The sequence below is a fragment of the Acanthochromis polyacanthus genome, chromosome 10 (assembly GCF_021347895.1).
Source record: "Acanthochromis polyacanthus isolate Apoly-LR-REF ecotype Palm Island chromosome 10, KAUST_Apoly_ChrSc, whole genome shotgun sequence".
NCBI lineage: Eukaryota > Metazoa > Chordata > Actinopteri > Pomacentridae > Acanthochromis > Acanthochromis polyacanthus.
In genome coordinates, this window is record NC_067122.1 from 16138811 (window position 1) to 16209298 (window position 70488).

Below are 70488 nucleotides of genomic sequence, written 5' to 3' on the forward strand. Positions count from 1 at the left end.
ACCAGTAACAGTAGACCAGAAATGTGTTGTTTTGCAGCCAGCCTAAGTGGAAAACCACAAACTTCAGAAATGAGAAGACACAACGTTAGTTACATATACGTCTGGAATAGCAATACATGGCGAGAGAAAGACAGAAAAGGAAAGTCGAGGTGCTCGGTGTAGTATGGAAAGTCCCACAGTAGTCTAAACCTACAGCAGCAAAATTAGGGGATCATTTAGGGTCACCTGGGCCAGATCTAACTTTTAGTTTTGAGTCTAATCTTAAAAGTAGAGAGTGTGTCTGCTTCCCAAACCTGAACTGGAAACTGATTCTACAGGAGAAGAGTCTGAAAGCGAACGACTCTGCTTCCCGTTCTGCTTTATTAAACTCGTAAGAACCACAAGTAAACCTGCATTCTGAGTGCTCTGTTGGGATATTATGTTACAATAAGGTATTTAAGCTACAGTGGAGCTTTGTTATTAAGGGCTTTACGTGTGAGGAGAAGGATTTTCAATTTTATCCTGGATTTTTGAAGAAGCCAATGAAGAGAAGTTATTATGGGAGAAATATGATCTCCCTTGGTGTTTCCTCTCAGAACTTTTACCGCAATACAAAATGGGTTTGTAGTTAAATGCTCGTATATTGTTAGCGTTGATCAGAGGATTCCTCACATCTTCTGCATCACTAATACATGGTGCACTGAATACTGTGTACACATTTTAAGACTGTACATGTTTTTTATGTGATTGATATCACACCGACACTTTAACAGTTTATGGATTCTAATGTTTTTTTGTCATGTCAATTATCTAAAATTTTATCTTTAAATATGCAAATGAGGTATTTTATATCTAAAAATGCCCCAATTTGAATTCATTTCCAGAACAGATTGCAGCATTGGATATAGTCTTTGCATTTATTTTGATTAGATAGTACAGGCATAAGTTTTCACCGAGGGAGATTTCTGGATACCTGTTTTAATCACTCCCTATATCAGAAAGAACTCTCGGCAGCGAGGAAAAAATATTTCCACTATATTTTAAGGAATAAATAGTTCAATAAATCAGGCTATGAATGATAAACTAGTAGACCGCTGTGTTAAAACCCTCTAAAAAGATAAAGGAATAAAACTGGAAAGTCTGTAGCACCAAGGTGGAGATCTTTCCCTAGGAGTATGAAAAACACAATTTGGATGCAGAATGCGTGATCATTTTTGTAAGATTGTGTCAATTCATCTTTGTTAAATATAATGCACAATATGTCTTCATTCAGAAACAATCTATTCTTCACCAGAGCCTCCCTTCAGAGCTTTTCTTTTTAACTGTACTTGACTTAAACATTCATTGTTTTTCTTTTGGTCTTTTCTGTTAACAGTTACAACAGCGCTGAAGCCGATTCCTCTCATCTATTATGGGTAAGACGTGGCACAGCTCCAAGACTGACTCCCATAAATTAGACATAGTATAAATAATAATGACAACAGGGCTTTATTTTCTTTCTTTTTTTTATCTGCTAGGTTTTTGGTGCTAATTAAATAATGGACTTCAGCAGTGGCCCTGACAGCTAAATATATAGCCTAATGCTGGTGTCGGCAAAACTGCAGTGTAGACAAATGTAACAACTGAGTCAAAGATAAAGTAACAATATTTTTGTCAGTGATTGACTGATTTTACTTAGTACAGTGTTAATGCAGTATTAAATATATATATCATTATTATGGAGAGCTAGATAATCAGTCTCATCATTTGTTAAAGTGATAATTTATATTCTATAAACAACATTGTCTGGGCTCAACAAGAAAACAAGCACAAGTATTTGCATTAATTTATTTGAATTATGACAACTTCTGATGAAATAACCATCAGCCGACAAACTAGATTGAGTTAGCTTGCCTCTACAATCACATGTATCTTCATTTAAATGTAAATAAAGATAAATAATTACCACAAGTGTTTAAGTTAGCAACTGTTTAAACGTTAAGTTGCCTCAAATAGATTTTCTTCAGCTTTTTCAGATTTTTGTTCTTGTAGCTTTTGAGAAATTAATTAATTCAGCAGCAGAAAAGGTTAGACAGTTACCTTTCTTTTTCATTTTGAACTGCAGCTGTGTATTTGAACACTGGTCATACCGTTCTAGTAATGTTTCCTTGAAATGTCTTTTGCATCGTATTTGTTTAATGTACAGATTTTCTAACACACAAACTTAACATGTTGAATTTTTCCAGACATTTTAGAAAGAGAAGGAGCCTTAAAACACTGAATTTGTGTTGAAGGAAAAGTAAGGTATCGAGCTGCTGTTTTAATTTCGTACAATTTTGAAATTAAACAACTGCTTTTGACATGGAAAACTGAATTGAATTTGCAAGAAAAATTAAATTAATACATTTACCAACATTGTTCTGTCAACACAACTCAACAAAACAATGACTGAAACTTAAACTTTATCTAAATCATTGAATTTTATTTATTTTTCTCTTGCGACCAGCCTTTAATAAAGGTGTGAAATGACCTACTTCTTAGACTGCAGACTTTAAGTTGCTCCACTTTCAAACGAGTGATGGACTTCACACTACAGCTAGATAATGAAGCAACGTGGCATCTGAATTTACAGCAGAGGCCCACGTCCCTGAACGCAGCACAAAGCATTAATTTTAAGAAAGCCTCCAGTGATCACAATGGATGATTATGTGAAGACTCAAATTACTACAGTGGATTTGGCAGCCAGACAGTGGCCTATTGTGGATCTCTGTGCTTTCATTTGTGCTCTTAGTTATGATAAAACGTGTGAGATCACAGATAGGCCTCAGTGTGGCCCCAGCAGTTGTGCGCTTTGCTTGCTCTGCCTGGTTGTACACAATCTGCTCTCTTTTCCTCCAAAGATTAATCTAAATAAATCCCCACAAATCCCTCTGCTCACCCTCCCTTTCTGTGTTTCTGCATGTGTCCTTCAAAATCGCAGCATGAGGGAAATCGCCTCAGCCAACATGTCTATTTTTTCTACCTCTCTCTCTGCACATCAACACTCTCGTTTCTAACCTCACATGACACCCCGATTCCATCCCCAGATCCCCCTTGCGCGGTTAACACCCTACATTGTTATGGCCTCAGTGAAACAATGGAGGTGGGACAGAGGGCGGAAGGATGTGGCTGAATGCCTCAGCATAAACCCATGGAAAAAAAACGGCCTGCAGTCACACTTTCCGCCTGTGTTCTTTGAAAAGTACAACCAGGAGTCTCCCATGATGCACTGAACTGTACGTGCAGTGAACTCTGAAGGCATGTAGGACAAAGTAGTCCAGTTATTGAGGACGAGAACATTGTAATGAACAGAAAGCCCCAGGGGAAGTGGCTCCACACAGGCCTCTTCTGTTCAGTCTCGTTTTAATCGTACCTATCCATGTTGTTTTGATCTCATAGCAAGAAAATGTGGGGAAAAAAAAATACGGGTTTGAATCCAAACGGGGGCGCACGAGCTCCTCACTGCCTGAGTGCATGGAGCTGATGTTCATTCCCAAATCTTCATGTTTATCAGCCATCTGAAAGCTACAGAGTCCCATCAGCTCCACCACAGAGTCCCTCTCTTCAATTTACCGTCATCATACCGGCCCTAAATCGGGCATGTCGAAAAGCCACTGGAAGCATCAAAGGAAACCACAAACATTTCAGATTACTATCTAAACCAATGTGTCAAATTAGCACTGAGCGTGAAAGAAGCAGTCTGGCCTGAAACTTCCCGTGGGGACACTCAAAATAAAAGGATCAGCTGAGGACTAGGATGGCACCGAAACACCAGCTGGACCAACATCCTATAAATTACAGTAAAAAGCTGCGGTAGGTAAGAAATCTGTATTGTAGTTCTGAAAGTATGCCACATAAAACACGTTTCTTCATTATTTCGTCATTTAAAAGGCATAACCAGTGGGTGGTTTTATGCTGAAGGGTGCTGAGGCTGTCCTCTGCTGGAGCTCCAGCTTTACGCACAACGCGCCGCTCAGCAGAGTCACTGCCGTGGAAGTGGCGGAGGCGGACATTGTTGTGGTAACAGGCAGCTCCAGAGGATGAGCGCGGATGATGCACTTACCCTGAGCGGATAACGGGTGAGATTGAATTGTGATTTATTCGGTTTCCAATCTGAAGAATGAATCGTTTTTGAGCAAAAGCCGACAAAGCGCCGCTGCACCGCGCGGACTCTCCCCGCAGCCGAACCGGAGTTCATTCAGCCGAGGCGAGCCGGAGCTCAGCCTGATGAGACGATGCCAGCGACGTAAAAATCACAACATCTGCAGGGTGTGCATCCGAGGCTGCTGGATTAAGCCTCGGTGGATCGACTGGGCCTCGGTGGTACGGAGAAGCCCACCGGGGGCGGCTGCTGCCTTCAGAATACTGCTAGTTGAGGAGGAATAAGGAGTGCTGTGGTCCCGGAGGCCTTTGGAGAACGCAGGCTGCTGTGGAGAGGATGACAGATTGACATTAATGGGGGTTTGCAGTGCGTTTTCCGACACGACCTCATTAAGGCAACATCCACGGAGAACAGATAGTGGTTTCAAACCAGGACTGATGTCACGGCGCCTCGAAGAAAACAACATCTAAATAGATATCACATGTTTCTGCCTTGATTTTATCTGCGGTGCTGTAGCGGCTGCATACATGACATCTGGAGCACGGCGGATGCAGATGAGGATGAGTGTTGAGCATTAAAGCAGAGCAACATCTCAGCGCTTTTCATCAATTCTCAGGTACCCAGAGGTGTTTTTACATAGAAGACGAAAATGGGTAGCGAAGGTGAGATCATAAACAGAGAACTGTCGAAGATGTCCGACGAGGATTTGCTGGCGTGCTCCAAAGAGGAGCTGGTGAGCCGGCTGCGTAAAGAGGAGACCGAGAAAATCTCAGCTCTGATCCAGCGCGGACGGCTGATCAAGGAGGTAAATAAACAGCTGCAGGGACACCTCCTGGAAATCAGGGAACTGAAAGTCATCAATCAGCGCCTGCAGGAGGAAAACGTGGAGCTGCGGGACCTGTGCTGCTTCCTGGACGACGACCGGCTCAAAGTGAAGAAGCTGGCCCGGGAATGGCAGCTGTTCGGCCACCACGCAGCCAAAGTGATGCGGGAGGACCTGGGCGGCTACTTGAAAAAGCTCGCCGACCTGGAGCGCATGCAGGACGGGCTGGTGAAGGAGAACCTGGACCTGAAGGAGCTGTGCCTGGTCCTAGAGGAGGAGTGCGTCAGCAGGAGCGACTCCAGCCCCGGAGGCTCCACCGAGCTCAACCTGCCCTGCATGGTGGCCCGGGACCTGGGGGACGGCAGCTCCAGCACAGGCAGCGTGGGCAGCCCGGACCAGCTCCACCTGGTGTGCTCACCTGACGACTGATGGCAGCTTTCTGTCAGCAGTCTGGAGCTTCTCCGCTTTCCAGAGGAGACTAGGGCTAATGCAATGGACAGATTGGAGACACGGGCTCTGCTGGACACTAAAATCATTTGGAGGGGGAATAAAAGCATTAGGGCCTTCTGAATGCTGCAAAGACGTGTATGTGCCACTAGATTTAGACTTGATTCTCCCACACTTCACCTTTCAGGACTTTACAAAGACATTTAATAGATGTTTGCCAGATGATAATGTATCTAAATTTTACAGTGTTTTTTCTATTCTGCAAATTCTCCTTTTTCAGTGGTCTGGTATTGAAAGAAAAAAAAATAATGGGACCAAAAAAAGTGGGTCACATATATAAATTTAACTCATGCACTGGACTAGCCTACACTGGTAGAAGCCTTTTTTGTATTGCACTGGACAGCATTATCTTGGATCTTTAAATCGCAGATCTAAAGATCCATTTCAATCCAGTTTTGAGCCATATTTAGTCCACTGAATTCTAATAGCACTGAAATAGAAGAGTTGTGATTTTAAAAACAAGACACTATTTGATATTTGCTTTGCTAGATGCCCAATAATGTGTAATATTTTATGCACTCTCTTCCTCAGGACAGGATTGGAGTGCCATATGTGCATGATGATTGTCACAATTTGTACAGGCCCATGAGTGAAGCAGTGTGAAGTGAAGGCCCTTCAGGTTCACTGTGGGTGGGGCTGCTGTGCATCATGTAACATGTGCTGGAGTCTGGGCAGAGCCGGCACACACTTGCTAAGGTTTTTTGGATCAGACGTGATAGATGTGGTTTGGACCTCACTCAGAAGTTCTGTCACTTTTTTAAAAAATCCTAAAACTGGAAACTCTTTGTATCAAACTGGAAGGTCTACGAGTTTTAATGATTTTTATTCTATTCTATTCAAGCCGAGCTGTTTAAATTCACTTGTTTGACATTTTTTATGACGTTGTTGTTGATGTTCAACTCGCATATCACGGAGTTTGTTTGAGTTGGCGCTTGTCAGCTTTCTCTTCTGTAACTCTTGCTTTGTATTTAATCTGCAACATTAGGACTAATCTTGACTTTGACCCTTCTTTATCTTGATTTGTCTGTATTAACTAGCATTACTAACCATTTTCAGTTTAAAGCATAGATGATGCACATGGATTAGAAAAGGTTTACTTTGTCGTTAGCTGTTTATTGGTGGGCTATGCTCGTAGTGCACTGAAGAGCTTTAAATACAGTGGGTATGACACTTTGTGTGCTGCACTGACCTTTCTTTGTGTGTTTGACTTTGCACAAACCAGCATTTACATTTGCATGACACGGAACGAAGGATTGATTTCTGCACTTGTTGTTCTGACCTTCATGTCTGAACCGACTGTGCGTGATTGATGCTCCCTTCATGTCATACAGACGGACTTTATGGATGTTCATCAGTTTTATTTTTGGATCCCCCTATTTGCACGGTCTGGAGAGCCGGAGAGGGCAGTAATGCTTTTACCCACTTAGTGATGCACAGGCGTCCTTTGACAGCAGCGTACACACAGATTTTCTCCTCTCTCGTGCTCTCTGGCTCTCAGTATGACTTCCATCTCTGCCTCTCTCTCTCTAACCCATTTTAGCAATCCAGTGCTCTCTGAGCCATGCATGTATTAGTAAGACTCACTTCATTTTTGGGATGTGGAGACCACAGTGTTCACAGCAGAGGTTCAGAGAGCGGTCAGTACAATCTGTCAGGGTATGCTGCAGTAATCCAACTCTTTATTGGTTACTTTCACTAATGATTATTGCGGATATATGCATACATCAACCGATTAATCATTTCTCAAGAACATGTGAAGTATGGACATGATCACTTCTCAGAGTCAAAGGTTATGTCTTCAACTACTTGTTTATTTCTGACCAAAATACCAAAGATGTTTAGTTTACACACAATAGAGAACACAGTAAACAACTGGAGAAGCTGCAGCCACAGAATATTTAGCATTTTTGTTTGATTGAACGCAAACAGCTTCAGATTAATCTTCTATCAGTCGATTGATCAGTTAACCTCCTCCCCTGTACTGGGACGAGGCCATAGCTGTCATAAAAATGCAACCGACTACATTTTTCAAAGTTTGGCTCATTCACTATGGAGGCCACCTGTGACTAAAATTGCATTTCCTGTGCTTCATTTCTGTTCCATCTAATGTGGTAGAGATTCAGTTAAAACAGCTTCAGCAACATGACTGTCACTGATTCATTGTAATGAGACAGTTTTTTACTCTCTAACTTACACTTCGAATTATATGCAGAAGTAAAAATGTCTGTTTTTCCTGAGCTTTTCAGATCTGGTTCTGGCACACTAGTGATAATCATAAGGCGACTTGTGGTATATCTCTGACTCATAGAGTCCAGACGTGTTCAGTTTGGCATCACAGCTCTGCAGCTGTTACTGACTAAATTTGGGGATGTTTTTTCAGGTGGAAATTTCAGAAAATAGACTGAGGGCTTAAAGGGTTTCAGTCCCACTGTCTTTATGTCCCAGTTTGGGTCATTCTACCTCAACTTTAAAAGGTTTTTTTGCACATTTTAAATGCTTCATACAGTATATAATCTGATGAATATCCTGCTTTATGATGCATTTCAGTCTGATCACATCCTTCAGCTGTTTGTTTGACACCAATAATTTCACACCATCACGCTTTCCACGCAGTTTTAAACATTTTCTCTTTATTATCCATGAACTAGTAGAGTTTGGACAAAAGATAAAAGTAAGGCACTGCCCACCAAATCAGTTCATTTTTCAGAGAAAAATACAAGCATTACCAAAAATATATTACACTCTTCAAAATAAATATGTGATTATATAATCTGTATCAACTCCTACGGCCCAGCCTTAGTGGTCAATAATTTGCATATACAGTTCTATGCAATTCTGTTCTTAAAAGATTCATACAAAAATAAGGACCTTTTATTTGGAAGTACTCAGTTTCCATTGTTGAAGACTTTTATAAAGTGTTAGATACCATGACATAATAATGTAACAAGGTATAAAGGCAACATTATATTGGATTATCACTAATAATATATCATTAGATGGCGTTATCACAGATCTTTCTATCAAGCCTGTAGTATAATTCTTTATATTAGAATATATTCTGCATGCAGTGCTTTCATAATAAACCTCAAACACACTCATTCCATCTTATAGCTTTTAAAATTAGAAATATATAGATTGTATATTTAGATAAAAACTAAAAAGAGTGTAACATTCAACTCCTGATAATGCCACTAACTTTCATGCTATCTATGAAAAGAATCAACTTCCTAAAGAGATTAAATGAAGCAGATGCATTATAAAATCATCTCCATCAGAGATCCTTTCTGCCAAACACGCTATGACTGCTTTGAAATGAACATTAGTGTTTTGCCAGGATGGCAGAGCCGCTGATCACAGAGTGAGGATGGTTGGCGAGTGCAGGGAGTGATCTGATTGGTCGCCGCTGCTGCTGCTGCGGCGATGAGCGATGCCACAGGGCTGAGGGGCCTGAGACTGCTGGACGCTTCCCTGATGTGATGTAACGTGGGACGTGGTGGAGCTGCTGGTGTCTAAAGGGGCAGAGGGATAAGTGAACACCATGCCAGCTGTGAAGGACATGAGGGAGGGAGTAGATATGAGGACTGGGGTGTGGAGAGACTCTGATTCGGTGACAGCAGCAGCGGCAGTCGATGTTACAGGCTTGGTGGGGATGGTAATCTTTGGTTTGGGCTTCTCCATCTTTGTTGGCAGTTTGGTCGAGGGTCCAGGTTTGAAGGAGTCCTCTGGCTCCAGTTTGATGGCTCCCAAAGAGGAAATTGAAGGATTTGGGTCTGAATCCGAATCCGAGTCCTCTATTTTACAAATTGGACGGTGTGCTTCCAGGACCAGCTCGAGCTTCTCCTTCTCCTTTTGTAAATCAGCTATCTCCTTCTGTAGACGGGACTTTTCATCCTCCAGCTCATCAGTCTCCTACACCAAGCAGAGAAAAAGGCCACACATTTAACCTTCCTGTTGTCTTCATTTACAGGCACCAAAAAATATTGTTTCCTTGTCTGAAAAAATCCAAAAATTCGGCAAAAAAATTCTACAGAACTCTGAAAATTTGCAAAACCTTCAGGAAGAAAATTCCAATAATTCCTTAAAAGTTTCCCTTAAAAGTTTTATTTTTTTTTAAAAATCCCCCAAATTTGGCAAGAAAATTCTTGTAAATATTTTCAAAAAATAAGTAAAAAACTTCACAAAAATCCTTTAAATATCAAAAGTGATTACATATATATCAGTAAAACTTCTAATGTTTAAGAACATACACAAAAATAAATCTTTTGGTTGATTTTTTTTGTGAATGTTCTTATGTAAACTTTTTTTTAAAATATTTCTTCCACCAACAAATATTTAAACATTTCCCAAAAACATTGAAAATGTGGACATCAGAATTTTCACTGTGGAAATATATATATATATATATATATATATATATATATATATATACACACACATATATATATATTTTTTAATTTCTTTTTTTAAACATTTTCAAACTTTAAAATGAGTCAATTTTGGCCTGCAGGACGACACGAGGGTTAAATTCATTCATGCCTGATTGCCTCGCATTTCACGCATCAATGTTCTGACATTTGTACAATGTTCACTCACATTTTGCAAACAGTCCGTCAGCTCTCGACGACGATTGCGACATTTTGCTGCTGCCAGTTTATTCCTCTCCCTTCTTATTCTGCGTCTCTCCAGCTCCTCATGGGACAGCTATGGTGAGAAGGAAAAGGAAAATTATTACAATGCATCAAACAGGTTAAGGTGAAAGATTGGATTTAGCTGCCTTGCTTTGGGAAAACAACTGATTTCACAAAATGTAGTGTAAAGATAAATTTGATAAGAGTCTATCACAGGCAGCATGACACAGGAGAAACACTACCCCCATGTGTGCACACTGAGTCATCACAGTCATGGCGGATGAATGGTTTAGAAACGTTTGGGCTTTTGTGCCTTTGTGACTCTGACTACTTCCAGCGCCCTACTGAATAATTGCTGCTGATCCGATGTTTCCCGCCCTTTCTGGATGATGAGTCACACTCAGACTCCAGCGGTGACTCAGGTGTGAGTCACAGAAAATGACATGCCCCTGTGAGTCACATGACAGTCTACTTCCTGTACCATGAAATTACAACTCTGTGACAGGGATATGAGCCAATGTGTGCCTGTCGAAACCGCAGAACAGTTGGCCGGGTTGATGATTAAAATGAGGATGTTGTTGGGGCATGTGGCCGCTCAAACACCTAGTTTCAGCACCGCTCTGCTAACTGAAAGCAGATCTTTGCAAACAGTGTGTGATAATTTTATGATGTCAACAACAATTCTGAGTAAACACCATCAAAGAACATAGAGGGTAACAGTGTGTACTTGCCTCTGGGGTGTCAATGCTCCTTTTTAAAACTATTAAAGAACAGAAAACTTATCTGAACAATGTATTACACCACATCTGTAAATAATCTTTCCATTTCTTAATGGATAGATCTGCTGTGCACGTCCAAAGGAAATTATGAAATTGTGTCATGAACAGGATATTACACACTAGTTACACAAAATGATTGAGCCATGGTCCACACCTCAGTATCTGCATCCCCACAAGGGAAAATATGAATCCTGAGAGGGCTAGTTTTCTTTCTCAGGGTGACAACTCTCACTTTTCATACAATTCGACAATCATCAGTGCATTTTTAGAAAGATTCCAGCTCTGTTATTATTATATGTTACTGTAAACACATAATATATAATGTGTTAACAGTAATATAGTATTTAATACTGTTACTATGACTGCTGTCTTACATGTTCATCATTCCTGCGTCTTGTTGAAGTTGGAGTATTTGCAGCTGCCCTTATGACCCCTGGTCTGAAAGGATGGGACTGGGAGGGTGGTGGACCCAGTGACCGCGGCCCTGAGAGTGACGGATAAGGAGGCACCGGTGATCGTGAAGGGCCTGGTGGGTGCATTAGGGAGGGTTGGACCAGCCACTGGAGGTCCTGATTGGTTGTGATGGCATTGAGGCTTGGTACAAACTGACTGCTGCCAGCCATTGTGAATTTCTGAGTAGGGAAAAAAAGGCAGATTTTAAGTAAATTTACAGGATTGAATGAACAGAATAAAAGTAGCGTGATACAAGGCCTAAATCAAACATAGAACAATAACAAAGCACATTTTCTATTAAGTGTAAATGTGGTGTAGTTAAAGTCAGACATAACTTATAATAAAGATAATAGTTCAAAAAAAATTCCCATGCTTCACAATTTCTATAAATCCACAAGAAAATACACATATTATGCTACATTAACAGCACTACAGGTTAATTCCCTTATTACAGTTTGAAATTCACATCATATTAAATGTCTACAGGTTGTTTTACATTGTGTTACACTGATGTGACCCCTAACCTGTTGCCCAGCTAGTGACCTACCTGCTCCTGCTGGGTGGTTGAGGTGCTACTGCTTCCCAGAGACACAGAGTTTGAGCCGGAGCTGCTGCTGCCTGTGTACGGCGGGTTGCCTCGTCCTTGGCTCCCAAAGTTTCGATACATCCTTTTTGATTCAGTAGAAAGTAAAAAATGAATCCAGTTGCTGCTATGTAACCTTCTGGTCTCTTCAAATCACTCTCGGGTTGAGTCTTGTGTGTCAATTCAAACTCCGGGCAAGCCCACCTTATTGCGGTAAGTCGGCAGAGTCCACACGGCGAGGTTTTCGAGGGGGAGTAAGGAAGGAAATGTCTTCTCGCTTTTTTTTCAAATCGCCCTTAAACGTCCGAAAACGAATCTTAGCGCAGTCTATCGTCCTTAGTCATACATCCAGAGTCGGAAGTCTGGGAATGATTGTGAGGTTGTAAACTCTTAAACGGGTACTATAGGTTCACCACGCCCCTCCCAACTTACGGGAAATAGTGTTGTCGAGGATCTCTCACGAATTAAACCACGTGTCGTGACGTCATTGACCATATTTGGTGAGAGTTTCCTCCTGCGAGTAGAACCCGGGATTCCTCATGCAACTTCACCTCATGCTCTGAAACTACTCTGTGATTTCTGTTTTCTGCTGCTGAGGTGGAAATACTACAACGCTTTCCGGCTCCAAATGGAAGTACCGTCACTTTCTGTTTACACCAAAGTTACATTTGATTACAGCAGTGATAAACTGAGACAGACATTAGAACAGGTGAGCTACATCTGCTGCAAATACAGATTTTGGAAGTTGTATTATTAATAACAACAATAATATTGATAATAACAATTGCACATATATATATATATATATATATATATATATATATATATATATATATATATATATATATATATATATATATATATACAGATTTACTAAGATTATATTTAATAATGTATATCATATTTTAGTATATACACTCTAGGAAATAATTAAACAGACCAGTTACCACCACTCAGTTAAATGCATGGTTGCAAGATAAAAAATAAATAGAGTTTACTGACTAAGACAAACGCATATTAATATTAGTGATCGCGTGAACTTTATATAGTGCGTACTTCAAACTCATATTTTTGTGTTATATTTTGTGTTACTTTATACAGTTCTCTCAATAAAATGCTAAAAAATAAAAATAAAAACACGTTACATAACAGAAGGAAATCAAAAAAGGGTCATGAGGGGTCATTTATTTCATAATAAATGACATTTTAAAAAATTAACCACTCAGTAAAACATGTTTCACAATGAATCCACAATCACAGATTTTAAAACAACACTGAAAAACATCTCCCAGAATAAAATTAGCTAATATTTGAAACAATAAACTTAATGTTATTTATTATTATTATTATTGTTTATTATTGTATTAAGCTACTTTTAGTTATTTTTTTATTTTTCATGTTCAGAACAATTGTTGAAATCATATATATATATATGTGTGTGTGTGTGTGTGTGTGTGTATGTATGTATACTATAAAAGCCTTTGTATTCTTGTATTGTGTATGTCATCTTCACTGCAGTTAAGGTATATTATCTTACAAATATGGAAAGAAGAAATGATGAACAAAACTTAAAGTTGATTCTCTTATGATGACAGTTGAGATAGTCTTAATTCTTAATCATATTTGGCATTTGGTGGCATTTGTAAAGAATGATGACTTATGAAATGGATTAAAAACTGGCAGAAAATGGTGCACACGCCTAATTGTGTTGAGGCTTTTGGCAGTCACTCTCACTTCACAAACCACATCAATGTGCACGCATGCTTGTGGGAATGAGTCAGTCTCTAAGGCACAAAGCTGTTCACTTACTTCACCACCCATTTCAACGTCTGCTTTTTTACTTGCAAGCACAATATAGTACCTAGTAAAGGTTCAAAAAATGCATGCTGTACATTCGGTAAGCTTACTCTGTCACAGCAGCTGCTGACCTTGCAGTCCCCGAGGACAGAGTTCCCGGCATCGACTGATTTCTTCTGGCTGCTGACTGTTACACCGATGTCTCACATTACTGCTAATTCTTCTCCTGAGAATAAGGACTGTCAATATGTTCTAAGTAGGGAAGTTGATTGTAAAGACACTCCACTCAAAAAAATAGTTTTAGAGTGAAGAAAAAGACTCTAAATATATATCCTACACAGTAATATACAGATTAAAACACTGAAATGTGGACTGGTTTTGTTTTTATATCTTGTGAATTGAGACAGTGAAAAAAAAAAACCCAAAACTGCTGGGAGAGAGATATTTTATATTTTTATATTTTAAACTGTCTATACCTGTTGCTCACTTCACCTAGTTGAGAGAGTGTCATCTTTCAGATTTCAACAGTATTACACTCTGTAATAATGAGGACACACTGGATGTTTTTTTTTTCACAATTAATGGTGTCACATGAGCTGAATTGGGGTAAAGGTGAGCGTCCGATGACTAAAGCTTCAGGAATGCAGTGATGACACCTTCTTCTGTGTCTCTAATGGGGCATGTAACAACATGTTTGTGACCTTTTTTCCTCAGTTATACGGTCATTCATCCACTGGCTCAGTCTCTTGTCTTCTATTTGATCTGAGGAAGTCTGCTCAACACTCATTTTGATGAATACAGTAAACGCAAAAAAGTGTTTTGTTTATTTGCATGTGAGAGTGTGAGTAAGATGTTGTTTTCTGTTTCACTCCACGTTTTCCCTCCAAAAGTGGGGAGATGAAGGAAACTTAGATTCCATTACATTTTACTCATCCAAACTCACATAAGTCATCCACACCCACCTACCCACCCACACACTCTTCCCACACACACACGTGCCTCATTGTCAGGCCACATACACTTGAATATCTTTGATTTAGTGGGTTGAAATGCACGCCTTGTACAGTTTATGCTTGTGTGCCACGGACAGACCTAGATTATCTTCCTGTGATTGTACAGTGCAGATTTGAACAGGCCTGTACTGAGAAAGCTCTGATTATCCCAACCACGGACGTACTGTACGTATTTCATGTCCACTGTGCTCTTTTAACAATCATTGATGTCTACAATTACATAATTTCTGTTAATTCAGCTCCAGATGTTTACTGTAAATAGTTGAAAATACTCCTCTTATGTGTTTTAAGCATGGCATTCTATATAGGTTGTATAAATGTAGTAGCAGTAAAATGTGCTCAGATAATTGAAGGGAAAGTGCACATTTGAATTACATTTAGTGCATCGATATAATAGCCTGAGTACAAGTCCTGAATTGTGCATCTGTACTATCAATTACTAGCAAATAAATGTTCTAATAGCAGAAGTGAAAGTGTCCTACTCATGATGTAATCAGCTGCTTTAGGTGAAACTAAATGGAATATTTAATTGCATTATACAGGCCTCTGTTTGGTAGCACACAGATAGAAAACAAAAGTACAAGATTTCATATGAACAAAGACATATTTAATATCTGTTCTTATTGTTATCAACCCAAGACATTCTTCTTTGGCAGAGTGTTTGGTACATTGTGTTACAAAAATTAGAGGAAAGGAAAGCTAAAAGCTGAAAATTAAACAACTAACTTTTGTTTACATATTCTATTACCTCGTTAATTGTAAGTGCATGCATCATTTCAAGTGTTCATTGTTTTAAAAAAGAAGTAATTTAGGAGTTAATTAGAAGTGCAAAGTGTCAAAGTAAAATGACTATTTACTTGATTACCTCCCATGTTAAAGAAAAAAACCTCACTATGAATAGAGGGAGTTGTACAGATTCTCAATCTCTCTTAAGCATACTCGTGATTATTAAGTTACGTAAATATGAATTAACCAGGTGCAGTAACTTGACATCATTTGTAGATTATCTGCTTGGTGTGGCAGTGCATTAAGTTATAATTCTGTCACGTTTTCACTGAAGTTTCTTTCAATAAATTACAAGCAAAAGCTGACCATTACAACCTTCATGAATATAAGATTCACTTAAATATAAACCTTGGAGGACTTTGACTATCACTTATATGATCGTGTCAACCATGAAAGTGGGAAAAAGTTTTGAGTAACTGTAGTGAAATGAAACAAGGCTAACACAGAAGCAAAACAGGTTATATAAATCTGATTTAACCTGATGTATTAACTTGTAATGAGTATGGTATCATGTGTAGATTATCTGCTAGGTGTGGCATTAAGTCATACTTCTATCACATGTTTTGATGGAAAGATATTTTTCTGTAAAGTGGAAAGCATTCAGATTAAATGCAAATATGTAGTAACTTCCAGCAGTTTTCTCTAACACTGTACCTGCATATATTGAAATCAATCCATGCACAGTATTGGAGGACAACAGTTTGCTGCTGTAACAGAACATCTGGTTTTGTGTTAGTGTTGTTGCTGCTAAGCTTTAGCGCCCTGAAGATCTATCCTGCTACCTCCGCACCATGGATAGAAGAAAAGCAGCACTTGGAAGTACTAGTACTACCGTCAGCAGTGTGTACTTGTACGGCAGTGTACTTTGTTTTGTGCTCACATCGGTTTCTGCCACGCAGGCACACTGAAGCGAACCAACCGCCGTGGATGGGTGGGATCAACCGGAGCAGTCCGACATCCACGTAGCTAGCTACCAACGTTAGCTGAAAGGTAAGTGCTCTTATCTTCAGAAATGTCCTCACAAACTTCAAATTACTTTACTTTCAAGCTGTGTGGACATTTGTAGTGCTACTGATGAAGCTACTCTGTGTTGGATGTTCTATTCCGTCCAGTATCCGCTAAAATATGATGTTGTTAAGCTAGCTGCGCTGGCTAGCTGGTTAGCATTAACTGGCAGCAACAGCGGTTAGCGTTCACTGAGTTTATATGGAGGTTAGCTGGTAGCTAGCAAGTATTAGTAGGGAAGTGCTGTAAGTTAGCCTCTTGCTAATATCAAGGAATTTAACGCCATCAGTTTTAAATGTGTCATAATATCACAGTCCTTTTATTTAGCTCGCTGATGCTCACAGAGTTACAGCTCATTCCCTGAAATGTAGCTAACGTGTCATTGTTTTTATTTCTAGCTAACGTCAGCCAACGTTACAATGGACTTGCCACATCATGGGTACCGAGCAAGTAAGTGGAAGTCTGAATCACCATGAGCTGTTCTTCCTTGAAAAACTTTGCAAAATATCCACGTATAGCTCCGACTTCCCCCTTTTTATTATTGCTAAAGCTACACATACACTCAGCTGTCCCTGTCATCAGACTGGTGCTACTCAATAACATATGCCAGTTTATTATGTGCAACTAACTAAAACTGATGCAGTCTGGTGGACTCGTCAGACGATTATTTTCACTCTACATCAATCTGAGGCTTATTTTCTCGGTTAATGGTTGTTTGATCTGTAAACATCACCAAAATGTGTTAAAAATGTCACTCAGTCTTTCCCACAGTCTTGTCCACAACCTAAGGATATTTAATTTATTGTCACAAACAAGTAAAGAAACCATAAAATCTAAAAATTTATAAAGCTGGAATCAGAAGATGTAGACTGAAACTAAGCAAACTGATATATTATTGCAAAACATCCAATGTGTGGGAGTCTGATTTTAGTTATGTTTTTTTAATTAAAAAATATTGAGACTGATTAATTGATTATGAAAATTGTTGCAATTCATTTTGTAATTGACACCTAATCAGTTTGTTGGTAAATGGACATATCCTACCAGCGACCTGAGGGTTACATTCACGTGCACTGGATGGACAAGACTTGTTATGATGCAAGCCACTGAAAGAACCACAGGCTGTAATGTTCAGGAAGTTGAATCAACATTTTTCTCAAATTCTGACATTATAACCTTCATGAAGATAAGATTCACTGCAGAGTAACTGGATGTAAACTGTGGAAGACCTTGACCGTCACCCATTTAATTAAATAGAAGCAAGTTTGGAGTAACTGTAGTGAATAAGTATATTTCCTACAAAAACTAAACAAAACACTAGTAATTGGAGAGCCCTTTGTGTAATCTTGCTCATCACTGAATATTGTTTCTTGGCTAAGAGAATGTCTTGATAGGATTTACATATTAACCAATCAACTTTGATTTCACTATTTGTCTGTATGTGATAAAAGTCATCATAATTTATGATTTCACATGCCTTCCGTTTACTCATTAAAGGCCCGTTTTTCTACAGGTAAGCAGAGAGGCCGTGCAGCTCACCCCACAGGAGACTCAGTCCTGTTTGAAGACACCAGCTCAGCAGCACCAGCAATGAACAACCAGGGGTATTACACTCCTGGTTACAATATGGAAGGAACCTCAAATGACATGCAAGGAGATGCTGGGGTGAACAATCTGTTTACTGACCCTATGGCCAATGCTGCAATGATGTACGGCTCATCCTTAGCTAATCAAGGGAAGGATATGGTAAACAAAGAGGTGAGGAAAAGCAGGACTCCTTCAGATAAACTGCTGTATGTTTGGTCTGTGAATAAGGTCATAGCCAAGATGGGCGACAGGCACGCCTCAGGCTGGCACGATCTTGAAATATTAGATAACAATTGTCATACAAATATTTGCAATTACCAATTATGCAGTTATTTTCTGTTCTTATTTGCCTCTGTCACGTTTAGATTAGTGGTATTAGTGCCTTTAACAGCCACCTTTTTGCTTCAAGTCTGAAAAATTGCCTCCTGAAAGCTACAGTATGTCCACATTTGCTGTAAAGTCCATGATGTTCATGTCAATAGCACATTTAAGTACAGTCTGCTGAATGTTGGGGTCCAGCAGGTCAAGATAAACAGCTGGTGCCTTTAAACCATAACTTAAAGATGAGGAATAAATACTAGCAGCAAGGAGGAAGTAGTGATTGACATGTGACATTTTGGTAGTTTTTTACGACTGTTTTGAAATGGATTATGAAAAATGATTGCGTCAGCTGAAATAATTGTAATAATTGCGCTGGGGTTAGGCACTGCCATACCTGCAACAAAAATGTGTCTTCTGTGACTCAGTTATAAGGAAGCAATTACACAGAAAATATGCAGGTTTAGATCAAACAATCAATGCAGTTGATTTGTTTTAAAATGTCTCTGAAGCTTCATGGCCAAGAATACAGACAAAGTCTGACCTAAATACAGTATTTCTAGAGTATTTTTACAGCATCTGTGATAAGATATCACTAAAGGTGGAAGAATCATTTCAAATACAGCAGTTTTCTTTTCAGCTGACAAAGTATACGTGTGCTCTTCAGTGTTAGGGGTTGTTCTTTGCCATTGTGTTTCTATATTTGTCCTCACAAGTGACTTTTGACTGCCACAACTTCCTAATGTATTTTTCAACATAGAGAGCCGCACAAGCACACAGCTGTGTTATTTCACTGACATAGTCGAGCTCCAGGAGCAATTGAATATTTCCTGCTTTTTCATCCTCACTCTAATCCTTCACTAGTGCCTGTATTAGTCATATCCAGAGCCTTTTCACTGTGGAGCCTTTAATGTGTTATGGGTGTCATTTTCAGGGGCTTTCAATCAAACAGACCATTTTCTCCCCCGCTTTTAAATATGAAATAACGGCTGCTGATTTTCCTCACATAGAAATGAAGGAAGGCAGTTAATATAAATGCCTCACCTGTGGACGGCACATAAATAAAACTGATGCTGTTCTACTGGATTGGCAGCTGTGACACACATCATGCCAATGTGATGCATGATCCTGGGGGCAGGAATATCATTCCTTAGAAATGGCTATGACTCAACTGTATTTATTAACTTTGGCACACTGCCAGTTCTCATCCGTGAGGTTAATGTTTGCACTTCCTCTGCCTTTCAGATCAGCAGATTCATGTCTGTGAACAAGCTGAAATACTTCTTTGCAGTCGACACCAGATACGTCCTGAAGAAACTTATGATCCTCATGTTCCCTTATACACATCAGGTAATCTGAGCCATTCATCACATCGACTCTGTCCAACACAAAACATTTATTAAGAGTGCATGATCATTTCTCTGGTATCATATGTTCACACACATATTACACTGAAACCAAACACACACGATACGCAGCCACTTTATCACTTCTCCATCTTTATTTATGAACATTATAATGCTGTGAATGCCAGTGTGGATATAAAAGCACAGTGGGCTCGGGTAATTCCCACACACTTTAACTTATTTAGTAAATACTCCAGATTTTATCTACCCTGATAATGTGGGAACCAGACAAAGTGCCTACTCTCCTTATAAGATCAGGGTCATGTTGTGTTTACTGTTTGGCCCAAAACACTGTTACAAGCATTGCAGTTACATAAAAAAAAACACCTCACTGCTGTTAAAGGAATAAAATCACGTTTGGTAGTTTCTTTATTGAGACACTCGAGCAGAACCACGAGTGAATTGATTCTTTTAAAGTACCTACACGGTCTGGCTGAAATCTGATGGAGCTCCTTCGAGCCGTGGAGCTCCTCTGTTCTCATACACTATTAAAAAACACATCAATGACACCGTTGCACTCGGCCACTCGTTCTTCCATTACCAAGAACACAGCCACTGTAGCTCACTTTGATTCCATCCCTGCAAAAGTATGTTATCACTAAACTAAAACTGATGTTGTTGCTCCTTTAGTGGATTTGGACATGCAGACGTGATGAGGACAAAAGAGAAGACAGGCATGGCCTTCATTCTGTGCTGCTTCTATTTAAAAAAAGCACATAAATGTAGCTGCATTGTTACATGGATATTCAGATGTTAAATGATTGCAGTCCTAACTCACTGAAACTTTACTGTGTGTCGCTCCCTTTCACTGTCTCTCATATTTTCTATCACTGCTCCTATCAAGTAAAGACTCATAAGAATCTTAAGTTTTATACATGGGGAGACCTGATAGCTGCACAGAAATGCCAGTAGCAATGAGTCTTCAGTTTGATTATGGGCCAGTACAGAACCTCACTGCAAGTAACTCCCCTGCTAAGTATGTTAAAAGTATATTAAAATTTCACTGTACAGGTAACATACTGCTGTAATGCACCAGAGTGTTAATATACAGCTGAATTAAATCCTTGATAGCACAGAATCTTTTAATGAAGAAAAGAAATATTGCAGAAGACACCTGTACTGTTATTGAAATGAGGTGTTTTATTTCATTTTTACTCCACTTTTACTCATAATAAATCACTCCTGTTAGCCATAGATGTTTTACTGAACTTTAATCATGTCACGTTTACGAGAAATCACGATCCTAAGCTGTATTATTGTTTCATGAAAGCTTGCTTCCTCCATCATAGGCAAAAAGAAAATGGCACCTAACAGGATTTGAATATAACACTGTTGGACTCTGCAGTGTGATTCATGCTGTGTTTGTGTGTTCTTGTAAGGATTGGGAAGTCCGTTACCATCGAGACACTCCGCTGACTCCAAGACAGGATGTGAATGCACCAGATCTGTACATACCAAGTAGGTTTTCTTTACACACAAATCATCAGTAGCTGAATGTTTTTAGGAGTCTGTTTAATGTATCGAGTGTGCTTTTCTTCTCATAGCAATGGCTTTCATCACCTACATTTTACTCGCTGGAATGGCCCTTGGCATTCAGAAAAGGTGAGTCACTACCCTTCACCTAATTGTTTTATGACTCAAAGTACATATGTTTGTGTTAGATAAGCCAAATAAGGAGATTATATTGACGTTATGTGCAGGTTCAGTCCAGAGGTTCTTGGACTGTGTGCCAGCACTGCCCTCGTGTGGATCATCATCGAGGTCTTGGTGATGCTGTTGAGTTTGTACCTGCTGACGGTACACAGCGATCTCTCAACCTTCGATCTCATCGCCTACAGCGGATACAAATATGTTGGGTAAGCAGACTTTGGATGCAGATATTGTCAAATCAATTAATGATTTGTTACTCCAATAAGAAACGAGTGTGGTCATTAGAGCTGCTCCTCATAGTGTGTTGCTATTAAACAAGCCATTTGAGAACTTAAAAGATGTGGACAGTTTTATTAATCCACCTCTCTAGTTATTAAGGCGGTTTTTAATGAGGTTGGCTCCATGTTAACAGAATGAATGTGCCTGTTTATGTCTCCCTCTAGGATGATCTTCACAGTGTTGTGTGGCTTACTCTTCGGCAGTGATGGTTATTTCGTGGCTCTTGCCTGGTCCTCTTGTGCCCTTATGTTCTTCATCGTAAGTTTTTTTCTGTCTGTATTGACATCAGTCAGCATATTTGCAAATGTGAAGTGAAGTCTGCTGAAAAAAAAAACAGCCTTCACTCTATTTTTACAGCACTATTCACTGGACATTTATATTCATACAATCATGCTTTATAAACCCCCTGTCAAAAGTTTTGAGACAGGTTCTCCTCACCACACAACCATATTGTATTTCTGAACTCTATGCTATGAATTTCTAAGCTACAACAGTTTGCCTTCTTCACTGTGGCGTATCCTCAGCCCAGAAAAAAGGTGCTGATTGCCCATTTATTTATAATTAATTAGATTCCATAAGTAGGCCACATGTTTATATTTAGATGCTGTTTTCTTTCCCGTTTTTAGTTGTTAATCCCCAATGTGTTTAAAAGCAGAATGATGAAGAAACAAACACATGAAAGGAGACAAAATACACACAAAACTTAACCCTCTGTACTCCAAGCAGTCTGTGGGTGTTTTTCGCTGCTGCCACATTTTTAATCACTGTGGACTCATTTTTAGCTGAAACACAAAATCTGATACCTCTACTGAAACAGCACAACAATGGCAACAGGGCTTTTTGTATTATTTAATTGCTGAAGTTCCATAACATGACCAGTTAGTTCATATATGCTGTCATATTTTACTGACAGAATGAGAAAAATGAGAACCCAAAAGCCAAGAACTGACACATTACACATAGTTTTGTTCCATCGATGTAATCCTTGTTTGTCTGATGTTGTGCAGCACTCAGGTCTACATTTTGTTGTTCGACTGTAATACAAGAACAAACTGACTTGACTAGTTTAGAGTATCACTAATATCACTTATTAATCAATGCGTTTCAGAGGTGTTGGTAGATGTATTCTGTTACCTTGAGACAAAACCCTGCTAGCTGTTTGACCTGTTTTCAGTCTTTATGCTAAGCTTAGCTAACAATCTGAGGCTGTTGCTTTGTAACTTTCATATCACTAGTGGGGTCTGAATGCAGGTTAACAGATGGGTTTTTTTTCTCCTCCACAGGTTCGTTCTCTGAAAATGAAGATCCTTCCCTCTCTCTCGTCGGACTCTATGGGAATGGGATCAAGTGCCAAGCCTCAGCTCCGCCTTTATATCACTGTGGCAACAGCAGTCTTTCAGCCAGTCATTATATACTGGTTAACCTCTCACTTGGTCAGGTGACTGTGAGGTATTTCACAACCTCAAGTCCAAGTGTACTGGACCCACACCATGTGGTTGTTGAGTGTTTGTACACCTGCCTTTCTACGCTCTTTTGTCAGTAAACTCAAAACATTTGTAGACATTGTTGAGCTGCAGCGTGTGTTGAGCTTGTCTGTTGGACACATTCATATTGAAATGGTTTCATTGGTTTAACCAGAAAGTGTGATGTTGTCCATTGTGATTGTACAGTAACACTGACCAGTGCTTATTTTTGACCACCTAACTTTGAACATAAGGGCTTTGAACGAGAGAATTGTTTAATCAGAACTGATTGGGTTCAGGATTCCTTTAATATAATGTCTTTGGACATGCTTCCCAGTATTTGCACCTCACAGTACACACCACACAGACAGAAATTCACATTACACACAACAGTCAAGTACCCTTTTTTGATATGGTAATGTTGCTGCATTATCTTCCTTTTCTTTGTGAATCCTGGATTTTATTTATCTACATTTGACAAAGCATGACAATGTTTGGATTTTTGTAGAAAAAAAATAAATATATTTAGCTTTGTGTATGCAATTTGAACTGTAGGGATTTTTTCTTTCTTTTTTTTGTTTTGTACAAAGCTGCTCCCTGATTTACACTTTAATGATTTTCCTTTTTAAAGGTGGTGCCAGAGCACCAAACGATGTTGCAAAGTTATACAGTTGTGTGAGGGGGAAATTTGTTTTTTTTAATTACATGTCAGTGGGGATTGTTCCTTTTACTCTACTGTATTTACAGCAAGTGTCACCCATAATTATATCTAGTTATAAAGTCACAGTGTTGTAAGTATAGTATCAGGTGTTAATTTAAAAGACAATGAAAATACAAAGCACGAAAGAGCTGAAATTAGGCCTCATTGCCTAAAGGACTGTAATTTAGGGTAACTGTGACTGACTTGGGTTTAACTTGAGTACCTTTATTTAATGCCAGTTTGTACTTTGACTTTACTACATTTCAGAGGAAATATTGTGCTGCTTTGATTGACTGTTTGCTTGACATTTACAGTCACAACACACACATTGAGGTCAGATTGGTTCCAACTCCACCTGCTGGAATGACATTGAAATGCGTGTTTAGACATTTAATGCATCAATGATAATTCAATAGCATAAGGTATAATTTAATACTTCAGGTGATTTTTTGATATGTCTTACAAAGTTGACTACATTTTAAATGAGTAAAAACTTTCTACTCACAGCGGCCCTTTCCTATAGTCATTTTTCCACTGTGGTTATGCTTTATTGGAAGGCTGTTTTAATCAGTGTTAAAATACATACACAAATATTTCCATGAAACAAATAAATATGACCAAAATTAAATCCTGAAATAAATATATGGGGTAGGGCATATATCAGTACATGTTTTAATTGAATAAATAGTTTTTTTAATAGTATAAATACTACTTTTGTATTTAATTTTTTCCCCCTAATGACACTTTTTTCAGGATTTATTGGTCATCCATATTTATTTATTTAGCAGGATTTTTAATTTATTTAATATCCAACAGCATTCAACAGTGCTACTTTTTAAAAATATTTATTTATTTATTTATTCTTTAAATATCTGATTGCTTCTTTTAAGCCAAGAACTGCCCACCTTTTCTAATCATAAACAGAATTTTGTAGCAATCCTTTGACAGACAACACAACAGCAGAATACCTAGTCAGGCCAAACAAACAAGACAAAATGAAGGTGAGATGAAGTTAAAGTCTAAACAACAAGACAAAAAAATGCAAAAGTTTAAAACCAATATTCCAATAAATTCAAATAAAAGAAGAAAAGCAATCAAAGCCCTAGAAAGTCACAGTAAGACGACTTGTTGCTTGTTCCTTGTGGTCATGTTCTATATTGTGGGTGTCCTGTTATGACATGAACTCTGTCTCTCACCCTGGCTGGTGTCAGACTGTATAATTGGGGCGGGAGCGCGCCTGTGAACGCGCGCCCCGCAGAGCGTCCTTTTGGTTTCCATGGAGACGGCGGACAGCAACAGAGCGCGGAGGGAGAGGTGTCCGACGGCGACTCGGGTTCTCATCATCAGGATTTCACCTTTAACTTCCCAGCGACGGGTTCCGGGCCTCTAACGGGAGCTGGTTTCTGGCAGAGTCTCCGTTTTGGTAGTTTGGTGAGAAACTAGTTCATATTTTCCTTTTGAAAAACTAGCTAGCAGCTCTGAGTGTGTTACCTGTGAGGGGGGACAGGCGGCTTTCTTGACTAGCTAAATGAAACTTTATATTCTTCCGCCATTTGCCTGCTGAACTGCTTTGTAGAACCATGTGGCATCACATTCAAACGTTCACAGCGTTATAAATGGGATTTTATGTGCAATAAGTTGGTTAAAAGAGCCTAATCGGTGTGTGTATGGCTTCTTTATAGCTGCGATCAAACAGTGACTTTCTCACAGAGCTGCACCTGCACGCTGACTTTATTAAAACGGGACGTGTGAACTTTGTACGTTTGGATGTTCATCAGAGGGGAACAGGTGGCAAACATTTAACTGAATCTAGCTGTGGTGGTCTTTTTTTTCATAATTATTACATTTTCTAGTATTTTCCATTAACTATTTGCGGTTTTGAGCCCTGTAGTTGAAGCTAACCTGCACGTTTGATTAGTTTTTGTTTTGAAAGATAATTTTTAAAGTACATAAACAAACACATACCCAATTCTAACACACTTTTTCCACATGCCAAGAGAAGCGTTACTTTATTATTGTTATTACCTTTATTTAACCAGGTTAGTCCCATTGAGATCCAAGATCTCTTTTACAAGAGAGACCTGGCCAAGAATGGCAGTACATACAGTTAAAAACAACACATTCACACATAAACATAGACATAAAAATACAAATAATTAAACAAGATTAGTTAAAACAAAATATTTGGTCTCAATTAAAACATTTTCACTCCAAAAGCCTGGATATGATTGGATTGATCATAGCCTTAAATGCATTCAGAGATAACAAACTTTGGAGTTTGAGCTCTGACTGCAAAATGTTCCATGTAGTTGGAGCAGCAAATCTAAAAACATTCTTCCCTACTTCCGTTCTGACCTTAGGAACAGTGAAATGAAGAAAGTCCTACGAGCGAAGGCTGTAGGCTCTATTATTACTAATAAAAGCGATGATAAATCAGATGTGATCATCTCAAGAATAGCCTTATAAATAAAGACATACCAGTGTTTGAGCATGTGGACATATAAAGAGGGCCACTTTACTTTAGAATACAAGATGCCGTGATTACATCGATCATTACTGCCCTTCAGTGGCTAACAGTGAGTTTTACAGTTGATTTAAAGGTCCTTGAATATTCTGGACTCTGCAGATGAAATGCTCTGGAAGGGCCTTACTGATGTTTCCTCTTTTCTGATTATATCAGCTACCTGCAGAGGATCCTGACAGGCAAACTCAGTATCATCTTTAAAATCTTCTCTTAAATTTCACTTTTGGCATTTGACCTTTTCTTAACTCATGGTGATTGTTGTATTTATTTCAATAATTTCATCTTGTTCCATTCAAAGCTCTGATTTTTATTACTTTATTATTTGTTTTGATTTATTTGTAGTTTATTGGTATCATTATTATTACTATTTATGGGCCATTTGTTATGTTTGTGTACTCTGTACTCTCCATGTCTGTTCTTGAAGGTGGGTTTGCTTATTGACCTGTTTCTAAAGCCCTTCCAGACAAATTAGTAATTTTGTGCTAAATAGATGTGCTTACTTAATCTTTCCTTACAGCAGTACCTTGGATTAATTCCTCCTATCTTTTAGCAGCGCTGCAGCTGAATGACCCTGGAGGTTTCATCCTGACAGATGGAGAGCAGCTCTCACACATTGCCACCCTCGTCCCTGTGTCCTCTGCCGGTCTCCTCCTCGCCCCAGCAGACGTCCTCAAACGGTTGGGTTTCTCTCCCACTGTCACCTATTTCCTTCCCCCCGTCCCCTACATCACTTTCTCCAGCTACAGCAGAGTCCATTCACTCCTCCTCCCCTCTTTCACACTGCGCTGCGTCCCATTGCCTCGAAGGACAAAGCGTACAATGCCTGAGCCCGGAAAACATATCTGACCAAGATGACCTGACCTGTCTCAGCTGGCTGCACCAGAGAGGGAACCTGCTGCCGCTGCAGCCTCTTGCCAAAATGACACCGCTGGCCCAGCAGGAGTCCTACACACCCAGCCAGCCACCTCCTCCTGCCTCATCCAAGCCGCCGTACTCCTTCAGCAGTCTGATTTTCATGGCAATAGAAGATTCCCCAAACAAGAGTCTTCCAGTGAAGGATATCTACGAATGGATTGTGAACAATTTCCCCTATTACAGAACGGCCACTGGAGGCTGGAGGAACTCTGTTAGACATAACCTCTCTCTGAGCAAGAGCTTCCGTCGCATTCAGAGGGACAAGAGCCAGGTGGGTAGATAACAGGACACTCACACACTGACCTCAGATGCTCTGTAATAAAAACAACAGTTAGGCCTCTCTGAAGGGAAATGTGTATAATGAAAGCTCCCTGACACCCTCTGATGTGTTGGTGTTGCTTAAAGCTAACATCTTTGCACGGACACTGCAGTCTGAATGTTTCAAGTGGTTTGGTGTTTTGTTGCAGTCTGTGGGGAAGGGATCGCTGTGGTGTGTGTGTCCAGAGTACCGGCCGACGCTCCTCGAGGTGCTGAGGAAGACCCACAGTTATCACAGCACCAACAGCAACCTGATAAACAAGCCTGAGCTGTGAGTACGATCACATAGATTAACCACGTCAAACAACTGATACCATTAATGGTCTATATTATTGTTTTACTTTGTGAATTAAAGTGGGAAAAAATGGGTATTTAGTGTTCAGTTGACCATGATATGGAATTCAATGAAAAAAAAAGCAAGCAGCTCCTTACATCTGTGAAGCTGCCGGCTGGAACCAGCAGCTGTTTGTCGTACTGTACTCATCAATAAATAAGCAGTTACCAAAAGTGAAGGAGATAAAGTTTCTGCTGACTGACTCTTAGACAGACTCAGACTTTTTAGTGATACTTCCTTTAGTCGATAAGAAAAATATTTAATAAAAATGATAGTAATTACAATCCAAAATGTGAGAATTTGATCCCTTTTAGTTTGTTTGTGCTTTAAAACAAATTGAAATGGAATGTTTTCATATTTTGAACTGTAAATTGAGAAGCAAAGAAGCTTTTTCACATCTATTTCATGAGACAGGAGTGTGGGAGGTAGACAAGCAGATCAAAAGGCTCCAGCACACTATTAAACTTACAAAAATACGTTTTATAATGACATTTCAGTGCTAGACCTTCATCACACAAATAGTGATAAAGAGGAGACAAACTGAAATGGAGTGGAAATGACTGTAAATGTGCAAATGATCACATTCACTGTGTACTATAGAGAAATGAGACAATTTAGAAAATTAAAACAATCATAATTGTAGCCCAAACAGTAGATTTACTCTAAGTTAGAAAAAGAAGCAAAATATGAACCTACTTTTCATAATTTTATGTCTCTTAAAATAATTTTTAGCTGAATAATTGTACAAAATAGTGACGAAAATAATTATTAACCTTAGGCCTACAAACTATTAATTGAGTGATTAGTTTATGTTAATACAGTATACTCTTCTGGGTTGCTTTCTTACCGCATCAGCACAATATAATTTGCCAGCAATAGCAATCTCAGTGATTTTATATATTAATGACACTTACCATTAGCCTAGCCGCGTTAGACCCATGCTCTGAAGATGCAAGGCACCCTGGCAGAGAATTAAATTCGTTGCCATGGGTTGTCTAGCGCGGCTAGGCTAACTTACCATATCAGCACAATATAATTTGCCAGCAATAGCAATCTCAATGATTTTACATTTTAATGACACTCTGTTCCTGAAATCTATCTTAAAAAAACAAGACAACGTGCTACATACGTGTCGTCTGCCTTGTATGTTGTGTACAGGTTGGAAGGAGCTGACTATGAGGTGCCCACAGTTTGTGATTCAATGGAAATCTCAGGTTAGTGACCCACTCCAGGTTCATGCCTCTGAATTAGCACACGACTCTGCATATTTAACCCCTTATGAATTTCTTTTAGCCTGCAGTGTTTCATCAGCGCAGTAACAGCCCTCTGTGACACTTTTATTACCTGAAGCTTTTCTCCTGCTCTGCAGCTTTCTCAGCATGCAACATTGTTCCTGTGTTTGTGTTCTGTTGTCATGGCAACTACCCTCTATTACCATAGCAACCCAGCAATAGCCACCTTTATGAGTCCCCTCGTTTCATTTCTGAGCCTATGCGCTATACGGGCCCATGTGCTCGCTGGAGATTCTGACAAGTGGCTGTTCAATCAGCCTGTCTGAAAAACAAGTTATTACTTCTAATGTTTTGTGTCATTTCCACTCTTGTGCTTCTTTTTTATTTTCTCACGTAGATCCTCTTGCTCACACCCTGCTCCTCTCTGCACCCTCACCCCAAATCCTCACCACCGACAACCCAACCTTCGCTGAGAACCCCCCGTGCCTTTTGACCCCGGATCATGAGGAGCTGGTCACCATAGAGTCGGTTGACTACCAACAGGAGGAGGTTTGTGAAAACATGGAGAAGGACCCCCTGTCAGACAGCGGCTACATCGAGTTACACTATTACCAGTCTAACCAGTACCAGTACCTGGTGCTGCCGGGCGACACCGAGCTGGACCTGGAGACTGTGGAGATCCTGCAGCTGGACGCCGAGGCCCAGGAGGCTGCTGGATCACTGCTGGACCTGGCAGGTGGTGGATATTAATTCATATTTAATAGTCGCAGATAAATGCAATGCTCGGTCCGCTGCAGTCAAATACGACTTGGGATTTATGTTGGTTCTTCCTGAGATGCTGTCACTGCCCTGAAACTTGTGTATTGTTCTGTAGTTTGATAACGATTTAGATCAGCTTGACTTAAGGACTAATTTAAGACTATGGATCATATTACTTCATGCGTATTCAGGCACTTTTCAATGCATTTAGAACCATATCAAACTGAAAAACGTGGACAAAATTATATTTAAAACTGAGGCGAAAGTATTAATACAATAAATTTTCTGGGTTACCACTGTGATTCTTTTTTTTTTTAACAGATTAAGTGAATTCTCAGGGGTGGCAGGAGTGCTTCCAGCTCAAGTAGAGGTACTGTTTTTTGAAGATGCTTCCCAAGTTAAAGTTTGATCTATACACTGTTGAAAGTTGTTCAGAAGTTGCTCTTTTGAGGAATACAAAGCACACTGACTCACATCCACACTGTCACCTTTTAAATATGTGTTATAATCCTCCTCCAGTTCTTCAGCGTGGTGAGCGTCTTTTATGAATAAGAACATTTTGTAGATTTAATGTAGAAAAAAAGTATATTCACATAATTTTCCCTTTAACACTGTTACTATAAGCTTTTATGGAAATATCGTCATTCTAAACATAGTTGAGTATGACACCCATTTAAAAAATATTTATAATGTAGTAGCACTTGTAGAAGGTACTCAGAACAATATAATTATTGCTGATTATGCTTCCATTTTTTTTCTTTGAAAAAATTACAAATAATAATAACATTCACTGTGAAATGCCACTATTGAATATCTGTATGCTCTGTAGAAAAGACCTCTCTGTCCTAAATGCTGTTCCTTTCAAGTTGTATGCTGAACTGTTTCTAATAGAGGGTTAGACCTGCAGATTCTTGGAACTGATATTCGACATTTTTCCAAAAATCAGGATGATTATTTTTATTTTACTTTGATTAATTTAGAAATGCACTACTTTGGCTCTAATGCAGCTGTCTCTCTCTACTTGTATTAACCCTCTATGGTCTCAAGCAATGTCTTGCCCACAGCACTATCTGACAAGTAATACACTACAAGAAATAGAATAACTATTGAGAAGTTTCTGTTATTAAATATATGTAAAACACACATAAACAAAAACATTTCACTAAAGTCTTGTGTTGGAATTTGTCTTAGTCTAAATTTTGATGTCATTTAGATTTTTTACACAAAGATATATTGCTTCCAGGTATCAATTATCGGTCTGTGCGATTACTAATGATCTGTATCAGTGCAGAAAAAAATACCTACTTTTTAAAGCCCTTTAGAAAAATCTTTACTTTTGGTTGAAATAGGCTCTTTAGTCCTTCTGCACAGCAGTAGCTTTGATTCATTTTTGCCTACTCTTTTAGCTGAGTAACCCAGGAAGTTTCTTTCTAAGAGACAGATAGAGAATAGATGTTTTTACTGCCTTTTATATTCCTCATTCTTTTACATTGTATTTGCTGGAGATGATTTTCTGTATATGATGCTACGTCGTTGAATCCCCGAATGTCTCTATTTTTTTGTGGATTTAAATCTGTGCATATGATCTTGTAAACTAAGCTGTCTTCAACCAGGAATGGTTTGATTGGAATCATTTTGATAAATCACTGCCATTTGACCCACTTTGCATTTCAGGGTACACCAAATTCCTGTTTGTCAATTGTATGTATTTTCAAAAGTTTCAGGTTTTGTTATCTAACAAATAAACTCTGTGATGCTGTTCTTGTGAATTTAAACTTCATGTTCTTACGTTGTTGCTGCTTTTTCACCCTCATCCTTGTTGCTCTTTTTTAAAAATGTTGCAGCATTTGGTGTATTGTGGCATCTGTGGAATGTGTTGTTTACATTTATTACACCGTTAGAGGGCGCAAAACTCACAGACTGTAGGACCAAACACAGTCTATGACGTTTTAAAACAATAAACAAAGGCCTGTTGCGAGGCTACAGTATTAGTTTCGTCCGTGGAAATATATCACAAAAACGATTTGCATAAATGCAAAACACCTGAACCGTGCTTTACATCACCTGTCCGTAACTCAGGATCAAAAACTACATTTCATGTAGCTTTGACGTATATGTGGCACAATGGGACATGTAGTCCATAGACAAACTACGGAAAAAGCATGAGGCTGGCTTTAAACTAAATTTCCCAGGTGGCGTCGCGGTAGGCTGAAGGCGGAAGTGTGCGAGCTTCGTGGTGGAAAAAAAGTTCTCATGGTTGTTTTCATGCCAGTGTAAAAAAAAGTTACGTTTAAGTCGTTTGTCGACTCTCATGAGAGTGTGTTGAAGCCGATTGAAGACACCAAAGGTAACATGACACCGTGACACACGAGCTAAAGCTGACAGATAAGTTATTTACAGGCTCTTTAAATACTGCTGCAACAGTCGTCTTTTCAAGTCCTTTCCAGCTACTGACGGGTACATGTTAGCACTTTGTTTTTGTTCGAGTACAGCAGCTATTTGTGCTATTAGCCTACCAGCCGTTAAGTAACACGTTAGCATGATAGATGTGAGCTTTAGTTTTCTGTTCAGCTGATGTAAAACGTCCACGTTAGCGTTGGTGGTTTGTTTAGATTAGTTGTACCAAGTACTGCCAGCTAGAAGTGGCTGTTGCTAAGATCCAGCAGTTGAATTAGAGAAAGCGTTGTACATTTTAGTTTATCTTCTGCCGTGTTTGCTCATTAGAAAGTACGTGCAGATTACAAAATATGGTTTTGTCAGAGCTGCAGTGTTTGCTTCATTGCGTGAAGTCTGTGTAACCGAGTCACTGCAGAGAAATGGCTGGCATGCTGCTCCTCACTGCCACACCTTTGAGGTGATGAGGTTTGGCTCGAGGAGACAGCTTTCTCTGGGTGTTATGTACAGATATTCGCCCATTAAAGCACCACCCTGTCTTACTCATCATGGGAGAGCACATCCCTCCCAGGAATCAGCGACAATGAAGTCCTTTGAAGCAATGAAATGAAGTATTGGGAGCATGCTGGAGGCAAAGCAGCACGACAACCATGAGAGCAGCCCACAGTTAGCTTTGCACAAAGATAAATATTGTCTCTGATGGAAAGATCAATGCATGGCTGATTTTTATTGATTGTGAGGGCAGAGGCGAAATGATTTTCACTATGGAAACAGCCTTGTGTGGTCATCATCCATCCATTCTCTATACACCGCTTTATCCTCACTAGGGTCGCTGGAGCTTATCCCAGCTGACTCGGGCGAAGGCAGGGGACACCCTGGACAGGTCGCCAGTCTGTCGCAGGGCTACATATACAGACAAACAATCACACTCGCATTCACTCCTACTGGCAATTTAGAGTTATCAGTTAACCTCAGAATATTTTTTGGACTGTTGGAGGAAGCCGGAGTACCCGGAGAAAACCCACGCATGCACAGGGAGAACATGTAAACTCCATGCAGAAAGATCCCGGGCTCAGGCCGGGACTCGAACCAGGAATCCTCTTGCTGCAATGCGAAAGTGCTAACCACTACTTCACTGTGCAGCTGTGTGATCATCATCTAAATCTTAAATCTTACAGCTGCTGGGGAGACGATCAGCTGCACGGCTCAACAAACTGATCTTTATAGATTTTATGTTTTGCCTACAACTAATGGCTGTTGTCATTTTTGATTAGTCCAACACTGAAATATCTCTGTCTGTTCTTCTGTGGCCATGTTTATATTGACTGACACTGAAACATTTAATCTATCATGGTGGCAATAGTATTTAAATATATAAAATTTCCTGTTGGTCACTGATATAAAATAATGAAAACGTTGTAATGATTAATGGCAAGGTTGAAAGTTTGAGTTAGGTTTTTGTGACATCAGTGTGAAAAAAAATACTGTGGAATAAATGGGTACCTTACATGCAATGTCTTGTGTTTTTTGATAGAAAAAATAATGTAGTTTTAGAATATAGCACCAAAAATTGTGTATCAATAGCCCTTTAGTGACCTTTTGCTTGATGTTTGCTGAAAAGTAGGTGAAAATGACCATATTTTGGTGACAAAATAATTTGAATACACACATTAATCCTGTTGCTGCTTGCAAATTATTGGTTACTTGCTTATTATTAACCTAAGAATAAGAGCTCAATGTTGTGTTCTTTTGAATGAGTATCAGTTTCAGTGGTTGCAATTAGAAATGATGTCATACCAGCGAGTTCTTCCAAAGATGTCCGGTGACAATTTTGTTTGGAAATTTTGAGACTCTAGGTAAGAATTTGGCTTTTGATTCACCCTGTAGAGTTGATTTAATTGTAAGTCTGCATGTACTATTCATCAATCTCTTTGTAATTTAGTTGGGAATAAAGCAGTACCCAGCACATAAGTGTATTCCAACATTAGTTAAGTAAAATCATAACTTTTACTAACCCTACCCCCATCAATTTTCAGTTTGTGAAAAAATACATGCTGTCGTAAAAAAAACTTGCATTCACTCAATTGTCAATGTAGAGCAACCAAAATTGAATCACTAATACCCATTTATATGGTCTATAAGCAGTTTACATTGTTTTAGCCTAACAACTTTAATAAGTTGAGATCAAGTTTTTTTTCACGGCCAAGTTTTCATATTTGTTTTCGAAAGCGTCTGCCAATTTTGCATGTATTCACGTACTTATTCAATGATAAAGTCAATATATCCAGCCAGAACAACTAAGGAAATGCTTTCATATGAGTATAGTTTCATATGATTACTTTGGGGCCAATGAAGGGAATTGGATCAAGTATTGGATCAATTGTTAAATGTGCCTTTCAGCGAGGAATAACAAAATGCAATGAGGGTGTGAGTGGTGCATCTGGTATTGTGGAAATCATAAAAGATTTTGCACAAATGATTCCATTTTCAGATTCCTGAGAAAATTTGACCCTAGATTGATATATTTTGAGTCCATGAAACAGAAATTGATTTTTTGCCCGAAATGTCACTAAAATCTCACTAGAACCTCGAACCTTGTGCAAAATGATCATGTCTGCATTAATGCTGGTGTGTTTGTGTGTGACATTCACAGGGACCAGTACCTCTGAAGAATGGGGAGTGAACCAGGCCCAGTTCAGATTGTCACAGTGTGTAAGGAGGATCACTCCTTCGCGTTGGATGCGGAGGCTTTGGCTCAGGTTCTGTTGGCTCCGGAGGTCCGAGACAAACATGTGGTGGTGCTGTCGGTGGCCGGAGCTTTCAGAAAGGGGAAAAGCTTCCTGCTTGATTTCATGATCCGCTACATGTACAGAGAGGTGACTTCCACTGGAACATGATCGCTGTGTTTCAGCTCTTTGGACATCAGATCATACTCCTGATATCTAAGTTCACATGTGATGTCAGCAGGGACGGTCAGTAATCTGGTACAACTGCATATTTGTCTTTGTTAGTGGTTTTCAGGTTGTTACACTGGTTCATTCCTATTTTTGTGTTGAAGGTGTGATAACCTGAAAATCACTACTAGAAACATATATGCAGTCTTACCACATTAATGCCCATCCCTGCTGTAACATGTGAACTGACTAGTTTGTTAAAAAGGACTGATTTAGTCGTTACCTCCATTATTGGGTGGAGGCTGTCTGACTGCCTTGTCTTTGTTTTTCTGTGCATGTTTTGTAACCGAACTTAGTGCCTAAAGTTATGTCTGCTGTGCTCATTGATGAATTGTACTAATCCCAGTAACTCCATTATCTTTCCTGTAGTGCCACCATTAGGCCATAAACTGCCACTGAGCTTTTTAGTGAAACGAACAACTGAGGAGATAATTATGACCTGAAGTTCTACACTTCTTTGTGTAATGAATTATGTTTAGCAGTGTGAATTTACATTTAAATTTCAGGGCGACGGAATGAGTGACGTCTTTCATTTCTTGAAGCCTCGCCTAAAACCTCATCCTTCCGCTGATTAACAAACTCTTGTGTTTCTGCAGAGCGATGAAAACTGGCTGGGTGACGACGACAAGCCTCTGACGGGATTTTCTTGGAGAGGTGGTTCAGAGCCAGAGACTACCGGCATCCAAATCTGGAGTGAAGTTTTCCTCGTCCAAAAGAGCGATGGAACAGAGGTGCTCACACATTTATATGACTTATATCTTCCACAAGAGTGCACAAATTACCTCTAGAACTACAGCACAGATGGAATACAGTGATCCTGGTCATTTATGAGAGTGGTGTCCTCCTAAAACGCCCCACAGACCGTTCACTACTTGCACAATGTACCTCTGAAGAAAAGACAAGTTTTTCTGACTGGGCACAGTGGTTATCGATGGAAATCAGAGTTTCTGCAACAACTCAGACAGTGTTGAAGACATTACATAACATCAGCCTCTGGATGACGTCCAAGAGTAAAATGCTTGCATGCCCTTTGGCACAAAAGTTTTCCCAAAGAACATGAAACGAGGGCTGATGAATATTGGGAGCACAATCTGTGCTCAGATGAGACCAATATAAATTTAGTCCACTCAGATGGGGTCCAGCATGTTTGGCAGGAACCTGTTTGCCAGCAGGCAGATGGGTCCCCCCTATATAGAGCCGGGTTCTGCTCGAGGTTTCTTCCCTGTTAAAAGGGTGTTTTTCCTTGCCACTGTCGCCTTTGGGCTTGCTCTGGGGGTCAGGCATTTGGGTTCTGTAAAGCGTCTTGAGACGAGTTGACTGTAATTGACGCTATATAAATAAAATTGAATTGAATTGAATGCATGGTCCTGACATTGAAGCACATAGGTGGGATGTGATGATACAGAGCTGCGTGAGAGCTAAGGGTGTTGAGAAGATGACATTTACAGATAGAAACATGAACGCCTGTGGATATGAAAAAAAAATACTGGCTGACAAGATGACTGCAGCTGGCAGAAGAGGAATATTTCAGCTTGATAATTATCCACAGATCACTGCCAAAATCACGCAGGAGTGCCTTTACGAGAAAAAAAGTGAAAACTGCGACCTGGCCAAGTATGTCGCCTGACTTACATCCAATAGAACTCCTCAGGGTGTTTTAAAGAGAAAAATAAAGCAACACCACCTCTACAGCCAAGAGCAGCTGAAATAAAATGTCTGTGGAAGAACATTTTTCAAGAAATACTAGTGTGTCTCCAACAATTAGAACATTTTTTATCAAGCTTAATGTTTTTCACACATAACAGGAAATATTTCAAGAATTTTTTTGTTTTGATGGTTATGACTTTTAGCTCATGAAAGTCAGAAAACAAAGTATTGACTGAATACATGAACAGACTCTCTAGAAGCTGGACTTTGCTGTGTTGTATAGCCTTGTATTTATTATCCCCCGCCTCCACGAAGAGGAAAAGGGGGATATAGGTTTGGCCTCCGTCCGTCCGACATGAAGGGGACAGCTTTTCTCGGGAACTATTACAGCTAGGATTATGAAATTTAGTGTGTAGCTTCACACCATGGACACCTTGATCAAGTTCGAAAATGAGACCTGTGCGATAATATGTAACAGAGTTATGGCCCTTGATCACTATTTTGGATGTAGACTCATAGACATCACATGTGGCGGGGGATATTGATGACCATGTCATCTTGTTCATCTTAGGAAATATGCTAATAATAATAAGACAATTTAAGATACAATCTGATTTTCATGAGGTGTAAGTCCAAATCATCACATAAAACTAAATAAAACTTGAAATGTTTCACTTTGCTCGTAACGAATATAGCATAAATGAAAGTTTGAATTGAATTGACAAAAAATTAACTTTTTCAAAGAGTTCTAATTTTTTTGAGATGCGCTCTTATGTGCAGCACTGACTTCCTCTGTGTTGAAGGGAATTTACTCTGTCATCAAAAATAAAACATTAGATTTTGAATGTTTGTTGCTTCGAGTTCCTACTGTAGGTGCTGTATTTTTCATGTCGTAGATCTACACTGTTCAGCTCTGAAGCAATGCGAATATTGAGAGGCGATGCACTTTAAATCATTTGACATTTAGGTGTTACTGCACAGGAGTCGACCCACTTCTGTTGTTTACTATTTAACATCAGTTAGATAATAGAAACCTTATGAAGCATCTCGTCTCTGCTGCTGTAGGTGGCCGTGGTGTTGATGGACACTCAGGGAGCGTTTGATAATCAGTCCACCGTGAAGGACTGTGCCACCATCTTTGCCCTCAGCACCATGACCAGCTCCATACAGGTGACTCATCTTCGCTGACTGTCACTGCTGTAGTGTTTTCTCAGTATTCTTGTAAAGTGTGCCTACATGGTTTGTCCTTTTTTCTTTTTCTTTTTTTTTTAGATCTACAATCTTTCATCAAATATTCAAGAGGACGATCTGCAGCAGCTACAGGTCTGTTTGATAATGTAAAAATCATCAATAGAAACAGTGATTTTCTGCCTGGTGTAGTTTAGTTGATTTTTAGGACTTTGATGTCAGATTCAGTAGCGAGACTTTAAGAAAAACTTTCTCAATTAAGCTCTTGCCAAAGTGTGCAAGAGTAGCATCAGGGCAGGGTTTTTTTTAATACGTTTTTGTGTCTTTCACAGTTTTGAAGTCTTTTTTATGTTTGACAAATAGTTAAATAAGAACAAAAAACATATAAAACAACATTTAATGAGTAGGTGTGCTCAAACTTAAGACATGTGATGTAAAAATCCCAGGAGATTCTTTTCTGCATCCAACAAAGCGTCTCTCCGTATTTTCACTGCTTAACTTTTGCACACCAGATTATTTTGGTAACGAGTCCCTCCTCTTCACAGCTGTTCACAGAATACGGTCGACTGGCAATGGACGAGATCTTTCTGAAGCCCTTCCAGGTACAAGAGCACACAGGATAATTGCTGATGTTGAACGTTTTAAGTATTTTAATGTCGTTCTGTTAGCCTTAAATAAGAAAGTCTTCTCTTCCTACAGTCTTTGATGTTTCTGATCAGGGACTGGAGCTTTCCCTACGAATACACCTACGGCTTTAAAGGCGGCAATGAGTTCCTGGATAAACGGTTACAGGTACAATTTATGTCCTGTTAGTTTGAAGCATTATACGGTTTAAATAATTAAGTTGTGCACGGCTGAGCTTAAATACTGAGCTTGATTTTTACAGGTTAAGGAGGCCCAACATGAAGAGCTGCAGACAGTGAGGGAGCACATCCATTCATGCTTCACCAGCATCTCCTGCTTCCTGTTACCTCACCCCGGGCTGAAGGTAGCCACCAGCCCTGCTTTTGAGGGACAACTCCGTGGTAAGACCCACACCCTTACATAATACTTTTAGTTTGTTTATGGCTGGTGTTAAGCAGAGTGCTCGTTATACTGACTGGGTCCTGAGGTTTTATGTATTTATTTTGTCAGATGTGGCCCCAGAGTTTAAAGAGCAGCTGCAGAGTCTGATTCCCAAACTGCTGCACCCAGACCGTCTGGCTGAGAAAGAAATAAATGGAAACAAAGTCACTTGCATGGGCCTGCTGGAGTTCTTCAAGGTAACATCTTCATCTAAGGCCCTCTGCTGAATTTGAGTAAATTAGTCCAGAGTTTGTTTGTTTTTTACCGTTTTGGATTATGGAATTAGATATTTGTCATTTCCAGGTCTGAGAAAGTACAGAAAAATGTGTGCTTTGAGGCTGTTGCTCTTTGTTGCTTTTCTTAACCCCTTAATGCTGATTATTGCAAATTCACACCATAATGCTTTCATTCAGATTGCAGCCAAGATAACATATTCATTCCCTCAATGCCAGTTAGAACATATTCAGTACGTACTTTGGAACCTTTTGCAGCACTGGTTTCTCACAGGACTGATCAGAGTGGAACCTAAATGATTCAAACCTGTTATTATTACTATACATCTCTTCTCTCTGCTACAGACAAATTTACAATCTTCCCTTAATTTAGCATCAGCTGGAAAGCAACAACACAAATAATTATTTTTTTAATATAATTGTACATAAATTCAGACATCAAAGGGATAAAACATAAAATTCAGAGTTTGTAAAAGTCAAAGCAGAGTGTTTTTCAGTTCATCTAAAGCAGCTGGCACGTTTAGCTCAGTTTGAGAGAGCGTATTGAGAGGCAGGAAGCGCTCACTGACTGAAGAGACTCTCCTGCAGAGCTGCATGTACGTCACGGCCTGGACAACAGCTCAGCCCCAAAAGCCTCCTAACTGCACCAAACATCCACATTCAGATTCGTCTGAAAGGAAATGCAGCATTTGCATAAATACATGGCATCACATACGATCAAATATTAAGCTCATCTGAACATTTCTGAGTTATGCAGGAGAGAGGTTATTACAAAAGTGAATGATCCTTTCTGCATAAGGAAAACCTACATTTATGACTGCATTCATTGCTGTTTCCGTGGACACTGTAAATACACAAGGCTACACAGATGCTATAAAAATGTATTTGTTAACACTTTTCAACTCATTTTTGGCTCGTTTTCATATAAGAGTCTACTACTAATTAAATATATGCAAAAATATGGTATCAATAATTCAGTTTAAGTGAAAATAACATTATTAAATTAACACCGGTCATCTTCAGACAGATGTTGTTGCTCTTCATTGTAGCTCCATGTTTTAGCATTGCTAATTTACTGTAATGTGTGCTGAACTTGTCTTTGTTTGCTGTTAATTGATTTGTATATTTCACTCAGAGCTACAACCTTCTGTTTTCTGGTATTAGGCACCATTGTAATAAATAGTCTGATTGTAAAATACATGCCAGCTTTTGGATTTTAAAACATCCAGTTGTTTGAATGCCAGGTGTCAAAAATGCCAAGAAAGAAACTGCAGAGAAATCTGGAAATTTGAGTCTGGATGAATCTAACTGAGCAGGAATCCTCATACCTGATTTTTTTATTTACATTTTTGTGTCACCAGGCTTATATCAAGATTTATCAGGGAGAAGACTTGCCACAGCCAAAGACGATGCTAATGGTACGTACAGAGTTAGCAAAGGTTTAAACGAGCAACTAAGTTTTCCTCCCAAGTCTGGTCAGTGGTTCTTACTGCTTTTGACTCTCATGTGTGTGCCATATGTGTGTTTGTCCCGCCAGGCTACAGCAGAAGCCAACAACCTGGCAGCTGTAGCAGCAGCCAAAGATCAGTATTACAAGAACATGGAGAAGGTGAGTTCATGTAAAGGAAGGACTGTGTATCTATGAACCACAGCACTTCGCTCTGTTTGACGATTCCTGTTGGCAATGTGTGAAATGGAAACATAAGAGGGAATTTCTTTTAGGTGGGGCAAGCTTTAAAATGTTTATTGCCTCATTAACCTTTTCAGCCCCAAGCAGCTTGCTTCTGTTACATTTTTGCTCACTGTGGGCTCATTATTCGGCACAAAATGAAGACCTGCTCCTCAACGGACACAGCAGAACCTCAGTTAGAAGTCCAGAGAACTCAGAAATATCTTCTTTGGAGTATAACAAAGTGACAATGTCATAAATTATAAAGAAAAGAAAGCACAAATGTTGAATTTCTTTGATTATTTTTTTACCAGTGCTGAAGAAAATGGTGGCTCCAAAGATATTGTATTAGTTCCATACATTGTCTCCTGTCTGGTCCATAAATATAGCCTCCACTTCCATCTACAACTTCCTGAATTTTTTGTCAGCGAATGCTGGTTTCAGCTGAGTCACTAATGACTGCACTGTTGAGCTGAGGAGTTCGTAATTCTTTGTTTGAATATCAAGATTTTAAGCTTAAAGTTGGTTTTAAAACTGATGGAGCTGCTTGTCACAGATACAGGACCTCAGTAAGTTGAAAATGTGACAATAATTAATGTTTTTACAATTTCTGGCTCTGGTAAGTGGTGCAATTATTTTTTAGGTAAATAACATGCCTTTCAAACCTGCGGGTGGATTTTCGGATTCAGAAGGTTAATCCTCTCTATGATCATGTGAATCTCAACGGCTCTGTTACTTCCTGTCCTTGTCTTAAGGTGTGTGGCGGAGACCTGCCCTATGTGGCTCCCGACTCCCTGGAGGAGAAACATCACTTTCATTTCCGAGACGCTCTTCACGCCTTTTCGTCCACCAAGAAGATGGGTGGACAGGAGTTTTGTGACCATTACCAGGCACAGCTGGAAAAGGAGCTGGAAGAAATGTGGCAGTCTTTCAGCAAGCACAACGAGGTAAGAGGTGTTTGTTTTAGCCACTTCATTTCTTTCTGTTTCCTTGAAAGAATGAATATTTAACCCTCCTGTTATGCTGCGGGTCAAATTCACCCTTTTTAGAGGAAAAAATGTTAAAAGTACTGAGTGTCCCAAAAAAACTGACATAATTTGAGATGTTCGTATCGACTACGTGGTCAGGAGAAATGATACTTAATAGGATTTATTTTGGACAGAAAGTGTTTTATTCTACAAACTGCAAATTAAAAATTTTGGGGATGGAAATTTTATAATGTTCCCAAGTTATTACAGATGTTCAATGTGTGTGACGCTGCACACATCAAGTTGGAGGTGGAGTTCCTGCCACACTCGCTGCAGCAGGTCTTGAAACTTCTTATGCTGCGTCCAAATCTGCTTCCCTGTTGGTGCTTGTTCATGAACTTTTCTAACAAATTCTTATTGTCTATTCCTGAAAGCTGAAAAATACAAAATGGTTACACCTTTTTGAGCAACAAGAGCAAATAAATTTGAAACAAGTTATTAGGTGATGAAATGATGTCAGGTTTTTTGGGGCAACTTTATATTTTCACTATGAAACTTAATAAGTGTAGACAACATGAAAATGGTTAATTTCACGTATTTGCAAACCCACCCTGAACAGAGGAGGTGTCTTGATTTGTCAACATCACTCCATGAAAAGAAAAAAAAATTAAAAATGTGAAAAGCATGGTGTTTTTTTTAATCAGTGATGTGTAAAACTATTGTACTTTATACGTAGGCTTTCTTCTGTAAATTAAAAAAGTTTTAACATGCATTTTTTTAATGAAAAACTAGTGATTTATCCTCAATATACCATGATCTGTGAGAGGTAAAGGACATCATTGTACTAAATATTGATTGAAATGGTTACTAATGGAGCTCATAATGAGATATAAACAATGTTTGTGGGGACTTTTTGGTTACCGGCATTTTTAGATAATTAAATATGACCCCGGAACTTTACTGCTGTTCCTGTGAAACAAACCTAACAGGAGGGTTAAGCATATAAAAAATCTGACTTATAAATGTGATTTTTGCAGATTCCTGAGTTATTTCTAACCACTTGTTTTCTTCCTGGTTGTTCAAGTCAAAAAATGTCTTCAGCGCCTTCCGGACTCCTGCCGTGCTGTTTGTGCTGGTGTGCCTCCTCTACATACTGTCAGGCGTGTTGCTCTTTGTTGGTCTGTCCACCTTCGCCCTGGTGTGTGACTGCATTCTGGGTGTGGTCATGATGGCCATGCTGACGTGGGCCTTCATCCGCTACTCTGGTCGATACCGGAGTGTAGGAGGAGCCATCGACCAGGCAGCCGGTGTCGTCCTGGAGCAGGTGAGAATAAAAAGAGCTGTAGGTCATTTCATGTTGACTCGTGTGTTTGTTTTGCATATTTCACTTTTTCCGTTTGTTTCAATGCATGCATCTATTGAGCCACCAGAGGGCGCACTTGATGTCGAAAACAACAACAAAAAATGGCATTAGGGAGTCTCTGGATAAAGAATAGTAGTGGCCCAGTTTGGAAAAGAAAAGCTGCTTACGAAACACAGTGGATTATTTAATTTCCGCTTTCAAAAATGACGCTCAAAAATTATATTAGCAGATTCAGATGTAAACTTGGAATGTTGTCACTCTTGTTAAAGATTTGCCTTCACCTTTAATCTCTAAATCACCTCAGAAGATGTGGCACTGGAGAAGTTTGGATGCTCATCTTAGAACAGTTTCCTCGTTTTGGTGTAATTTCATAAACAGACCGCAGGGATTTTCCTGGCTCAGAACAGGCCTCTGAGGAGTGACTACACACGGCAGAAAGTAGGATGGGTCCACATGCAGTACAGGAAATGAGTTTGTGTTGCCTTGTTTAAAGAGGTCTAGATTTCTTTCTGTAATTTCTGACAATTTTTAAATGGCAAACAACAAACTGTGTACAGTATGAAAGTGCTTGGTGGTGAGCCAGGCCAAAGTTAAATCGTTTCTAATCTTTTGACAGCATTTTAACCTTTGGTTTGAAAAGAAAAAGGAAGTGGTTGAGATAACAGGTCATGTGGGCTGCTCACTGAGTACTCTCAGTGTTCTCTTTGGACTGAAACAACCCGTTTAAAGGGTTTTTAAGGGCTCTGTCTTTGAAATTATTACATTTTCAACCTCAAGTGCAAATCCCATCCCCAAACAGCTGACGGACACAAAGCTGTGGTATTTTATGACTCCGATTCTGGGCTTGAGTTTGGCTTAAATTCACACTTGCTTGTTTTCCCAGCAAGTTGCTCCATATTTAGTAGGTTACACAGGTGCATAAGCCTCATAATAACGCTAACTTCAAACAGATCCTGCCATCTTTGTGTGCTTCATGTTTTAAAAATGGGCCTTGAAGGTTAAAATGTCATCCCTGTATAGGAGCACAAAAGTGTTTCATAGTTATATAGTTAATATGTGATTATTTAAGACCGGTTAGTGCACTGGAAAGTGTACTTATTGCCCTGCATTTAGCCTGTTACAGTGTTGAGCAGCCATGTGCTGACTTCATTAACTGTTTTTTGGTGCTGCACAGGTTGCATACGGTGGGTTTATCAGGGCTTGTTTGCTGAAAACGGCTCAACTGTTGCTTCTTGAAACAGAGGTGATAAGAGTGGTGAGACTGAGACATGCAGCAGATGAGTGAGCCATAAACAAAAACAATAAGTTCATTAAGCAACCAGTGTTTGAAAGTGTCTGGAGATTATTGCAACCACTTTAACAGTCATTAAATTAAAAAAAAAATGGAAAAATTAATTAGATAAAATAGACAAAGTTAAAATGGTATGAGCTCAGGATCCAACAAAGCAAGAGAAAATAGAAACTGAAAGTAATGACAACAATAAAGTCTCACTTACAGCCTTCAGAAGCTGTTAAGTGTTCTTTCTTGAGTTCAATTCTCTTCTTGACACAAAACCAGAAGTGGTTTGAATTGATCGACTGCACTCTTAGCAGCACAGTTAAAAATAAGATGGAAGAGGCTGCGAGGTTTCAGTGAAGTAACCACAACAGAACAACTGAAGTCAGCAAATGTTGTAAGAAGCACTTCTCCCAGCGAGCCGTCCAGTGAACCGTCTTCCCTGTTTTCTGCGTTTTCAGGCCACCGTGGCGCTGAACAAGTCGAGAGGGACGAACACCAGCGTCCAGAAGAAATCCAGTTAGAGGACGTCGTCTCGATGCAACGCAAACGGCACAAACACAACACAAGCACACATGCAGCACTAAAGCCTTACCATGCCTCCCATTGGAACAAACATGCAGCTCAACACGTTGGCACAGAAAAACAAAATGATGCCAATTCACCAGCATCTCTATTATGCACATTTCTCTGCTTGTCAGAGTTCAGGCTTAAATAAAGGTGACCGGAGGCAGGGACTCCATCAGCCCAGCCCTCTTATTGATACGACGTGTCTTAAACCGACACTGCCATCGTTTACAAGTTTACAATTGGTCTAAATAGACAGGTCAATGTTTACCTTTAAACTTAAAGACAAAAACACATTTATTCTTTGGTTGTATATCGATCAGACAGGGTGCTTTTCAGCATAAGCTTCTGCATCTTTATTTACCTTTATAAATGCTGGCTTTAAAGCTTCTACATTTATACATATTTCTGTGTGGCTATATTTTTTACGTATCAGCCTTAAAACATTCCACTCTTTTTGTAGATTTGTTTTCTATTTGATATAAACTAGCATTTTCAGGAGACCAGAATAAACGCACTTTCCACTTAGCATTGCTGCTTTTAATGGAAGTTCAGTTGAAACTTAGTTACGTGCACTTCTTTGTTTATTGCTTGATGGAAATATGTTACACTTTGTAGATTTTCATGCTAGATAATAGAAAAAAAAAATACATATTCCTGCAACAAATATTTCCGCAAGAGCTTCAAACTCCAAAGAAGAGACATTATTAGAATATAGAAAAAGTGTTGAATGCCCAACAGAATAAAACTAGTTGACCAAAGAGTTGTCTTTAAATATTGTTTGAATTATATTTTGATTTACTCTTATCACTTTGAATTTCAGTGAATATAAGCTAAAATACATTCACGGGACTTAAATCCTTGAAACAACTTAAAAATTGCAATGATTCCAGATAACAGAGTAAAAAAAATCTTGCTATACACTAGCATGTAACACATAGCAACCCAGAGGCTTAAATGGACCAAATATAGAAGAAAACAAGCAGCAAAAACCTGCAGTAAATGGGACGGTATGGCTGTCCTCTGCTTTGTGTACAAGCGCTTCAGCTGTCAGAAGACATAGACTGAGATTATGTTTAAATTTAGTTGTTAGAAATCCTCAGCATGTGGCCATATTAGTCATGTTTGCACCTCAGGAACTATTTCCTGACGTAATGCTTTTAGCCACCATTCCTAGCCTGAGATATCTGAGAGAAAATGCCGATGGTGGTCATTGCACGCTGATAATCAGGCTGCAAGTAAAGGAGATACTGAAACCATTTCACAGTAGCTCGTTCTATTCAAGGTTTAGGGTTTGGCTTTATTGATCCTAAGTAATCTGTATGAGAATGATTCATATTTGTATTTGATAAGGGCTCTTTCTCTGACAGTCATCACCATGTAAGGCTGTCAGTCCTGCTTGATCCCATGGCGTGCTTGGGTCAGACCTTTGCTTTGAATGACTTACATGTAATGGTTGTGTAACAAAAATGAAACCATATTACGGAACGGGCAGAATAGTAAATTTGAGCTTGATTCTTTTGCTCTTGCTTGCATGCGGACATTTAACCAACCTGTAGTATTTTTTCAGGCATACAGAGAATTAAAAAGCCGGACTACCCGGTGGATTTATTAGGTTTAGTTTTTCTTTGCGGGGCCAAGCAGGACTTGTCAGGCCAACTCCGAATGAATCAGGTAGTGGATTAAAGGACTATGATTATATGCAACTATGCCCTACATCTCCAAATACATTAAAATGGAGATTTTTTTTCAGCAACATTTGATTGGAGAAGTGGAATAGAGAGCATGTACTATTTATAAATAGATACCAGATTGTATGACATGAGAGCAGAAATAGGATCCTGTAGTCTCTAATGATGCAGCATGGTGCACTTTAACAACTACTCGTATACTTTAAGCGCTCAGACGCACAATAGAGACGCAAAAAGTTGCTTTATTCTCACAATGATTGCATGAGTCATGAGAACACATCCAGATCTGTGATGTTTGAGCTCATTAAGCACTTTTTCCACATCTGTCCTTTTACACAAGAGGAGGTAACTTCAAGTTGTTTTACATGCAGTAACTGTTGCACTTGCCCTCCTTTTTGGTGCTCTTTGCACACAGCTCATTCCAAAAGTACATAAATGCATGCAGTGGAGTAAATGTAGTCATCTTTTGCAGGAGTAGAGTGGCCTTGACTTGAGAAATGCTGTTTTTTAAATGAATAAACAGAGCTTGAAACTGCTGACGCACCTTTCCAGTCTATTCATTCCACTTTTTGTTTTAAAAATTGCATCTAGATCTACCAGTGTTACAAAGATTGTGTGGCAATGTGGTGATTAAAATCACTGAATAGCTTAGATTTTGATCGATTTCCAAATGTACTACATCTGTTAGGTTTCGTGTAATTTAGAGATTTGTGTCTGATGTAATTATGCAGCACAAAACGGTCTGTCGTAGAGTGCATTTGAACATTTTCTCACATTACATCATATCAGATTAAACTGCATTTGTGTTTGAAGAGAGTCAGTACCATGCAATTTAGTTTAGTATCAAACTAGATGAAGAAACCACCAATAAATAGGCAACAAAGTGATATGGAAGATAATATAGCTAGTAATGTATGTACACCCATAGTATGTTGTGTACAATATGAAAGCTAAAATATAAATGTATGTAATTGTTTCCAGTTGTAAATAATGAGCCATAATAGTGCATGTAATGTAATATAGAAAAGGAGTACTGACAATCCATGTATAATATTAGAAGATGTAACTATATCCATATTTATAATACAAATAAATGAATACACATAATGTAATGCAACATGTAGCTTACTGAGCTAATGTAGCAAATTTCACTAGTCTGTTATATTAAATATAAGCAGTAAACCATCATATGTGCAGTAAGTAGTAACCTTAATGTGTTCAAATTACTATCACTGTGTACTGAAAGTATCACTTATATTTGAATGGTTTTTGATATTGTTTCATTCTTATAAAGCCCTTTGAATTAAACTGAGTAGTAACAATAATATGTAGTACATGGGGCTGATGTTTTAGTAATAATAATAATAATGGATTAGATTTATATAGCGCTTTTAAATATGAGTAGCAATGTTAGTGACAATTATCATTTTTGCATTTGTTTTCACCAAATATTTAAATGAAATTAATCATCTGGTTTTTGTTGCAGTTTTTATCAAATAATATATCTGGAGAATAATATTTATAGGTTGAGGCATCTTTAGCATTGCAATTCATCAAATATAACAGTATGTTGTGATACATGCTAACTCTGTCGAAAAATTGCAGCTCCTGCTCTTTTGATATTGTGCTTGTCCATGTTGTCATAATATTTTGATCAATGCTTGAGATTGGTCTTACATGTAGAACATTTAAGCCTAAAAAGTGAAATCCTGAAAGCGTATATGACTCCAGTACTGTAGTACGTACAGCAGAATGAATGAAAGTGATAGTAATCAACAGAACATGCTGTAGCCTGTCAGCTAAGCTTGCCTGACTTGTGAAACCACAGTCGTGAACTCGTGTTTATGGTTTCACAGGTATAAATTTAAGGTGGATACAGGAGATATGCCTCTCTTAATATTACAACACGTGCATATGATGTGTAATAGTGGAAGAGCCAGAAATGCTAATGCAAATTCTTACATATCACCTTCTTCCATTAGATTACTCCTATGTTGAATCACAAAGAATCATCTTTAAAACGGTTCCTTAAATAAGTATATTGGGGTTTTTTGGCTAAAGTTCTTTGGATTTTACTTTTAGGGCCTAAAGACACCATGTTTTTATTGTTTTTTTCAGGTGCTATCTCTTCCTAAATGGTTCTTTGTCGAAAAACACATGGTTCTTCTGTGGCATCACTGTGATGAACCATTTCTGGTTGCATTTAGCGCCTGTTTTTTTTAAATATGTCTAAATAAAGACAAGATTGATGCAGAAAAAGCATGAATTGGTCTATAAAGATACACCAGAATGCTGGAAATGAAGGATATGAGTCATGGAAGTGTTGGGTGTATGCCCCTTTTAATGTATCCCTTTTTCTTAAAGACCAGAGTTTACAAAGTGAATCAAAATGAATTGTTTTATCACAGATATAAAGATATAGTGGTAATATTAAGGGAGGTACAGGAGAATACAGGGAGTCCTTATACATCATGTTTCATTATATTTTTGATTGTGACCTGGTGATTGAATGTTGTGTTCTCCACCATGAGCCAATGCAAAAAAATGCAAACTGGAGCATAAAGTTCACCAGAATGCAGGAAGTGTTCGATGCTGAAGGTTTGCTGGCGGAGGAACGCGAGAATATCTCTTTTCTATTCAAGTGAAGCTTATTTATTGTCTGAATATTGAGTTTTCTTTACATAAATACAGACAGATTCAACATATAGTGTTGACAAAGCACAAAATAGTATGTAAAAATTCACCAGTCTGCAGGAAATTGTTTTTTTAGTGAGTGTTCACATTTTGGGGTTTAAAACTGAATTAAGATGCATAAATTTATAGATAGAAGAGTAGACTTGTGTTGTCTCAAAGGGGAGAATATTAAAAAGGAGAATACATGGGGTCTTAGATTTTATTCTGAAGTGTCAGCCGGTGGCAGCATGGTGTCTCCACCATGAACTGTTGCAAAAACGACAGGAACCCGCTCTTCAAGTTAACAGGAAGTGTAGTGCTGATGCTGACAGTTTCCTGGGGGAGGAACTCAAACCCCTGCAATATTCAGATGAAACATATGTTATATTTTGCCTGAATCTTGAGTTTTCTCTGCATAAATGCAGACATAACCACCATAAAATAATGAAAAAGCACAAATCGGTGCACAAAGATTCACAAGATTGCAGGAAAAAGTGTTTGATGCTCGGAATCACTGGGTGGCATATTATTATTCAAATGGAACTTTCTCCCATGTAAACCGTAGTAGCTGCTAATCACCAAACATCTTGTGCGGTGACTCGATGTAGTGGTGATTTGGGGGCGCTGTGTGATGCGTGTTGTTCTCCCACATAAAGGATGTAGGTCAGCCTGCGTGTTTGCAGATACATTATAGCGGCGGCCTCGTCTCATCCTCTGCAGAAATGTGCACATTCAGCTCCGTGTGTCGGTGTCATCGTGCCGCCTGGACACCGGGCGGCCTCTCCTCTCCTCTCTTTTCCTCCACGCGGTGCCGCCGTGCAGATTTCTGCTTCAGCGGCTTTCTGTCGCTTCTTTCCTTATATGGTGATCAGCGTCGTGGCCCGACCCTCCGCGCGCCGTGAGCGAGGCGCGTGCACCGGGCGCCGCCGCTCACCGTTCACTTCCATATTTGGAAGTGAGTTCAACAAAAACCGCACGAGGGGAGGGGAGGGGAGGGGAGAGTGGGGGGAGGAGGAGGGAGGAGAATTTTCTCCATCCTGAAACCCGCTTTGTGTCCGACTGGCAGCTGAATGTTGGTCACAACATCCCATCACTTATTGATCACTGTCCACGTCATTCATGCGATAGTTAACCATTCAAATTACTCACATTATCACAGTGAGGAAAAACAGTGTAGTAAAACACGTTAGAAACTACAATAAACAGCTGCAGCGCATCACTAGCTGAACATGTATGTTCTAATACACGGTATAAATCATAACATTAGTGCTACAACGAGCAATAATGGTGTTAATCAATTTAGAATTCATTACGCATGATTATTGAAATAACTACGGAAACACATATTCCCATAATGCTCTGCTGCTCATTTAGTAAGATTTGTTCAGGTATTGCTAGCTGCTGCCGCCCACGAAAATACGAAAATAAAATTATCATTAGAAATTGCCAGTGGAATAAATAAAGGAAGGTTTTTAAAAACGATGTTTTTAAAAGAATTAAAACGTTAATAATTGCTACTGCTAAATGGATGCTAATTAGTGCCACATCTAAAACCAAACCTGAAAAATATAATTAAAAACACGTAGAAAATGTAGTATTTCTTCATGTATGTTTGTAATATACTGCGAGCTGACGCTGATTAATTATCACATTAGACTTTCAGCCCCTCCGCGCAGACACAAGTCCTTAAACACATTAGTCAGTAGTAAACAACAAACAACAAACAACAAACAGGCGGACCGTCGTGCCCAACAGACATGCTCGTGCGTGTTGCGTCAGTCGGAGCCGCGCTTATAAGCGCGTTCACTCTGTGTGTCCAGTGTACGAGCGAGAGCGACATTCATCATCACAGTCCATTCAATTCCTACCAGAAGAGAACAACTCAGAGAGACAGCCATGGTACGTTCAACGTCGTCTTTCTTTCTTTTCTGCATATTCTCGCCGCTTTGACTATTTCATATAGACTTAATCCTTCCTTATGGGGAGGTCTGTGATCATTTTTTGTCTATTTTGTACATGTTTAAATTGCTTTAGCATGAAACATAGCAAGCCGGTTGTGTTCCGCAGCAGCAGCCGCTGCTAGCGCCGGGGCCAAGCAGCCACCAGCTCTGCTGTCCGGCCAGCTGGACAGCTAATAAAGCCTTCCCGAGGCACAGCGAAGCCGTATTTTACCGCCATCGCCCTCAGTAAACTTGTCATGAAGCTGTTTGTGTTGGATTGTGTTGACAGTCCAGATGAACTAACAGCGATTCTAAACAACTGGCGCCATTTCGGTCATCTCCCGTGTTTCGCCCACAAATCGCCTCTTTAGAGGGCCTCGTCTCAGTTTAACGTCCACTCCTTTGCCGTGACGCTGCTCCGGTGTTTCCATTGCATCTTGTTTTGGCTATTTCACGGCTACATTACGACACTGTAAGGATGCAGCGCTGACAGGTGCAGCAGCGCCTCAGGGCCACATATCTACGGTATTGTTAGCTCCGCTAGCTGCGTTAGCGGAGGCAGAAAATGACACCCATTATGGCTGGCGCTAGCCGAGATTTCCCTGTTCTTTGTCTCTACACGGCTCCCTCACTAGCAGTATTTTAGACGCTGGTGAGTTACGTGCTCCAGATCAGATCACTTTCATCCAACAGTTACACTAAATGCACCATTTGAGGGTTTCAGGCCGAGCTGCGCTGTGACAATAATCTGTGAATTGACAGACAAATGGTCGGTTCGAGCAGAGTTTTGCCTTATATAGCAAGCTAGCGCACACATGTGCGTGTGCTGCATTCATGGCCCCACCCTGAATTTGGTGCAAGGACCATTTTGTTTGGTGCCGTGTTCTAATGGACCAGCAGTTAGATTGAACTTACTGCCGCTTGGCATGTGATGGGTTGGCCACGGTTTTTTTTTTATTTTTTATAAGATTGTACCTTTTTTTTTTTTTTTTTTGTCAGATTTGTTACAATTATGTAACGGCAGTCTGGCAGCGTTGGATCGGCTAGCTGAAGCTAAAGGGCCGCTGTCTCTGGATCTTCATGGTCGGTGCTGCGCATCTTATTTTAGTTGCGCATGTACTTTGAAAAGCCCTTTACACACGCTGTATGCCACACCGCTACACTACCACACATTATCAATAAGAAAAAATAACGGATGTCTCCAGACATTCATACAGTCATTCATTATTAGAGAATATTTGCTGTTTTCTGCATCACTGCAACACGGAAATTTAAACAGTACATTCATGTGTACCTGTAATATATACAGCATCGTCTTATTATTAACATTCAGCTATGTTGTCTTTTGCCTTTCATCGCTGAGACTGCACAGACAATTAAATCTCCCTACTGCACTCTTAGTTTATGAAGAGTTTGAATGTAAACCAATTAGGCCTGTGTTTGCAAGTAAAATTGACCTGGATGATGGTGAGAGGCCTGTAATCTTAACTGTTCCTGTGTGTCATGGAATTAAAGTCTTGGACTGTGGCTACTTCCGTACCAGTCAGTTGAACCTTGACTTCTGTACAGAAACATATCCGTGGTTAGGATTAGATAAGGTCTGGACTTGGTGATCGCCATGGTGATATTCACTTGCTGCTACAACAAATAATAGAACATTAACAGTATGGTCATAAATTAGACCAGAGTAAGAAATGGAAGCTGCTTTACAGATGTAAGTCACGACACAGGAAGCTAATGCACAAACCACAATATTTTTTTTTTACCATCGTTGTGGAGAATGAGTGCTACGACACGTGTGTCATGTTCTTCCGTATCTGCAAAAAGAGTTTAGAAATTTGTAGACTTCAGCAGATATTTTTACTGTGGCCAAACGAGCACAAGTACAATGCTTAGTCTATTGATGAGGGTGATTAAGGAAGTGAGTACAGTTGTTTACTGGTTAATTATTACTCTGGAATTCACTGTTATCTCACACAGGCCTTAAACGCCCTGAGCAAACATACAGTGTCTGCCCTAGCAGTTGGGTTCCTTTTCCGTCTTTCCTGCCCCATTATTTCCTTTTCATTGTTGTCTTTTTTTCCATTGACACATTACTGGTAGATAGCTGTTTTCTTCTCCTGAGACTGCATTTTCCTGTAATGGAGTTCCTTAAACAGAGTCAGAAGACATGACTGAGTGAGTTTGTGGAGCAGCTGAGGCTTGGCGATGTGACTTGTATTCTGTATTTTAACAGAGGCCCCATTGTTTGTGACTAAACCCTACACTAAAATGCTTAATTCTTGACCACACCCTCACCCACATAGGTCTCTTTATGGTACAGATACTTGACTCTTCACTTGAAAAAAAGTTTTAAACATACTTGATACACCTGTTAACTAAAGTTATGTAGAAGTATTAATGTTCAAGGTGGACTTTAGACCAACTTTACTGGCTGCATTATTTTCTGTGTGGTTACTATAGCCTTATCTTTTGCATGCCAAACAGAATTAAAACTCAGTTTAACTTGTGCACCGCTACTGTGTCTAACAGCTGGTTGTGGCCACACCTTTTGCATTTCAATCCTTCTTATCAGTTGTCCTCATAGGTAGCATTCCTTCTGAGTATGATAGTCACATGCTGGCCTCTCTTTAGCTTTATGTCTGTATTTACTGTGTTTATGTCGTCACTTCTGGCCTCTTGAAGACTGTCTACAGTTGTCTAGAAAATTGTGAGGAGAATAGGCCACATATTCAGTATCTGTCTGATTGCAATGTCTGGAAAATTGCAAAAGATTAATAAAGTTTAAAGAAATGAATCCCCAACACAATTTTCACAGTAGGCATTTTTATTTTCATGTCAAAATGTTTGACAAGCTGGAATTTATAAATTATCATCAGATTATCAAATTATTTGCTTAATTTTCTTTATCAATTGTTGAACTTGAGCATTATTATCATTCATATCTCTAAATTTTCTCTCTAGATTGTGACAGACTTGGTCCTATATAAAACGGTTGTATAATTTGTGAAATCGGTATTAGTAACTCTACAGTATTGTGTAATGGTTGTATGCTCTGTTTGAAATGACAGTACGCAGGCCCTGGAATGTGATGAAATTGTATTTTCCTTTGGCATCCTTGGCGTTGAAAATCATGCGACAGTTTCAGCAGAAGAGCTGCCATGTTGAACTGTAAATACACTGGGCTCCGTATTAACAGACTGTTGTCTCTGCAGGCCTCTGGTGTGAAAGTCACAGATGAAGTTATCGCAGTCTTCAACGATATGAAGGTGCGTAAGGCTCAGGCAAACGAGGACGAAAAGAGGAAGAGGAAGAAGGCCATTCTGTTCTGCCTGAGCAAGGACCTCAAGAACATTGTTCTGGATGATGGCAAAGAGATCCTGCAGGGTGACTTGGGAAACACCGTCCAAGACCCATACCAGCACTTTGTGAAGATGCTGCCCCCAGACGACTGCCGCTACGCCCTGTATGATGCCACCTATGAGACCAAAGAAACAAAGAAGGAGGACCTGGTCTTTATCTTCTGGTGAGGGCAGCCTTTATCGCCCACAGATCGGTTTATGGACTCCATTAAGATGGCATTAGACTTTAATATACTTTATCCTTTTTTCACAGGGCTCCAGATTCTGCTCCCCTGAAGAGCAAGATGATCTATGCCAGCTCGAAAGATGCTATCAAAAGGAAATTTGAAGGTGAGTAGCTGTGTGTGTATAGTTGTGGTTTTGTTGATGGATGAACAGTTTAAGAATGTATGTCACAAATGTATTTATTTAGACATAACAATAACCTGGGTGTGGTTGCTGAACCCTATACCGGAACCACACCTGTCCTATACCCAACCTTTAAGTTGCACTGATTCAGATGACTGAATGTGAAAGGAAACACTCCTGTGACAAACCCACAGAGAATTATCACCTGACCCTGCATGCATTATAGCTTTTCAGTTTCTGGTCTGTCGTTGCGTTTCCCTTCACTCTCTCTGCTCTCTTAACATCTTTTATAGAAGCAGCAGGCAGATATCTAAAAACCAGCAGCACAGTAATTTTGCTTGAATGGCAAGCAGGCACAGTTCCATACTATTTGTCTGTTGGAGTCGTTGCAAACTGAGCTAAAAAGGAGCACATATTATGCTTGTTTTTGCTCCGACATAAAGCAACTCGGGTTTCTAAACAAGTGTTGGTGCTCACTGTGCTTCAGTATTGAGTTATATTATTGACATATGCCACAGGTGGATCTAAAGAGGCTATGAATATGAGATTTCAACACAGTGAACTGCTGATATTATCACAGTTTCTCAGAAGCAGATCATTAGTTACTGGTTCAGCTGTGTCTGTAGAGGCTACATCACTCAAGACCTTTTTGATTTTTGTCCTGACCTTCAGTTGTTTATTCCTGAATAGGTGGACATGTGTGCTTCTCATTTGTCTGAAGGTTAACGTTTTAACATGAAGTGAGCCAAACAATACAATAAGATCCTTTTTATTTATGTAGATCAGATTTTTCCAGTTTGAGAAGCCAAATGTAATTCAATCACACAATAACTGAGTTAAACAGCAGAGCTAGGCGATGGGACTATGTATAGCATGAGACAATATAAATTTGTCTACGGTCAGTTCTGTGTACCATTTATATCTGTTATCTAGCTCTTAAACCTTCAACCATGTCTAGGCTATTGTGTTGTAAATATCGACGCTGGATTGGATTTTTGTCTTTATTTTGCACCGGCGTGATTTAAATACCTTACATGGTTAGGTACTGTTTGCTGAACAAGTGAATATTTTATCCATTCTTGCTGACAAATCTAAATTACATAATCAACAATGAAGGATTTTGCCCACTCCTGGTAAACATGTTGGTCCACAGATATGCACCCGAGAAGCTGGGCTGTTTTTCTTTCTACTTGAACAGATTTAGCTCAATTAGTGATATTATTTCTCTTAAAAACTTGTCGATGCATCACTCTGACTGCTGCCTTTGTTTTTATCTCAGGTATTAAGCACGAGTGGCAGGTGAACGGTTTGGAGGACCTCAAAGACCGGCACACCCTGGCAGAAAAGCTCGGCGGCTCATCAGTAGTGAGCCTGGAAGGAGCCCCTATATAAATATCGTTCCCCTCCTCCTCCTCCCCGGCTTCGGCTGAGGCCTTTCAGACACATCTGTTGGGTTTAGCTGTTCATTCCAGTGTGGTGTGGAGAAGGGCAAAAGCAGAACCAGCATCATTTGTGGGACTCTCGGGGAGGGATTTAGTGGGTGGGTTTTGGGTTCAAGTGACAGCGTAACAAAAAAAACAAAACAAAAGTGCAGACTGTCATTCCAGTTCATGCAACATAAAGAATATGAACAAAACACACACAAAGGAAAAAAAACATTAAGATACAACTGAGGAAGGATGATGATGATAAAAACTTAATACGCATATTGTTCATGTGAAGAACAGGGTTTTGTTCTTTCCGTGTTACATTTCAACGACTGCAGAGAAAGGGACAGGCAACAACCTTTTAGTTTTCCAACCATTGAATCCCGTCAAATAATTGTTCCAACTACATTTTTTTGCCAAACTTCTAGTTAAGTTTTGTAAGTGTGTGTAGTTGAGACTAGGTGTAGTATGAACTAATTCACTCTTGATTGCACAAGCTGTATCAAAACCTTCTCTGGTGGAACACGGTTAAATATATATATTTTTTCTTCTTTGTTTTGTTATTCCATTGTTTTTTGTTTTTTTTTTCTTTCAATTTTAACATGCAAATTCCAAAACTTGAGTGATTCCTTTTTATTTCCAGTTCTGGGTCAGAAAACATGGCATTTGATGTAGTAAAAAGACAACATTCCTTCTTGTTAAAAAAAACAGGATTTCCTCAATTTAAAAACTTCTGTGTTATGAAAGTCTGATGGGGAGCGATGTGTATATGAAAGGCCAGCGGTCAGAGTTTAGGCTGAATATTGAATGGTGGATGTTTTGTATCGTCTCCTTATCTCTAATAAAAAGCACTAAACTACTGACTTCTTCTGCTCTTTTCTTACTTTGTTTCGGTGTTGACGCTTTTGATAATCTGACACTTCAAAATGACGGAGAGTCTTAGATGTGCAGATCTTACTGAGCTCATCCTAATGAAGAAGGGCTGCAAGTCTTGATTGTTTTTGTGTTTTGTTTATCTGAAAAACCACAAGTTGCAGTATTCACTTTACAATCTGAATCAAATGTGTAGAAAATGGCAGTTTGTCTGTTGGCGTAGCTGGCGTATGGAAATTTTTAACACCAAACATTTAATTTCTTGCATTTTGAGGAAATTTTCTGTACCAGTTTATTTTCTGCCCATTATGGCTATTCATGGTTGAATAGCTACAGGAAATTAAAATTAAGTTACGTCATTTCTTTAAAGTTCTTTGCTTCATTTATATTTTCTGGCAGAGACTTATTCCTGCATCCCACCTCAAATCTGCACAATCGATTAATAATCGGAGTAAGGTCACAGCGTATTCGTGGAGCTGCAGTACCTGTTAACGCCACAGGAGGGCAGCCCAGCACCACTCCTGAAACCCATTCAAAACTACTGACACAAACGCTTGTTATAAATCTCTGTTTATTAAAATATATCAAGCATTTTTCAAAAAATAAAATTAACACTCTGTCTCCAGTCCCCACTGAGAAGACTATTCTGTCTGCTGAAGGCTGAAAAGCAGCGGTGAGCTACAGTCTGAATGCAGCTTGGAGCAGAAGCAGCTGAATGATCCTCGAAGAGCTATCAAAATACCAAAACATGTTCCCAGAGAGAGAGCAGGAAAGATGAAAATACATCCTCAGTAGATTACGGTTGTCCCCAGTTGGAAAATAATCTGCTGCTACTGACACATGAGGAAAAGTGTTTCTTTCCCTCTTGTAAAAAGTGGCTTCTGTGGAAACACTGACTGCGTTATTAATCTGACTGCGGGCTAAAACTTATTAAAAGATGCCGTAGTGATGATCTCACAGGCAGATTGGCTTAATGGGCCCAGAGGTTACAGGCAGTAAATTAAATACAGGCGAGAATTAGACCTGCTTTGCTGTTAGGTCACTGAGGGTGATACTCTGTTGTTCACTTGCATTCTTGTGTTTTCATGCTTTGTCAGTCCTGGACACAGTCTAGTCGGTTTCCATGCACCCAGTAACAAATCTGAGCAAACTTCAGAGGAGTGATGCGCACGGCCACGTTATAATCACGGTTCTCTCCGTCTATTTCCAGCCACTGGTGTCCTGAGAAAATGCCAATGACCTTCCTCTCCCAGCGCTCTAAGCTGTTGTCCCACACTCGTCCGTACACACCTGAGCCGCTGGCTCCAGGTCTGGCATCACAGTGCTGGTATATCAGGTTGCTGGACTCCTCTTCCACCGGACAGAATCTGTACACCAGCTCCCCGGGCCGGTCGCTGTCAAAACCAGAGAAGTGGATGCGGTTCCCCGCTAGATCATCAGAGGAAGGAGCCACTGAGAGCCGCATGAATGGGCGCTGGTGAGGCCAACGCAGCTCCAGCAGGGCGTAATCAAAGTCCATGCTGACCTCTTGAGGGCCCTGGATCCAGCCCTTTGGCACACGGGTGCGTTTCACTCGCACCCAGCGAACCACAGGCTTCTTGGCAGAGGTGAGGCCGGTTTTGGTGCCGTTGATGGACGGAGGGATCAGGAAGCCCACCCTGAGCTTCCGCGCCCCATTGACATAATCCTTCCCATCATGTACACAGTGAGCAGCTGTGAGGACGTGCTGCTGAGACACGAGGACGCCGGTGCAGCCAGTGGAGATCCGCACGGCTGTGGAGAAAGGGTAGTCCAACAGGAAGTTGTCTCCGTGGATGTTAAAGCGGCCGTCTGCTCCGTAGATCTGCCGCCTCACACGTTTGTGCCTGCGCTTCCATCCCAGGACTCTGCTGGGTGACGGGTGACGCAGGTGGAGTGCGTCTCCTTCAAGCTCATCATCATCCTCCACGTCCACCGTCGTGAGGGTGCGGGAGCCGTCGGCATACAGCGTCTCAAAGGCCAGTTTCTCAGACAGCTGGTCCTCCTGCTCTCTGTGGAAGCAGCTGGAGTTGCAGTGGGTGGTGAAGTCCAGCTGAGTCTGAGCGCTGAAGCGAGATCGGGTGAGAGGCGTCGGAGTGTGAGGGACCAGCGTGGGGAGGTGGACGGGAAGATGGTGAGGAGGGTGGAGGACGGACAGGGAGAGGGGGAGTAGCTGGAGGAGCAGGTGAGTTCTGAGGAAGCTCTCATGTGGCGTCATCGTGGTGACGGAAAACACTGCAAGGACACAGAAAATAATCACGCATGAGGAAAACAGCTTAGCAGGGTCTCTGTGAGAGGCCGCATGGATTCCTGCGTGTTTGCCAAGAGAACAATTGTGGAAAACATTTTCAAACAAACTGCCTCACAAACACACAAACGGCAATCCCTCATAAATCTGGCCCATTCACAGCTGATTGTAAATCACTGTACCTATGCGAGAGAGGTCAGCTTGCAAACTGTAATGTTGCAACACAGTCCTGAATTTCATCTGGCGTGGCGAGTTAACAATGAGCCTCTTGTTCCTACAATATAGATTACCAGGAAAATAGGATCAGCCCGATGAAGCAAACAAGTATTTTAATGTCTGTTTGGTACAAAAAGTCAGAAATTCCATAGAAAGGTTCAATTAAAGAGGGAGCAAAGTGCCCCAGCCAGAACACAGCTCAGTGGTCAGGGAGGAGAAATGTGATAGCAGGTTACAGCAACAACTCTCCAATCAAATATTTGTTAAAGCTCAGTAAAGTAAGGAGGCGTTTTCCATCAAACATTAACTACTTCACAAGGGTTTCAGGGCAGATTAGCAGGGAAGAGGAGATACTTGATCCCCTCTAAAGGCTGAGGATCCCGAGGCACTCATGGCACGAACAGAGCAGGTGTGCAAAAAGTGAAAAGAAACAAGTCGAGGCAGGGCGGCAAAACAGAGCATTATTCCTAACAAAAGACAGGGTGGGGCCTGTCCGCACACCTTTGAGCTGCCCCATGCAGCACTGCAATAGAGGCAGAGATGCAACAAAGAGCTCCTGTAAGCAGGAAAAGTACAAATTCACTTCCAAAATGTGGACGTGTCAGATACATGACAGCTGTGGCAGACAGCACACCAGCTACAGATCATCTTAAGTGGAAAATTGGCGTGTGGACAAGTACTGAGGTAAACTGTGTATTTTATCAAGCTGACATATTGCACACCTCCTTAGGTATGGTAAGTGTCACCCAAATGTCACACAAGCTCTGCAAAGACAGGTGTAACCCAAGTTTTGATATGTAAGACGAATGAAATAACTGTGTTTTCAGAGTCTTCTTCAGTGTTGAAACAGTTTCTCCAGTGAAAACCGCAGGCAAAGACAAATGTAACAACATGAAACTGGAGCGAAGATGATGGGAGGCAGTTGATCTTGGTGCTGCCGCAGCAACTTGAGATTATAGTGCATCTTTAAGGGGGAAAAGCAGTGAAAATACAAACGTTACCAGTTACTGTACTGCATTTAAATGGGAAAATACAGAATGTCTTTGCAGTGCACAAGTGTCTCAAGCAAGTCAGATGGAGGTCAGATCCCTGTAACATATGTAAGCAAGCACACATGTTCTTTAAAATATAACTGGGAAGATGATTAATGAGATGATGAAGGCCAGAAACTGTATGGAGCACACTGTCAACTTTTAAATACTCTACCATCACTTCATCCCAACGTTCATTCTGAATAGTCATTTAACACCTGGACTGTGAATCTCACCTTTATTAATGCAAAGAAATTGGCCATTTTAACCATCCCAGTAGAGACAAAACAGGAAAACACATTACCTCCAGATTAGAGAGGTGTTTAGAGGTCCGTGTTTACATCCCAGTCAATCTTTCCTCCCCATCAGACGAGTCCTTCAGGATCATTTCCCCAGATCCTCATCATCATCTCCAGTCACAGGTAGTTAGTTTCTCCCGCCTCTCTTTATCTCCTGCCTGCCCTCCGGAAGGGGAACTTTGCTCGCTCTTTTACAGCGTGTAGAAATGCAGCTCCAGGTGTGGAATGACTGTGATCTGAAACCTGCACCGTTCAGACACACAGACTCTAATAAAGACTCCTGACTGAGAAGAAGCGTTTTCTCTCCGAGCAGCGGCCCGCCGTCTTCCCGGTCCTAGTGCCCCCTCGTTATAACCCGCTAACCTCCTAGCTACTGGAGTGTCTGGTATTATAGTACAGTTTGTAATCACACTTTTTTGTGACCTTTAACATGAATTACTAACTGGATAAAGTCAAATTAAAATCTTTCCACCAAGTACAGAGAAAAGGTTGTCAATAATAATAATGAATATCATGTTTATTGATGGGCTGCACAGTGAAGTAGTGGTTAGCACACTCGCCTTGCCGCAAGAAGATCCCCGGTTCAAATCCCGGCCTGGGGCCTGGGATCTTTCTGCATGGAGTTTGCATGTTCTCCCTGTGCATGCGTGGATTTTCTCCGTGCACTCCGGCTTCCTCCCACAGTCCAAAAATATGTTGAGGTTAATTGATTATTCTAAATTGCCCCTAGGTGTGAATGTGAGTGATTGTTCGTCTGTATATGTAGCCCTGCGACAGACTGGCGACCTGTCCAGGGTGTCCCCTGCCTTCGCCCGAGTCAGCTGGGATGGGCTCCAGCCCCACTGTGACCCTGGTGAGGATAAATAATTTTATCAGAGATGTCAACAAGCTAGCTTGCTATGCTCACAGTGAAAATGCTAACGTGTGTAGGATGGGACAAGTGCATGTTAGTAAGATAGTATTTGATTAGCTGATGAAAACGTTGTCCATTTAATCATTTAGTCAAAATGTCAACATGTTAACTCACTAACATGCATGTTTATAACATCAATGCTGATTTGGTGAGTTAACAGAAAGTGAGACACCCTTGAATCTCAATCAGTTACATAGATTGTAGGAAAATTATAGTAATTATATTTAAAATAATTGTACATTTCATTTTATTTAGATACTGTCTACGTTAACTGTGTATTGCCAACATCTAGAACTGTATTATTACTCAATAAAACTGATTTACATCCAACATAATTAGATTTATGTTAATACAACCAATATTTATATATTTTCCATATATTATGTAAATGTATGTATGTATGTATGTATGTATGTATGTAAGTCAAGTACAGTACTGATGCATGTTTTAAGGAATCATACTGCATGTTATAAAAACTGAGTTTTGGACCACTATAATAGTTTTAATTTAGCTCTGTTGTGACCTGAAGATTCGACACTGAATGCAGTGAATCACCAGGACTGATGATTCTTCCTGCTTTACTGACTCATCAACAGATTATAAGTGTTTCTTTCCCTATCATAATGGCCATTTGGCATTCACTTTAGTGGCCTACAGCTACACCCAAGCAAGAAAAATCTTGTTACTGGCACTGCAGTTATCATTCATGCCAAGAGCTATAATAACTGAACATGAAGACCAACTCTGGTACGTTCAGAGATCGTAGCTGGCAGGCACAAGACTGTTGGGGCATGTTGGCTGTAGCGTTCACCTCGTCTTTTGACCTTGATTCCCAAGAGGTCTTTCAGATCTGTCAACCTGTGGAATTTTGGAAGCTGTGCACCGACGCTCTCATAGAGCTAGTGGAGGCTTCAGGGGTGCCGAAAACAGAGCTCCCAGTCACAGCGACAGTGCTTTCAGGAATGCTGAGGAATCTCCCAACAAGGACACAAGTCAGCCTGTTGGCACAATGCAGCCGCTGTTGTCCTCAGAGAAAATGTCACCACAGAGGAAACACCTACCCAACCTGCTCCTCATCCCTGTAATAAAACCTGCAGTGAATAGTGTGGTGTTGACAGATTAAGTGTAAAATATATTCCCTCTGAGATACTGAGGAAAATCATTGTGGATGGTAAGGAATGTAGCAGTCAAAAGGTGAGAGAGGTGTAAATGTGAACCCTGTAAGCATGATGGTATCACTGCCTGTCTCTGTGCTGCACACAGCGAGCACAAGAGATTTCCTGTGCGTTTGGCATCAAGCAACTTGGCTTGTGTTTGTCAGTGGATTCCATTTCTTTCATCCGTTTTAAAAAATGTTCCTCACATAAGGTTAACTGAAAGAGAACAGAACATACACGATGACAAGATGTTCTGAATTACAAATATGTGCTTCCTTTGCCAGGAGAGAGTTCAAATGACTGACACCATACTCATATCTGCACAGTAAATATGAAGGTCTGGGCAGTTCAACCAGTTAGCTTAGCTTAGCACAAAGACTGGAAACAAGTGGAAACTGCTACCCTTGCTCTGTCCACAGATAACAAAAGAGAAATGTAATTAGTACACTGAAGTACAATTTCCAGATGTAGCAGTTTTCAGCCAAGAAATATTCTCTTAGCAAAATCACAAATAGGTTCTTCGACACTTCTTTAGCAAATTACAGAAACCCAATAAATGTAGAATAGATAGACCTTTTCGCAGTGACGTCAGAGTCTGGGACACGTGACCATACTTTCCTTAGCAACGCACGCCGCCATTTTAAGAGGGGGCAACAAAGTCATTAGCAACCGTGATTTGACTGCCGAAACCACGCGGTTTTGACCCGGAGAAAAACGTCTGGTGATTATTTCGGAAATCTTGAGCCAAAAGCCAAGCTACGGTATAAAGAAAAAATAGAACTGGTTGGTTTGCAGTCATGTCCGTACCAAATTCCTCTGGTTTCATGGGAAAACGACCCTACTACGTGTCCAGATCTTCATTGGCACTCCATGAAATTAGTTCATGCTTTTGTTACTTCCAGGCTTGACTATTGCAATTCCTTATTATCGGGTTGTCCAAATAGCTCTCTCAAACATCTACAGTTGATCCAAAACGCTGCTGCGAGAGTACTGACAGGAGTTAGCAAAAGAGATCATATTTCCCCTATACTTGCCTCTCTTCACTGGCTTCCTGTTAAATCCAGAATAGAATTTAAAATCCTTCTTCTGACATATAAAGCTCTTAATAACCAATCTCCATCATATCTTAAAGATCTGATAGTACCTTATTATCCTAGTAGAACTCTTCGCTCTCAAGCTGCAGGCTTACTTGTTGTTCCTAGAATTTCTAAAAGTAGAATGGGAGGCAGAGCCTTCAGTTATCAGGCGCCTCTCCTGTGGAACCTGCTCCCAGTTTGGGTTCGGGAGGCAGACACCCTCTCTATTTTTAAGACCAGGCTTAAAACGTTCCTTTTTGACAAATCTTATAGTTGGGGCTGACTGGGTGACCCACAGGGGTTCGGCTTGTGTCTTCATTTGCACAGCTGACTCCTTCTTGGACGTCCCTTCGTTCTGCCTCTAGTCATGCTGCTATAGGCCTATAGGCTGCTGGGGGACTTTTCTTGACGCACTGAGCCCTTCTCTATCTACCTTTACATTTAATATGTATACCGTTATTGCAGTACATTCACTCTGTTTCCCCCTGTGCTATTTCTCCGAGTGTCCCTGGTCCCAGAGCTGGATGCTTCAGATCTGCGGTTGATGTTCCACCAGCTGGTCCAGTCTCCACCATGTCCACTGTGGGATGCTGTTGCTGACCTTCCTCCAGCCCTCTGCTTCCAACTCCCTTTTTCCACCAGTCAACTCTGCATTGCCTTCACTATACTGTTATGCTAACTTACATACTGTTTGAATTTTACTGCTAGCTATATATGGAGTATGTTTAATGTCAGAGCCGTACATCATAAGAGTAAATTATGAGTCAGTTTTCAATGTTAGCTTATACTTTGTCTGTGTCACATATCCTGTCATGCATGTATCCAAATGTGTGTTGTGTTTTCCTTGCTTTCCCACCCCTCCCTCTTCTCCCATCCCTCCCCTTTGCCCTCTTCTGTCCTTCTCAACCCGCCCGGCCAGCAGGCAGATGGGTCCCCCCTATTTAGAGCCGGGTTCTGCTCGAGGTTTCTTCCCTGTTAAAAGGGTGTTTTTCCTTGCCACTGTCGCCTTTGGGCTTGCTCTGGGGGTCAGGCATTTGGGTTCTGTAAAGCGTCTTGAGACGAGTTGACTGTAATTGACGCTATATAAATAAAATTGAATTGAATTGAATTGAATTTACGAGCACCTTATCAACAGCCCAGGCATCCACACAATGGAGAAGATGAAGACTTATAAAAGCCTGGACTCATATGTTTTCTTTGAGGTATGCTTATATTTATACGTTTTTGTGCATACAGGTCAATGTCAGAATGATAAATGCCTTGTAAGATACGGCTACACCAGCTCCGCTATGCTAAGCTAATATTAAGCTAACGGGGTGAGCCATTACACCTTTTAATTTCAAGTGGAAGTAGTGTATGTATATTAGTTAGATGTGCATTATCAAAACTAAGAGTCAGATACCTGTAAATGAGCTCTACCCACCCTAGGCCCAAGGGTATGAGGTGCTAACAATAATGAGGACAATGCTGCTGATTACAGCATTAGTAGTTAGCAGAACGAAAGGGAGGAGAGAAGGTTTAAAAATAGCAGTGTGAGTAGAAAGACCCCTGACTTTTTGTGGGAAGCACAGCTAGCACTAGCCTAAGCTAAGTAGCTAGCCCTCAACATTTCAGATAATTATAGACATCATAAGCTGCAGTCAATTCCAGCCACTTTCAGTACAAAAAAATCGCTAATATTCTATTTGTAAATAAAAATATGAGGAGAAATACAGGGAATATTGGACGCGCATCGCAAGGTGCATTTCCTTGAAAACGGCCTATTCGTGGATTATATACCGACTTCAAGATATGTTTTGGACAAAATATGTTACTGGCTTGTTTCGTCTGGATGTCCAAGGTTGGATTATGGCCGTTTTTTGTGGAATATTTTCATCTGTGTGTAATAATGAATCCGGAAATGTGAGTCGCGCTGTGTATGTTGAAGCCGGGTATAGAGAACGGATGGATGGATATTCGTTGTTTGTCGGACAAATGTGGTTATATTACCCGCTGTGGTAATCACATCTGAAAGTGGTTTATATTGGCGGATTCATGAGAATCTAAGCTTTCCATCGGCGTATAGTGTTTGTATAATCGCGTTTGAAGTTTCAGACATTTAGCAAACTGCTTATGCAGATTTCAAAGTGTACCGCGGGCGGGACACTGAAGCGCAACTGGTTAAGCTTATTAATTAATAATTTCAGAAAATCAGTTAAGGGGTAATAATTTCATGAAACACAACATACCATTGACGAAATGCTGACTGCAAACATAGGACCATTTTGACTGTGGGCTCCATGTGGTCCCATTATTGTTAATCCGCCTCAATGCTGTGAGCCATAAACTCCTTTTCTGACCCTTTTCAGTCGGAATCCTGTAAAAGGAAATGTTCTTGTTGCTCCATGACTGAGAACTACAGCCAAAAACAGCGCAGGTTTTGGGCATATCTGCTTTTGGTCGTTCAAATCGGGAGGGAAACGTGGGAAAGTAATGGTCGTCAAGGCAAAGCATCCCCCTCTTAAAATGGCGGAATCGCGTTGCTAGGGCCGGTGACCGGCGGTGACGTTCGATGATGACGTTTCGGAAAAAGGTCTATTAGAGGTACTAGGCAGATTACCTGTTTCCAATGCTAAGCTACGCCAGTCTTGTCATCTTGGTGATGCCCCTGGCCAGTTATTTCAGGCTAAAAAGACCAGGTTTGGAGTAGGGCTGCGTGCACATACCCAAGGGAACCCTTTGCCGGGTAGTGCAGGAGTATGGTTCAGCAAAACGGTTGCCAACTGGTCCTTCTACAAACAATATGTGCACTAATTTAGATACAATGTCACATTTCCAAATAGAAAAGCACTCAGAGAGTGCAGAACTCCACCAAGGCCACTCCGTTCACGAATACATCATAGTTTAGACATACTGAACTGTGACATTTCAGTGATATTGTGGACGACATACTGAACTATGACAATTTTTTTTTATACATTTTGGATGGCATACTAAACTATGACATTTTTGTCATATTTTGGAAAACAAATGAAACTATGACATTTTAATTATATTTTGGATCACATACTAAACTATGACGTTTTTGTCATATTTTGGACCACATACTAAACTATGACATTTTTGTCATATTTTGGATCACATACTAAACTATGATGTTTTTGTCATATTTTGGATCACATACTAAACTATGATGTTTTTGTCATATTTTGGACCACATACTAAAATATGACGTTTTTGTCATATTTTGGATCACATACTAAACTATGACGTTTTTGTCCCATTTTGGAAAACAAATGAAACTATGACATTTTAATGATATTTTGGATCACATACTAAACTATGATGTTTTTGTCATATTTTGGACCACATACTAAACTATGACGTTTTTGTCATATTTTGGACCACATACTAAACTATGACGTTTTTGTCATATTTTGGATCACATACTAAACTATGACGTTTTTGTCATATTTTGGATCACATACTAAACTATGACATTTTTGTCACATTTTGGATCACATACTAAACTATGACATTTTTATCATGTTTTGGAAAACAAATGAAACTGTGACATTTTAATGATATTTTGGATCACATACTAAACTATGACATTTTTGTCATATTTTGGATCACATTCTAAACTATGACATTTTTGTCATATTTTGGATCACATTCTAAACTATGACATTTTTGTCACATTTTGGATCACATACTAAACTATGACGTTTTTGTCATATTTTGGATCACATACTAAACTATGACGTTTTTGTCATATTTTGGATCACATACTAAACTATGACGTTTTTGTCATATTTTAGAAAACAAATGAAACTATGACATTTTAATGATATTTTGGATCACATACTAAACTATGACATTTTTGTCATATTTTGGATCACATACTAAACTATGACGTTTTTGTCACATTTTGGATCACATACTAAACTATGACGTTTTTATCATATTTTGGAAAACAAATGAAACTATGACATTTTAATGATATTTTGGATCACATACTAAACTATGACATTTTTGTCATATTTTGGATCACATTCTAAACTATGACATTTTTGTCATATTTTGGATCACATACTAAACTATGACGTTTTTGTCATATTTTGGATCACATTCTAAACTATGACATTTTTGTCACATTTTGGATCACATACTAAACTATGACGTTTTTGTCCCATTTTGGATCACATACTAAACTATGACGTTTTTGTCCCATTTTGGAAAACAAATGAAACTATGACATTTTAATGATATTTTGGATCACATACTAAACTATGATGTTTTTGTCATATTTTGGACCACATACTAAACTATGACGTTTTTGTCATATTTTGGATCACATACTAAACTATGACGTTTTTGTCATATTTTAGAAAACAAATGAAACTATGACATTTTAATGATATTTTGGATCACATACTAAACTATGACATTTTTGTCATATTTTGGATCACATACTAAACTATGACATTTTAATGATATTTTGGATCACATACTAAACTATGACGTTTTTGTCACATTTTGGACCACATACTAAACTATGATGTTTTTGTCACATTTTGGACCACATACTAAACTATGACGTTTTTGTCATATTTTAGAAAACAAATGAAACTATGACATTTTAATGATATTTTGGATCACATACTAAACTATGACATTTTTGTCATATTTTGGATCACATTCTAAACTATGACATTTTTGTCATATTTTGGATCACATTCTAAACTATGACATTTTTGTCACATTTTGGATCACATACTAAACTATGACGTTTTTGTCCCATTTTGGATCACATACTAAACTATGACGTTTTTGTCCCATTTTGGAAAACAAATGAAACTATGACATTTTAATGATATTTTGGATCACATACTAAACTATGACGTTTTTGTCACATTTTGGACCACATACTAAACTATGACGTTTTTGTCATATTTTGGACCACATACTAAGCTATGACGTTTTTGTCATATTTTGGATCACATACTAAACTATGACGTTTTTGTCATATTTTGGACCACATACTAAAATATGACGTTTTTGTCATATTTTGGATCACATACTAAACTATGATGTTTTTGTCATATTTTAGAAAACAAATGAAACTATGACATTTTAATGATATTTTGGATCACATACTAAACTATGACATTTTTGTCATATTTTGGATCACATACTAAACTATGACGTTTTTGTCCCATTTTGGAAAACAAATGAAACTATGACATTTTAATGATATTTTGGATCACATACTAAACTATGACGTTTTTGTCACATTTTGGACCACATACTAAACTATGACGTTTTTGTCATATTTTGGACCACATACTAAGCTATGACGTTTTTGTCATATTTTGGATCACATACTAAACTATGACGTTTTTGTCATATTTTGGACCACATACTAAAATATGACGTTTTTGTCATATTTTGGATCACATACTAAACTATGATGTTTTTGTCATATTTTAGAAAACAAATGAAACTATGACATTTTAATGATATTTTGGATCACATACTAAACTATGACATTTTTGTCATATTTTGGATCACATACTAAACTATGACGTTTTTGTCACATTTTGGATCACATACTAAACTATGACGTTTTTATCATGTTTTGGAAAACAAATGAAACTATGACATTTTAATGATATTTTGGATCACATACTAAACTATGACGTTTTTGTCACATTTTGGACCACATACTAAGCTATGACGTTTTTGTCATATTTTGGATCACATACTAAACTATGATGTTTTTGTCATATTTTAGAAAACAAATGAAACTATGACATTTTAATGATATTTTGGATCACATACTAAACTATGACATTTTTGTCATATTTTGGATCACATACTAAACTATGACGTTTTTGTCACATTTTGGATCACATACTAAACTATGACGTTTTTATCATGTTTTGGAAAACA

General features: G+C 39.6%; 7 protein-coding genes across 10 annotated transcripts; 5 read left to right on the forward strand and 2 right to left on the reverse strand.

The window, feature by feature from the left end:
- The first annotated feature begins 3930 nt into the window (after positions 1-3930).
- ccdc85b (coiled-coil domain containing 85B) lies at positions 3931-6602 on the forward strand. The gene has a single exon (XM_022196689.2). The coding sequence runs from the start codon at positions 4749-4751 to the stop codon at positions 5349-5351; it is 603 nt and encodes a 200-aa protein (XP_022052381.1). The 5' UTR covers positions 3931-4748; the 3' UTR covers positions 5352-6602.
- Positions 6603-8039: 1437 nt separating this feature from the next.
- On the reverse strand, positions 8040-12246 carry fosl1a (FOS like 1, AP-1 transcription factor subunit a). Its single transcript, XM_022196687.2, has 4 exons — positions 11837-12246; positions 11211-11468; positions 10023-10130; positions 8040-9338 (listed from the first exon to the last, which is right to left on the reverse strand). The coding sequence occupies exons 1-4, from the start codon at positions 11954-11956 to the stop codon at positions 8781-8783; spliced, it is 1044 nt and encodes a 347-aa protein (XP_022052379.1). The 5' UTR covers positions 11957-12246; the 3' UTR covers positions 8040-8780.
- A 3982-nt stretch (positions 12247-16228) lies between these two features.
- yif1a (Yip1 interacting factor homolog A (S. cerevisiae)) lies at positions 16229-23719 on the forward strand. The gene is made up of 9 exons (XM_022196691.2): positions 16229-16458; positions 16872-16923; positions 17987-18231; positions 19624-19728; positions 21164-21242; positions 21329-21386; positions 21485-21640; positions 21878-21971; positions 22997-23719. Exons 2-9 carry the CDS (start codon positions 16893-16895, stop codon positions 23153-23155), a joined length of 927 nt encoding a protein of 308 aa, XP_022052383.1. The 5' UTR covers positions 16229-16458; positions 16872-16892; the 3' UTR covers positions 23156-23719.
- A 1295-nt stretch (positions 23720-25014) lies between these two features.
- On the forward strand, positions 25015-31727 carry si:ch211-145o7.3 (forkhead box protein N2). Of its 3 annotated transcripts, XM_051954286.1 has the most exons (6): positions 25016-25307; positions 26954-27586; positions 27783-27904; positions 29126-29181; positions 29597-29935; positions 30280-31727. In XM_051954286.1, the coding sequence occupies exons 2-6, from the start codon at positions 26993-26995 to the stop codon at positions 30282-30284; spliced, it is 1116 nt and encodes a 371-aa protein (XP_051810246.1). In that variant the 5' UTR covers positions 25016-25307; positions 26954-26992; the 3' UTR covers positions 30285-31727. The 3 variants fall into 3 exon arrangements, with proteins under 3 accessions (XP_051810245.1, XP_051810246.1, XP_022052346.1); XM_051954285.1 differs by having other exon boundaries at positions 25015-25307; positions 26951-27586; positions 29597-31727; XM_022196654.2 differs by having other exon boundaries at positions 25017-25307; positions 29597-31727.
- A 434-nt stretch (positions 31728-32161) lies between these two features.
- Positions 32162-47512, forward strand: atl3 (atlastin 3). The gene is made up of 14 exons (XM_022196693.2): positions 32162-32305; positions 35006-35228; positions 35903-36037; positions 38019-38123; positions 38226-38276; positions 38687-38743; positions 38841-38933; positions 39028-39166; positions 39276-39403; positions 40801-40857; positions 40977-41048; positions 41864-42055; positions 43161-43400; positions 45177-47512. The coding sequence occupies exons 2-14, from the start codon at positions 35025-35027 to the stop codon at positions 45237-45239; spliced, it is 1536 nt and encodes a 511-aa protein (XP_022052385.1). The 5' UTR covers positions 32162-32305; positions 35006-35024; the 3' UTR covers positions 45240-47512.
- A 3889-nt stretch (positions 47513-51401) lies between these two features.
- cfl1 (cofilin 1) lies at positions 51402-57586 on the forward strand. Its single transcript, XM_022196697.2, has 4 exons — positions 51402-51545; positions 54802-55112; positions 55202-55278; positions 56576-57586. Exons 1-4 carry the CDS (start codon positions 51543-51545, stop codon positions 56686-56688), a joined length of 504 nt encoding a protein of 167 aa, XP_022052389.1. The 5' UTR covers positions 51402-51542; the 3' UTR covers positions 56689-57586.
- A 563-nt stretch (positions 57587-58149) lies between these two features.
- Positions 58150-61962, reverse strand: LOC110952927 (serine protease 23). Of its 2 annotated transcripts, none has more exons than XM_022196696.2 (2): positions 61414-61962; positions 58150-59849 (listed from the first exon to the last, which is right to left on the reverse strand). In XM_022196696.2, exon 2 carries the CDS (start codon positions 59830-59832, stop codon positions 58690-58692), a length of 1143 nt encoding a protein of 380 aa, XP_022052388.1. In that variant the 5' UTR covers positions 59833-59849; positions 61414-61962; the 3' UTR covers positions 58150-58689. The 2 variants fall into 2 exon arrangements, with proteins under 2 accessions (XP_022052388.1, XP_022052387.1); XM_022196695.2 differs by lacking the exon at positions 61414-61962 and adding an exon at positions 60045-61387.
- Positions 61963-70488: the final 8526 nt, after the last annotated feature.

Coding starts and splice junctions, on each gene's coding strand:
- ccdc85b (XM_022196689.2), top strand. CDS start 4,749: ATGGGTAGCGAAGGTGAGATCATAAACAGAGAACTGTCGAAGATGTCC.
- fosl1a (XM_022196687.2), bottom strand. CDS start 11,956: ATGTATCGAAACTTTGGGAGCCAAGGACGAGGCAACCCGCCGTACACA. Junction 10,131..11,210: donor GACGCAGGAATGATGAACAT/GTAAGACAGCAG, acceptor TTCTCACCATAG/CTGTCCCATGAGGAGCTGGA. Junction 9,339..10,022: donor TGACGGACTGTTTGCAAAAT/GTGAGTGAACAT, acceptor TGCTTGGTGTAG/GAGACTGATGAGCTGGAGGA.
- yif1a (XM_022196691.2), top strand. CDS start 16,893: ATGGACTTGCCACATCATGGGTACCGAGCAA. Junction 19,729..21,163: donor TGTTCCCTTATACACATCAG/GTAATCTGAGCC, acceptor TGTTCTTGTAAG/GATTGGGAAGTCCGTTACCA. Junction 21,243..21,328: donor ACCAGATCTGTACATACCAA/GTAGGTTTTCTT, acceptor TTCTTCTCATAG/CAATGGCTTTCATCACCTAC.
- si:ch211-145o7.3 (XM_051954285.1), top strand. CDS start 26,993: ATGGAGAGCAGCTCTCACACATTGCCACCCTCGTCCCTGTGTCCTCTG. Junction 27,587..27,782: donor TTCAGAGGGACAAGAGCCAG/GTGGGTAGATAA, acceptor GTTTTGTTGCAG/TCTGTGGGGAAGGGATCGCT. Junction 29,182..29,596: donor TGATTCAATGGAAATCTCAG/GTTAGTGACCCA, acceptor TTTCTCACGTAG/ATCCTCTTGCTCACACCCTG.
- atl3 (XM_022196693.2), top strand. CDS start 35,025: ATGGGGAGTGAACCAGGCCCAGTTCAGATTGTCACAGTGTGTAAGGAG. Junction 38,277..38,686: donor ACGATCTGCAGCAGCTACAG/GTCTGTTTGATA, acceptor TCCTCTTCACAG/CTGTTCACAGAATACGGTCG. Junction 41,049..41,863: donor ATTACAAGAACATGGAGAAG/GTGAGTTCATGT, acceptor CCTTGTCTTAAG/GTGTGTGGCGGAGACCTGCC.
- cfl1 (XM_022196697.2), top strand. Junction 55,113..55,201: donor GACCTGGTCTTTATCTTCTG/GTGAGGGCAGCC, acceptor CTTTTTTCACAG/GGCTCCAGATTCTGCTCCCC. Junction 55,279..56,575: donor TATCAAAAGGAAATTTGAAG/GTGAGTAGCTGT, acceptor TTTTTATCTCAG/GTATTAAGCACGAGTGGCAG.
- LOC110952927 (XM_022196695.2), bottom strand. CDS start 60,102: ATGAAATTCAGGACTGTGTTGCAACATTACAGTTTGCAAGCTGACCTC. Junction 59,850..60,044: donor AGCTGACCTCTCTCGCATAG/GTACAGTGATTT, acceptor GTGTCCTTGCAG/TGTTTTCCGTCACCACGATG.